Below are 71,668 nucleotides of genomic sequence, written 5' to 3' on the forward strand. Positions count from 1 at the left end.
CTGACCACTTGGCACGCGCCAAGCTAGATAGCCTCGCCGGCCCAGTTGGTGTGACCGAACCAACCTGGCGAAGGGCGAAGGACGTTGACATGTGGACCCATCCAGCCCATCGCGCGCGGGACAATGTGCGACAAGGTTCACATGGGCGCAACCGAAAACAACACATGACTGTGGCCCCGACCAAGCCCGCAGCCCGCCCGTCATGGGCCCCTGAGGCGAATCACCCGGGTGCGCGCTATCCAAGAAGATTGGACAACGCGAAGAGCCCCGGGGAGCTAGCCGCGGAAGGCTCGACCTGAGTCGGCGCCTGCTGACATCGACAGACGGGTCCGGCCTCCCCGTCCCGCGTGGTCCAGCACACACGAGGGCACACGCGAGCGCGATCAAAACTGCCGCATGATTGTGGCACCGGCCACGCCCGTGTGTCCACCTGTTATGGACCCCCCGGAGGCGGCATGTCACCACGAAACATATGTTGTGGAGGGCACTCTCGCCCGCGGAGACTTCCTGGAGGCAGGTACTGGAGCATCCTTCATGCTGTAATTCTCGTACTCAAAACTCGTCTAGTCACGCTTTGGCACATTCTGAGGCTAGTCATAGTGGGAGTAACTTCGGTAGTAACATAACACATCCCAAGATAAATTTGCTTATGTGGCATGGAGTTAATGGGAGAGAGATGCTTGTGGTAACATAATATGTTACTGTAACATAACACACCTCGAGGTAAAATGAGTCTATATAATAAAGGCTTGCATGTTACCACCCATTATGAACGTACTCACATAGACTAGTAACATATCCCCACTATGACTAGCCCGATAGACAAGGGCGAATTGTTTTATGGCTTGGGTATGGTCAAGGGTGAATTGTTTTATGGCTTGGGTATGGTCAAAGTGTGTTTTGGATATTGTCATGCGTGATTGTAACCTTTGATGATTGAGTAATGCAAGAATTATTTCGTAAAAGAAAATCAGTTCGTGCACTTTTCCCACGCCCTGGTCCGCGGAAACACCTGCCGGAAGAAAACACTGCAGGCTACGGCTGCTGCACGCTGCATCGAAGCTGGCCGGCTTCAGAGAACAACATTGATCTATCCAAACACTCAAAAAATGCTAAAAAAAACACTCCAGAAGGATTCTCAAAAGAACAGTCCAAAAGTTACTGAGACCCCGTTGAAACATGCAAAACCATCGGTTTCCAATATTTAGGTCTGACTGAGATTCAAACTGCTTTATCACATCAAATTATTATACTAAACAACATTAATGTGGCAAGAAAGAGTAAAGATAGAAATTTCACTGCACGAGCACACGCACTGACCGACAGACACAAAGGACACACGCAACGCAATCCACCGACACACCACTACCTCCCGTGCAGGTCCACCGCGAAGGAGGACAAGCGGCTAAGCCAGAGCGGCGGCCACGGCCACGACGACAGGCAGGACTGCGGCCCATGGCAGACACGGGGCGGCGGACGCCGCGCTCTTCTTAGAGTTCTTCCTCTGGTCGGCGGGCGCCGCGTCCTCGGCGGCCGGTCCGGGCGCGTCCGCTACAGGCCGGTGGCGCGCCTGCTTCTTGGGGGCCTTGGGCGCGTCGGCGACAGGGGCGGGAGCCGGCGCCGGCGCCGGGGACTCCGCCGGCTCGAAGAGCTCCACCGGCTCGAGCACCGTGTCCACGGCGTAGATGGCGATGGGGTCCTTGTCGTAGACGGTGGACTTGACCCGCGCGGCGTGGTCGGAGGCGTCCGTCTTGATGGTCACCTGCTCGCCCTCGTTCTGCACCGTGAAGTTGAAGTTGTTGGCGGAGCCGTCGGTGGCGAGCGTGTTCATGACGCCGTTGTTGGACTTGAGGCTCCGCGGCGCGTAGTACACGGGCACGGCGTGGAACAGCAGCAGCGACGCCTTGCCGTCGGCGCTGAGGTTCTTGTACCTGGGCATGAAGGACCTCACGGCGTCGTCGCTGGGGCAGAAGGCCGTCACGCCGCCGTCCCCGGCCGACTGGAACGTGGAGTGCGCGTCCGGCGAGGCCGCCACCAGGGCCGCGAACGCCTTGCACCCGCCCTTCGCCATGGCCGCCGTGATGTTCGGCGGGGCCGGCGGGGCAACGGGCGCCTTAGCTGCCGCTGCTTTGCCCCCGGCCGCGGAGACGGCGAGGGGGAGGAAGACGGCGAGGACGGCGGCGGCGAGGTGGAGGCGGCGCATTATGGCGAGTGTCGGCGTGGGAGTGAGAGTGGCCGAGTGGGAGAGCTGTGCAGTGATGAACTATGACCACTGACGAGTGTCGAGTGTGATAGGGTGTGAGGTGAGCTGGCTTTGTGAGGACCTGCCCTTGGGGTTTACCACCAATATCAGAGATTGCCATTCAGGTTAAAACTTTGTGATTTTGTGGTGGTTACCATTTTCCTTTTTGGCAAATTGTGGTGGTTGCTTGTTCTTTTGTTTCATGTACCCGGATCTTGTCCATTTCTTCAATTCCTCTGCTCATTTAATGTCGCCTTAATTCGACTTAAAGAACAATATGGTCAGAAGGAGTTGCCATAGGTAACCTAAAATGAAATTTTGATTTTGTGAACCTAGATAGATATGCAGTAAATTTTGAGGCCCTCAAGTTATAACCATTGCAGGTACTCGTTTAGTACTAAGTGCAGGACTTACAAACCGACAATTCAAAATGCTGACATAATTTACTGGGTTGGAGAGTGGAGTGAAAAATATGTAAGCATTGTGAGGTACCAATTACATTGGTGCTCTTAAATACAATCACTGAGGAAACAGTACGTTCACGTGGCATTGATTGATAGTAGTCCTTGTATACCACATCGATATAAGGTGATCTTCAGAATTAGTAGCGTAGTATGTTTTTGTGGTACCTATTTAATCATAGATTACATAACATGTACTCCGTTTCAAAATATAAGTCTTTGTAGAGATTTCAAATGGACTACCACATACGGATGTATATAGACATATTTTAGAGTGTAGATTCACTCATTTTGCTCCGCATGTAGTCACTTATTGAAATCTCTAGAAAGACCTATATTTAGGAACGGAGGGAGTATTAGCCATGTACTTGAACATCAGCCAGAAGCGTGCCATTTTCCATGCCATCGAAACGTCTTATCAATTTATAGGATCTCGTGTTCAAAAGCTAGCAGAAATTATTCAACCACCGTCAGCATAGTGTAGTTTGTAGATTTTTATGACTCATGTAGTAGAATAACTCATGTTCAACAGTATGTTTCTGTTATAGCAAGACTAGTTCAGTTGTTTTTAGAAAGTTAGGTTAATTTATGTTACCGAGAATGCTTAGCTACTCCATCTTTGGCAAGAATCTGGGGGAAATTATCCTCCGTGAGAACTCAGTGGTTTACTCCTGATATATGTATACTTTGGAAGTTGTTAAAATTGCTACAATTGATTTCCGGAGTTTTCATGAGAAGGTAGGGTTCACCAGAAATTTAGTTTTTATCCATAGGATGATAGGGATATCTAGGGAGTAATGGTCAGAAACATGGCAAAGGCTAGTGTACCACCTGATCCCTACGGGACCATTCTTTGTGCCTTATTACGATTCATCAATCAAAGACACCAGAAACTCGCAGAAAATAACTAACATTACATTACCTTTCCTCCAGACGGTGACACTCTACGGAGCAGTCTTGCGCACACCATCTGGGCAAATTATGCAGTTAGTTCATCTCAGGCCCTTCCCAAAAAAAAACTCAGGCCCTTGGGCAAGCTTCAAGACATCAAACTGTGGCAGACCCAGAGCTTAAGAAGAGGGCACCAATCTAGACATGACTTCAAGGCCGTCGAAAAGAGCTTTATTGATTTGATTAAACAACAGTAACACCATTACAATCCACGAGAGCCGGTTTATTTCTTCTCTAGCTAACTGAGCAAGTTCAGGAGCCACTGTATTACACTCTCCCCACTTGCAAGCATCACCTTGACATCGGCTGACAACATCGCCTCCGATTGCATACGCGCTCATTCAAATACGCCTAAACTAAGCCAGGCACATCGATACCTTTATTCAGATCATTTGGATCAAAGGCCTGAATTTATTTCCCCATCCAGCCAATCAGTGGATGTTGAAACTTCAGTCGCTGTTTACGCCTCACTAACGAGGGCGGCACCGGGGACTACAACTGTAGACGGTCACGAGAAAAATACTGACCGTTTCGCGCGTTTGCGCTGCCACGAACTGAAACTGGGAAAAGAATGAGCTGACGGTATATATAAACAGATACGATAGAGAATGCTTCTTCTTCTACCAATCAGCGCGCCGTTTCTTCTGGCTTGCTGTTTTCCTCCGTTTGCGACGCCATCTTCTTGATGTCCTCCACGAGGATGTTCCCTTCTGTTAGGCACATGAGCAGATAAAATCTAAGAAATAGGAGGAGCAAGGAAGATGGACAGTGATACTGATACGTTAGTACAGTAGATGCATGTGTCAGGGGTGAACCTCTGTCTTTGGAAAGATTGCTGATAAGCTCTTGGACGCCTTCCTTCCCCATGGTGTCCTTGAGATAACCTGCGGCTGCTTCTACCTCTTCCGGGGTCACCTTGCCGTCACGGTCCCTGTAACAAGATCAGTTTATTATTGTTCAGCAAGGAAAAATCAAACATATTCCCCTTGCAGTCCAGTTCCTTGGTTACTGGGATACGATATAAATGAGCGAATTATGCTTATAACCGAAAAATATGACCGTGCATAGTTTTCCTGCTGCATTTACCTATCAAGCACCTGCCAGCGGTTGCCTATTCGTGCATCAACATCATCAATCTCTTTCTCTAATTTCTGAAGCATGGCATCAACCTGAAAATGCAGCGAAACAGAATGTCAACAGTAGCCCCTTCGTTATCGAAGAGAAAGGGGAGACGCACAAACCTCACATCTGAAAAATATAGGTTCCAGGTAGAAACCTACCCGGTATAACGTGATTACAGCTCCGAAACACATGGGTTTTGTTTTGGCATCCTTGTTTGGTTTTCTTGTCTTTCGTTCTACTACTCAGTTATGTACAGCAACACAAGAGATTGCTTCAAAACTAGGTCAGAACTTAGAACAGTTCCTGTGATAATTCAAATGATACCTCTGTGCCATTTGGTACGAGGCCAGAATGTGCAGACAAGAAAGTTGAAGGTAGTGATCACTAGTAAGTATATCTAAAGTAATTTTATCTCTTCTCCAACAAAGCACAAAATAATCCAACCATGTTCGCTTCTCTTTTAATTTGCATGGAGATGCTTTTGTGGGCAAAGGGGAAAAGAATTCTATGAGACCAGGTCTCACGCGAGACCCGTCCTGATGGATGACACATGGCATTCACAAATCACAAAGCATCCACCCCACCCCCCACTTGAAATCAGGGGGGGAGAGATTAGATGCTTTGAGATTTGTGAATGCCACGTGTCATCCATCAGGGCGGGTCTCACATGCTAACCGTGAGACCTGGTCTCATATAATTTTTTTCCGGGCAAAGGGCATGGCATGTGTGGGGTTGTAATCACCTATTCATATGCTTGTAAATAAATTTGCTACTCCCTCCGTCCCATAATATAAGAGCATTTTTGACACTACACTAGTGTCAAAAACGCTCTTATATTATGGGACAGAGGGAGTACCTATCAGTCCATCGATAAGCAAACGTTTGCATCTTAGAAAAAAATGTTAGCTTCTTTTCTAGCCTTAGGTTTTCTGGTCATATGGTCAGTGATTTCCAATAGCTACTTGCTGACAGCAAGAAGACCATATGATTAGTCTTGGAAATTGGAACAAACTTCTTAAGGTCTGGATGTAATGAACTATCCAACTATTGTAACTTGCAAGCGAAAGATCACCAAAGCTCATTACTAGCTGAGCACAAATTGTCACTTATAAGTTATAACATCCTGTAAGCCAGTCAACAGTTCATGTATATCTGTTTAAGCTGCTACATACACTATATTGAACTTCAAATAAGGGATGCTTCTGAGTTGAAGTTCTAGTTGAACTTTAGACACAGAAAAGTTTTCCTTACCTTCTCTATTAATGCTGAAGAAACTTTTCCTCCTGCAACCAACTCTGCAGCATGATCTGATTCCTCCCTGGCCACCCTATATGCTCTCCTAGCCTCTTCTTCATCCACTGTGCCCTCCTTTTCCAGCATGGTGTTATATAGTTCTATCTGAATTCCACCAAATAGGGTTTTCAATATTACATAATGCAAACTGGTAGCTCATAAAAGGGTAGTATATCTCCAACTCATACCTCTTTATTTACGAGGCTCAGAAACTCTTCTCGCTCTTTGGTAACAGACTGCAATGAAAGACAAAAATTAAACAGGTGCAGCAGAGCATTTATGTAAGTTTTTTCTTGAAATGCACGTAACAAATATTAACACGAAAATAAGTAGGGTCGTACAGAAGCAGATGCGAGCACAGCCAATGCTTTACTGATTTCACAAAGGTGGCCATTCTTCTCATGTTCTTTTGATTTCTTTAGTTCCTCTTCTTCCCTAGCAGTAGGCTCAGTCATTTCCTTCAAAGCCAAATCTTCTTTACTAGCCTCTTGTTCGTCTAGCTTTGCCTTTTCTTCTTTCTCTTCCTCCTGGGTATATCATTTGTTGTCAAGAACACATGCATTAATAATCATTGCCGCATAGTTGAAACATAAAACAGTAGAACTGAGAAAAACATATAGAAAACCAATGTTTCTCCATCCGGGTTGTTTACAAAGCAGCATAGGCAAAACATATTAGAATTGGGTTACCAAGGAAATAGAAAGCCAGATAGAAAAACTGCATCTTCAAATCAACAAAGTAATTACATGAAGAACCGATTTCTATTGCACTACTAAAGAATACAAAAATGAGTTCATGTAAGGTGGGATCTTATTGTGGTGGTATTTTTTATTTCATGTTCTTTCAATAGAACTTTCCTACTCTAAGTTTTAAAAAAACAATAATGTACCAATCTTTTAAGTTCAGTAAATCTAAGTGAAACATAAACCAGGACAGAAAAATATGATCCTTGTACAAGCGATATCACATTTCTATATTTCAAAAGCAAATAGTCTGAGAAAAACAGTTAACTACTATAAAGCTATGGATTATCATCCTAAACTAGTTCAACATCTTTATAACCTTGAGATGACGTTCCAAACTAAGAATGGGGCCAGCTTGGTGATACAACCAAGAATGCGAAAATAAGGGGAGATCTGTATCTGGCAGGCCTACACAGAAGACAGCCAGGAATACATGTTTATAGCACATTAGTGTACCTTGATAAGTTCCTCCTGCATCTCTATGAATTCCAATTTTCTCTTCCTTTCAGAAACAGAATCTTCAGAAGGCAATACTGTTCCAACTGTACCCACAACTTCATCTGGCAGAGAAGATAACGTTGCTACAACAGCCTCCTCAGGTTTCATTTTCCCAGATACAGTAAAAGCTCTGACATTTTTTTAGCACCGGTTAAAATTTGAAGATAAGCATCCAGTCAACAGGACAATTATCACCAAAATTACCTTGATAGAATCAGAAGAGATGATGGCACAGACTGATTGAGTGATAAATCCAACCAGTCTTTGAGCTGAACGTAGAAGGAAATATTCAAATTCTTGGCCAAATTTGGTGCTAGGCAACTATAATTAGCAAAAACTGAAAAAATAGCAGGATATATGGTACGGATGGCAAAATATTAACTAATAGAGTGCCAATACAATAACATATAAGTCTCCAATAATAGGCACCTGATGTGCATTTTAATGCCATGACCTAGGCAACACCATGGATGACTCATCAGCAGTTTCCAAACAAACAAACCTGATGGCGCATCTCCTCTGTTGACAATAAATCAAGGTGGCCACGTTCGCGACAAGCGTGTCGGAGCTCCTCATCAGAAAGAGACTCCACACCCTCAGCCTCAATCATCTTATCATCATTCATAATGCTGTGCATAAACACATAAACATTATATTACGGTTGAATACCAAAAATTTAAATTGGCACAGTGGATGAGCAAACTATAAAAAATAAAACATCCAGTTTTCTATGTTTTTTTTTCAAAAATCAGGTAGGCGAGCTGTCATTTCATTAAATAAAGATTATGAAACACTACACCGGTGGACAAGGCCAAAAACCACAGGTTTACCGCATGCACTCCTCCCCAGCAAAAATAGATCTAGTCCAGTATGAAAAAAAAGGGCAGCCCGGTGCACGTAGCTCCCGCTTGCGCAGGGTCCGACTACTTTGGGTCTATAGTACGCAGCCTTTCCCTACATTTCTGCTAGATGCTGTTTCCAGGACTCAAACCCATGACCTCATGGTCACAAGGCAACAGCTTTACCACTGCGTCAAGGCGCCCCTTCCACTAGTCCAGTATGAAATCATGCTTAAATGCTGAAGATGCAACTCTTAAATTGAAGATTTGGATACAAGATATGTTCTACATCATCCATTGTATCATTTTTTTTCTCTGATATCACAACATTTAGAAGCGATTTAAGGACATACTCTCGTAACTTCTTCCGAAGCATGAATCTCAAGTAGTTGTCTGTACCGAAAGGCTGAATTCCCATATATTTACACATGTTTACTAACCGTGATCTGCAGAAAAATGTAAGTGTGATCTGGTAAAATCGAGGATTAAGTAAACATTCAATGAAACACAAACCTGTTAATGTTATCCAAAGTCAGCTCATCGTTAAACAACTTTGCAAAGCTCAAAATTTCTTCATTGGGGACATGTCCACCTTTCCTGACCTGGTTGCATAGCAAGAGTACATCACCAAAAACCATTAATATGGCACACCTCTTTATCTATGCTTGCGAGATGACACGATAAATTGAGCAAATACCTTGTCCAAAAATTTATCCAGGTCTTCAGCTGTCTGTTTTATATCCCCACTACGTGATGTTTGCACTTCTTTTGCCATTTCCTTCGCTGTATCTTGCAAGAATTTTGCATATTCCATCCTTGCTTTCAGTTTCCTCTTTAATGCCTCCTGTATGTAGGAAAATGAAATGCAGTCCTGAGCATGTATGTCTGGGTTTAATAATTTTGCTGCCAGGACAGTGTACAGAACCTAGGTCATTACCTCTTCTTTCATCTTGTCCTGGAAAGTGGATGGCAACATGTTTGGGAACAACTTCAGGAATACTGGCAGTAACAGCTCCATGAATGGAATGATGATGAACACAGCGAACGGTACAAGCCTGAACATGTCTGCTGTTGTGCGTGTAAGCTGTTGCCTCTCTCTCCTTGTAAGGCTCTTTCCATCAGCAAGCTTCACCAACAATCTTGATGAAATTCTAACATCTGCCCACAGTAGCTTAGTGCCCAGCCAATAATGCTGCAGCGTAGAAACAAATTCTTCCTTCCAATGCTTCAACTTCGCAGCCCAGTCGGCTCTTAAACCCACAAAACGAAATATAAATTAAAACATTGAAGCAAAGAGCCATCCATGAAAATGAGCAAGGCAGAAGATATACTTCAATTCAAAGAAGGTAACAAAGACCTGCTCATTGAAGCAATAACACGCAGAGCAGGACCAATACCCAGAAGTGTTGCCCAGAATTTCTGTATGATCGATTGGTCAGTCTTTTGGACTTCCTGCACCATTGCTTTGGCTTTAGCCTTTGCAGTGCTTAAGCCTTCCACCGCCTGGTCACACTCTTCTGGAGACGCCTCCTTTTCTGGTTGGTTCTGGTCCTCACTCTTTCCATTCGTAATACCAGATTTTGGCTGCCCAGCTTTTTCTGACGCTGCGCGGACTGACTGCCGGAAATACCTGGCTCCCAAGGGGAATACAGAAATATGTGCTTTGGATTCATAAGAGGCAAGAGGAACACCAAGGGCGGGGCGACGCAGGAACCAGTTACTAAGGCTCAAAAGGTATCTATTCCTTAAAGTAAATTGCTGCTTCTCATGGCTAGAATCCCCCGAATTCTGCTGCGGCACATGGGATACAGTGTTGTGCTCAACATCACATCCAAATGTTCCTTGGCCGGAAGTAAACTTAGATGAATGTAATAGGCGAGGCCCATTAGTATGCTCAAGAATATACTTCCTTCTCCTGATGATTGCCCTGGAAGCCATTCTTGATTGGTGCTTCCCTTTCTCACAAGAATGCCCGGTTCATGCTTCTCCGGGTAGAACCCTGAAACATGGCAAACATCTAGTTATGGGTGTTGCCACATCTAAAGTATATTTATACATATGCAAAAAGAAGGAGCTAACACAAAGTTTGCTAAAAACATAAGTTGTAGTAGCATTATGGTCTATCAGTCTTGCATAACAGTAATGACCGTTCAACAATTGCTAAACAGATACGAAAACAGGATATTCCATGTCTGAAAATACCAGCATTGTTCACGAGTTGGTTATGTCCACTGGTCCAGAACCGGCATTGTAGGTCTGCCAAAAGAATTGCCAGCCATAGTTAGCTTTCAAACAATTAACAACCCAAACAATGCACTCTGCGTATCAATCCATAATGGCAGCAACATCTCCAACTAGTGGACGGAAAGAAATCAAGACAGCGGCTTGTTCTGGGGATGCCCTAAAACGCTCACGAACATCTATAAATGTACATCGCCAATAACTTCACAGTCTGGCCCAAATAACAACAGCTAGATGGATTGCTTAATGCTACTTGAGTCATCTGATTCACATTATAACTATTATGGTTTGAGACATTATCATTCGTATATGGTGTCATAGTGTCCATCAATCTCAGTCACTGGATTTGAAATATCAATCTGATTCACATTATTTATTACTATATATTATGATCTGAGACATTATTATTCGTATGGTGTCATAGTGTCCATCAATTACTGGATTTAAAATATCACGCGAGGCCCGAAGACTAATCGCATCACTCACATTCATGTCTGATCGATCAAAACCTGTAAATTCCGCCATCGCTCACTAAGCACCGGAGCCACTGCACTGCACTGCACAAGCTGGCGGGCGATCTATTTCTTTCCGCCAAATCGCCAGTGGAAATGCGCGCGCGCCGCGGTCGCGCTCACGGATACGCACCCGAAAACGGTGGAGAAACCACCGCGCGCGCGGTCAAACGGGCCACGCCGAGAGCCACGGGACTGGGAGTGGGAGGGAGGGGGCGGACGGGTGGGCGCTCACCGGGGCTGTGGCGGCCGATCGGCCTGACGGCGGACTCCGTGGAGCGACGCCCGCGTTGGATCCGGGAGGGACGGAGGAGAGGGGGAGCACGGAGCGGAATGGGGTGGGCAGGAAGCGTGGGAAACGAACGAACGAACGAATTGGAAATGCTGGAAAAGAAAGAGAGATGTTGCGGACTGGAGAAGGAAGGGAAACGGGTATCCGCATCTCTGGTGGGAATCAGTGAAGTGGAGCGGGGAGGAGCGGTTGCCATGCCATGGGCTCGCGACCCCGAACTGCGGCAACTAGGCCGAGGGCCTCGCGCCTCGCGCCACTAGTGCATGGATATTGTTTTTCTAGTTGATCCACGGCAGTCAGAACTCGTTTTTATAAAACCAACATCAAATAAACAGTGACAACAATCAAATAAATCACCCGGCTTGTTTTAGGAAGTCACTCAAGTGGTGTAACCAGTTACAACACCGATTTAAACTAGTACTCCCTTCGTCTCAAAATTTTGTCTTAAATTTGTCTAGATACGGATGTATCTGACACTAAAACGTAACTAGATACATCCGTATTTAGACAAACTTAAGACAAGAATTTTGGGACGGAGAAAGTAAAAGATTACATGGCTCCATTTGCATATGAAAGATATTGCCGCCAAGAGTAAGCAGTCGCATTATCACTTGGTTTCCTGAATTGATAAGTCTGAAGAATGAGGTCGCAGACGATGCTCCTCGGTGTGTGTGGGTGGGGGGTGGGGGGCTTACGGTCGTCTTCATTTTGGAAGATCTTTGCATTGTAGCTTCCCATATTTGAGAGGATGGTAAGTAATTGAATCGATGGACAACTCAAATAGACGAGGTTGGTTGGAATTGAATTTTTCTGAGCTTTTGAATGTCAGATCCGGAGACGGCGCTAATGTTTTGCTATATCCATATTGTTAGGAGTCGTCTAAGAAGATGTGGTTGAAGTCTCCGATGTCGCAGGCGCACGACGGTTAGTCGTTGTTATCATAAATGTGTTTGCAGGCAAGGTTTGTCTTGAAATAGAGAAATGGGTCTAAGATGATAGTTAGTCCAAGGCAAAGACTAGACCGAAGAGCGTACACTATCTAAGACTCTAAGCTAAGGCCAAACCAAAAACATACACCATGGAGAGCGATTTGTTATCTTCATCTTCCAGAGGACCGTCTTCGGAAAGGGGATAACACAAAAATGCACAAGCACATGCACCCTGCTTGAACCAGATCCATCAAGGCGGATTAACTTGTTAGCATATACATCCAAGTTTGCACGCATGAGGAAGGTAGGGACATCACACACAGCAGGTGCACTTGAAGAGCAGTGTCAAAGGATCTTCGAGAGCATCTTTGGTCCTAGCCTGGGTTTTAAAGAAGGTTACCAAAGGATTATAACATGTTACTTGGCCCATGTAGGAGACTGTGATGGTATTTATTCTTCGACCCATGCAATAGCTCGGTCTTGGTCATGGATCATATTCCGCCACTACTGATAAGAGGGAGGTTGAGATCTATGGAAACACACTGATTGGATGGTTGGGAATCTGAAACTATCCCTTGGTGGTAGAGTAACCAAAATCAAAGCATGTTTCACTAGCATTCCTGTGTATCATTCATCTATGTGTAGATTCCCAAAGACCAATGTTGGTGGAATGGATGGAGCTATCAGAAGGTTCTTTTGGCAGGGCAATGGGAAGAAAAGAAAATGTCATATGGTAAGATGCCCTGTTATATGTAGACTAAAGGAAAAAAGGAGGCCTTGGCATACATGGCCTAAAAGATTCAATATTGACATGCTATGTAAATGGTGGTGGAACATGGAGAATATGGAGGGTATGTGGCAGGTGATTGTAAGGAACAAGTATAACATAAAGCATAGTATTTGCCAAATATATGGGTTTGTGAATGATCCACCATGTTGAGCAGATCTGGTCAAATTTAAACAATTTACATCAGGGGCAGGCAAGTGGTGGTTGGGGATGGAAACAAACTGACTTTTGGCGAGATACTTAGTGTGGAAATACACCTTTGAAGGATCTGTTTCCCGAACTCTTCTTGTTTTGTAATGAAACTAGGAGAACTATGAGATAAATGGTTGCCTTGGCTAGAGACTAACTTTTAGGAGATGGCCGAATGATAACCAAAAAGAACAATTTAATAGCTTGCATGGGATGGAAGTCTTTATGAATCTCTCTTAGTCTGTTGATGCTCCTAGATGGAAATGGGACAAACTGGCAAATTTATTGTCCAATCTCTTTACAACCATTTTATCTGATGTGGTCCCAAATTATATTCTTTAGACACCTCTGGAAAGCTAAAATTCCCTTAAAAATAAAAATTGGCTTCATTTGTGCCTCAATTGCAACTAAAGATAATATGATCATAATGAACTAGGTGGTTGACCCTTTGTGTCTCTTCTGCCCAGAACCCGAGGACATTCATCACATGTTCTTCCTCTCCTCTGCGGCCAAGTATAGAGCATTATATCCAAACTCATTGCGGCCAAAGATAGGCACGGATGATCCACCCAATACTTCCGATGGATACCAAAGTTTATGCCTAATAGCAAAAATCTACAGATTGTTGGGCTAGTTGCAGTTTGTTGGGCTGTGTGAAAATTACGTAAAAGAGCTTGTTTTGATCAGAAGTTAGTCAGGTCGCCTTCTAAATTCATATGCTTTGCATGTTCTTTTATGTGTTATTGGGCAGGCCTGCAATCTGAAGAGGATTGAATGATGATGGAGCAAGGTGTTGAGCTGCTGCAAAGGGAGGCATTGACGGCTCATGGTGATGGCCAGGGCAAGAGAAGAGGAAGAACCCTGCAGGTGGAGGCTGGTATAAATGAAGAAGATGAAGAGGCGAACATTGATGGCAACAATGTTATGGATGAAGACCGAAGGATAAGATAAAATGCTAAGAAACTTGCAGAAAATGCTAGAGATATGTTTGGCCTGAAGACTTGTTTTTTTTCTTCTGGGTAGATGTTTGGAGGTATGTTTGGGGGTGTTGTTTCCCCTCATGTAATATATACCATTTACTGTCATTACTCATCAAGCTTGCTGTTAGAATTAGATGCGGCGGCGTTTGGTGAGATGATCATTGGATCTTTTAGCTTTGTTATTTACTTTTTGCACTAGGATGCTATGTTTTTGTTTTGTTTTTTGTTCTGCTATCTTTTGATAGTGGAACCTGGTCCATTTTTCGCTTCATATGAAAAACATGTTATTTGAGTTCACATATTGTTATCAGATCCAAGCAATGAACGCCAGATCACAACACCAAAGAAAATGCCTTCGACAATGAGATGGTGCATGTACCATGTTAGTACCGCATCTAACCAATGACGGTGAAACTGAGGGTTTTCAATGAGAAAAATGTGAAACAATGTTTGAAGCACCAAAAACCATAGCAATATTTTTTTATATGTCTTGACCATGCCAATGCTAAAAATTACCATGATTTCCTCTTGGTCTAGTTGCCTCATGGGCCAATAGAGTTGCGCCATCTCAGGCCGATCACTCATCTACCAGATACCGCCACACAATTCATTGTCATTGCACATAGGCGAGAGAAATGAAGCCAACGGCTCCAACCACGATAAGGAAGGAGAAGCCTTGCCTTCGCATAGAGCAAGGCCACTCTCAAGGGTAGAGCGAGTGATATGGGCTTAGAGAGATGACAAACATATTGTAAACGTTCAGTTTTTATCATAAATACCCCTCCCCCTCAATAAAAAAGAAGAAGCCAACTCTCACATGGAAGAATGTAGTTAGAAATAACATCTAGACTATATTTTTAGGTGGCCTCGTATGGGGAATCCTATATAACTAGATAAAACAAGTATATCATTCACAGTATATCATAATTATCGTAGTCATGTCAGCAATTGAATATGTTTGTTGGTTTGCTTGTGTTTTCCCATGATTTAGTGGGTTTCTTAGTTCCAGCAAACATCCAATTTCGTATTTTTGTTTGTACCATATTTATTTCCATCCATATTTGTTTCCATGGTTTTCTAAAAAAAATCTTCCAAAAAATATGAAAAGTAAATTAGTACCACTTTGTTTCATGGAAAATGCATTGTAGCTCTCGAGTGCCACACACCCCTATATGAAAATAGCATTAAAAGAAATATCAGGAAATTTCAAAAAATTCTGAAGTTTTGGAATATGAAACCTGAGTGCCCGTTTTACACACATGTTCATTTTTGTGGGGAATGGGTGCCCGTGGTATCCGCACAAAAAGTGAAGAGAAAGGATTTGTTCACCACTTTAAGCCAAAAGGTAGAGTAGCCTTTTCTGCAGCGGAACAAGCTAAGAAGTGCAGGCGGTGTAGATACGGTCTGACATACGTTACATTCAGTTTTTTTTCTACACATACAATTTTTTTGTCTTTCTTACTGGCATTACCACGGGCACTCATTTCCCACGAACTGAACACGTGCGTATAAAGGGCACCCAAGTTTCATATCCCTAAATTTCAGATTTTTTTTTAATTTTTCTAATATATTTTAATGCTATTTTTATATAGGGGTGTGTGGCACCCGAGAGCCACAAATCCTCATCTTCTGTTGCATCCTTTTTTTTAATCTCTACCCCTAATCATCGAACCACTTCTTGGTAATTAGCTTATTTATAGTAATGAAGTATATGCATAATTATATTTAAATATATATCACTAGAAATAAGTTTTCACGCATAATTGAGATCTCATCATTAGCAAAAAAAAGAAGAAGATTAAGATCTCATGATGGGGCAGTGCTAATCCACCACTTCTGCAGAACATTGCTAATCCATCACCTGTGCCATCACTATTCACAGAACTAAAACCTTTTAAACCCAACCTCCATCGAAGTTTCTCCATCTTCTCTCTAGCTTGATGTGTCTTACAGAGGAAGACGAGTTTGGGGCAATTGGTTTTTGAGAGGGCCAACACCTCACGAACTGTTCCTCTGCCCCGGCAGTTCCAAAATAGGAGATCCATTGATCCGGGCAGCGCTCCTCCTCGGAGCCCGCCAAATTAGCTTGATCATCCACATTCAATTTTCGTATAGGTGTTTGTACCATATTTATTTCCATTCATATTTCTTTCAAGTTTTTTAAATTCTTTTTATCTTCCAAAAAATGAAAAAGAAATGTAGTAGTAACACTCAGTTTCATCCTTTTTTTTATCCCTACCCCTAATCACCTAGCCACTCTCGTAATTACTCCCTCTGTCCGGAAATATTTGTCCGAGGAATGGATATATTTTAGTTCTAGATACATCCATTTGTATTCATTTCTATGACAAGTATTTCCGGACGGAGGGAGTAGCTTATTTGGAGTAGTGAAGGGTATGCACAACTATATTTAAATATATATCATAAAACATTAAGTGTGCACGTATAATTGAGACCTCATCATTGGCAAAAAAAAGATTTTTTTATATAAAAAATGCAAGAAGAAGAGATTAAGATCTGATCATGCAAAGCATGTATGCAACGAACGTCTTCAACGACTGGTTTGGCTCGCTTAATGCGCATATATCTCTTTCTTTAAGCATCGGAGAAAGAAGGGCAGGAGGTCGCTTTCTCGCATGTCGGGGGCTTGCTTTCGGTTGTGTGATGTGCTCCTCCGCACCCGCGCGTTGATGCATCCACGTCGCGCCTCCTCTCGTCGACCTCTTTGCCTATATACCACACGCACACCAGCACCGGCCGATGCACTCGCCGACCTCTCCTCTCCATCATACCACGCACTGACACCGATCGACAGACGCCGAGGCGCAAAAGGATACCATGATCGCTATTGCCGGCGCGTTGGTCGCCGGTGTGGCAGCCGCGGCCACGGCGGGGATGCTTGCGTTGGCGTCGTCGCGCGGCGACCGGGGCGAGGATGCCACGAGCGCCGTGGCGGCGCCGGCGGCGTCCCAGGAGTGCGCGGTGTGCCTGTCGGAGCTGGTCGGAGCGGCGGGATACTCCGGCGACTCCGAGCCATCGTCGGCGCTGGTACGCGTGCTGTCGGGCTGTGGGCACGGGTTCCACGACGAGTGCATCGGCAGGTGGCTGCTGCTGCGCCCCGAGTGCCCGCTCTGCCGCTGCCCCGTGGTCACCGCGGACAGTCGGCTAGCCAGGAAGGCCGTGTCGCTGGCGGAGGCCGCGCCTGCCTTGTCGCGGCCGGCTAGGATCGCGTGCGGCTTCGGCGACGGGAGGGTGGTGTGGACGCGTAGCCCACCCGTGGCATTGTAAAGGGCCGTGTGAGGAAGGTCATCTGATTACTCGAGGATTAGTGAAGCCAAAGTGGAAGGAGTGCTTCAAGATTTCACATTATTCTTGGTTGATTGTGTGGAATCGGATTTATATGGGTTTACCATCATATCATCATTGTTTTGTCCTCGTTTCATGTGCAAAATGCTTGCGGACCTTTATTCCATAGCTTGTCACTTTATCACACAGGTGAACCTTACGTTTTTTTATTATGGTTGAGATATTTTGTACTTCCGATAAATTGATGATAGATCCGGGTATTTTTCGAAGAAAAAGAGATTCGTAGGCTATGGGCACACATGCCAGCTTCTTCAGTTCTTTTTTTAGAAAACGCCCTTCGAGGCTCTTAATTTATTAGCAGACGAGTTTATATCTGGTTGAACATGCCTCAAACAAATAAACACATATTACATCATACATAATGAAGGAAGGAGCAAGACCAAGAGCCTCCCTAGCCGACACATGTGCTGCTACATTGGCACTTATTCTCACAAAATGAAGCTTAAACCCCCGCAAGGGCGACATAAGTGAAGTCACCTCTCAAAATATATGGTACCCCATCGATCTATCATTCTCGAACTGCCACATCGACACCACTTCCTAGCAGTCCGTCTTGATCACCATATCATGGAACCCATTTTCAACGGAGAAAAGCATTGCATCACGGCATGCGAGAAGCTCGATAACGAACGGGTCAGAGATTGCTTCATAACTAATGCATTTAGTTTGAACGAAGTTTCCTCTATGATCTCTTGCAATCAAACCCAGTGGCGGAGCTAGCCAACTCATGGTGACGGCGTTCTAAGAACGGGGTCCCCGAACTTGACTGCCTACGGCCCACGGCGTGGCTCTGTGAGCGGGTCCGTACGGCCCATCTTCATTAACAAGCACTCAAGACCCTCGCGAGGGGCCAAGCCTCGCGAGGCGGATGGCGCAAGACCCCTTCGGGAGCGGCCTCACTAGGTTGGCTCACGAGGGGCGGAGAGATCAAGACAAGGCAAACCTCGCGAGGTCCTCGTAACGTGAGCCATGACGATCAAGACCAGGTGGGCGCCAGCACGCACAGTGTCCTTGTTTCCTCTTTGGTGCTAAGAAGGCAAGCGCAGGCGCGGAGTACCGAGGCGTCAAGCAAATGTTTCCATATCAGTGCAACGAGACCAAGACCAGCAGGACGGCAAGACGGAGGTCACCATGGCGCCCAAGGCGGCATCACCACCAGAGCCTTTTGCAGGCGAAGACTGCTTTTGTCAGGATAAGCTGTACTAACTGTCCCCTTTTAACTTGGCCGTCGTTGGCTCCCTTCCCGCTCAATATTGGGGAGAGGACCAGGGCCTATATAAATAGGACTAGCCACCACCGTAGGAGATAACTCATACGGAGGCATCTCATCTCATCTTGAGTAATCCTCACCCACACAAGTTGACCAAGCACAAGAACACCTCGCCACAGGAGGTTGTTCTTCCCCTTGTACTGTTCATCCTCAGCCCAAGAGGCAATCCACCACCACCACACTGGTAGGGTATTACACCACAACAGTGGCCTGAACCAGTATAAATCTTGTGTCCCTTGTGTTGCGAGTTCGTCGAGTTAGCCCTTGAGATCTTAGCGAAGTTAGGACGTGGATCGGTAGGGGGAGATCTTCGGGCGCACCTCAGTGTTCGAACCCTTAGGGTTTTGCCGGAACCCGTGATCCGACATTTGGCGCGCCAGGTAGGGGTGCGCCGGAGCTCTTCTTCCACCAGCCGATCCGCTCGTTGATCCTTCGGCGCTCCGCGGCTCTGATGTCCGACGACTCGAGAGCCAATACCGACCGCTGGGCGGCCTGGCCGGCCCGGGCGGCGCCGTCTGCCCAAGAAGACCTCAACCCCGCGCCTCAGGCGGCACGCGCACCGCCAAACACCGCGGGGCGCGGGCGGCGCGGTCACTCACCCTCTGCTCTTACTCCACGACAAGTGCGAGCGGCCGCGAGGGCCTCAAGCCACGCTGCCACCACGGCGCCGCACACCCGGAGGGAGCACGCGAACATGAGGGCCGCGCTCACAGTGGCTCGAGAGCTGCTGCGATGCCGGTTAATGGAGAGCGGTCGGGATGCTTTGCTAGAGCACGTCGCCGAGCTCTTGGACGCCGCGGCTTCGGGTGCGCCACCCTTATGTACTCCGCTCACGCCACAAGCTGCGGCCGGGTCGCATGGCGGACCACGCCGCGCCCCGCGTGCCCACAGGCGCACCACTAGGCTTCATCGACACCGCCGCAACCAACGGAGTTGTACGCCCACTCGCGCCCGCGCCACCTCCGCTGGGCGCGGGCACGAGCGCTGCCACCTACGGTCCGGGCGGGATGCAACCCTACCATCCTCGAGGCGGCACGCTAGGACGGGCGACATGGAGCATGGGGCACTACGGCGAGGTCTTCGAGGCGGCGGCCTCGGAGGCCTGCGTGCCCCGCATGGTGGACCAGGAGTACATGCTGGAAGACGACCCTGGCTCGTTCCTCGAGCCGGGCTGGGAGGAGGAGGCGCTAGAAGCCGACACCTTTCAGGAGCCCTCCGAAAGCCTCACCAACCGCGCCGGCGACAATGACTACAGGGTACCACTAATTCCTCAAGAGCAGGCTTACGCTAACCATGGTGCGCAGGAGGATCAGGTCGCAGCAGCAGACGGCGGTCCCAGCTCGTCGGCCTCCCTCCCGCCAGGAGGGGCACGCTGGGGACTGCAGGAAGGAAGCCGGGACGAAGGCCCAACCCAGCGCCGCACGGAGCAAGGCGTCTGATACGTCTCCAACGTATCTATAATTTTTTATTGTTCCATGCTATATTATATTCTGTTTTGGATGATTAACGGGCTTTATTATACACTTTTATATTATTTTTGGGACTAACCTATTAACCGGAGGCCCAGCCCAGAATTGCTGTTTTTTGCCTATTTCAGTGTTTCACTGAAAAAGAATATCAAACGGAGTCCAAACGGAATGAAACCTTCGGGAACATGATTTTCGGAACGAACGTGATCCTGAGGACTTGGACCCTATGTCAAGAAAGCAACCAGGAGGGCACAAGGTAGGGGGCGCGCCTACCCCCTGGCCGCGCCCTCCACCCTCGTGGGGCCCACGTTGCTCCACCGACGTACTTCTTCCTCCTATATATACCTACGTACCCCAAAACTATCAGATACGGAGCCAAAAACCTAATTCCATCGCCACAACCTTCTGTACCCGTGAGATCCCATCTTGGGGCCTTTTCCGGCGCTCCGCCGGAGGGGGCATTGATCACGGAGGGCTTCTACATCAACACCATAGCCTCTCCGATGATGTGTGAGTAGTTTACCTCGGACCTTCGGGTCCATAGTTATTAGCTAGATGGCTTCTTCTCTCTTTTTGGATCTCAATACAATGTTCTCCCCCTCTCTTGTGGAGATCTATTCGATGTAATATTCTTTTGCGGTGTGTTTGTTGAGACCGATGAATTGTGGGTTTATGATCAAGTTTATCTATGAACAATATTTGAATCTTCTCTGAATTCTTTTATGTATGATTGGTTATCTTTGCAAGTCTCTTCGAATTATCAGTTTGGTTTGGCCTACTGGATTGATCTTTCTTGCAATGGGAGAAGTGCTTAGCTTTGGGTTCAATCTTGCGGTGTCCTTTCCCAATGACAGTAGGGGCAGCAAGGCACGTATTGTATTGTTGCCATCGAGGATAACAAGATGGGTTTATTTCATATTGCATGAGTTTATCCCTCTACATCATGTCATCTTACTTAAAGCATTACTCTGTTCTTATGAACTTAATACTCTAGATTCATGCTGGATAGCGGTCGATGTGTGGAGTAATAGTAGTAGATGCAGGCAGGAGTCGGTCTACTTATCACGGACGTGATTCCCATATACATGATCATACCTAGATATTCTCATAAGTATGCTCAATTCTATCAATTGCTCAACAGTAATTTGTTCACCCACCGTAATACTTATGCTCTCGAGAGAAGCCACTAGTGAAACCTATGGCCCCGGGTCTATTTTCCATCATATTAATCTTCCGTCAACAAGCTATTTCTTTTGCCTTTTATTTTACTTTGCATCTTTATCATAAAAATACCAAAAATATTATCTTATCATATCTATCAGATCTCACTCTCGTAAGTGACCGTGAAGGGATTGACAACCCCTTTATTGTGTTGGTTGCGAGGTTCTTATTTGTTTGTGTCGGTGTGAGGGACTCGTGCGTGATCTCCTACTGGATTGATACCTTGGTTCTCAAAAACTGAGGGAAATACTTACGCTACTTTACTGCATCACCCTTTCCTCTTCAAGGGAAAACCAACGTAGTGCTCAAGAGGTAGCAGCGTCCCCCAGAGGTAGGCCCTCTGCCGGGGAGGTGCTCCAGAGCCTACCCCCGGCAGAGGACCCGTGGTCGCCGAGGGTGCCGCTGGCGTCCCCTTTGCCCCTTTGGTGTCGTCCTGGTTTCCGGTCGCCCCCAACGGTGGCCGAGGGAGGTGCAAGGCGGGGCCCTCATCTGGCGATACGAAGTAAGGCTCACGCCTGTGAAGGTCTCCGCCCGTGACACTCTCACGTAATAACGAGTGGGGCTGTACATGCCCTGGAGTCTCAGGAGTGCCGCCCTCGGGCCTCGGGGGCTCCCTCCCACGTCCTAGTGGCAGCACTTAGCTCCGCTCTGGTGAGAAGACTCGAAGACAAGAAGACTAGACTAGGTGCCGGACGCGGCCATTTGCTTTGAATCCCTTTTCTATAGCCTTGCCTTCTGGATTTGGATTTAAGTTGAAGTTGAATTTTCATTGATGCGTGCGGGGGGTGCCTTTTCTTGTTCGAGCGATTTCTTGCTATCTGGTTCTTGCCTTATTCCTAAGCTCGCGCTCGCTGCCTCCCCCTCACGAGCGGGGCTGGGAGCAGCATACGCACCACGCGCGTCGATACCAGGATCGGCACCTGATTCTCGCGAGGCCCTCTCGGGCGAATCAGCAGACCCTTCAGGAGTTCCTCGGGAGCTCACGACCTCACGATCCAGTTCGGGGCTTACCCCGGCTAAGGTAAGCCGCAATAGCAAACTTGTCACCAGACTCATGGATTCACAAAGGCGCACACTCAGCTTGACATAAATGAATAAAGGCACCGGTTTGTTTACACGAGGGGCTCCCCCTCTCAAAATGATCTTACAACCTCTAGGGCCACGCCCAAGCCTCTGCGTGCAGGACAAACAGCTGGGAAGCGCGGGGATCAGTCGGACATGTCGCTCGCCGCATCGCCTTCAGACGCGCCGCTGGCATCGCTGCCACCGTCGCCAGCATCACCATTGCCTCCTCCGGCGCTGTCAACATCATCATCGACCACGTCGCCTTCGTCCGCCGCGACCACCATCGTGTCGTCGTCAGAAGAGAAGGCCTGACCAGCGCGTCCACGTTATCCTCCACCCACCGCGCCAGGTTGCCCCGGATGGCCTCCGGGACTGGAGCAATGGCGGCATCAAAGTCGAAGTCCTGGTAGGTGTTCTGAAGATGGCTGAAGACATGGGAGAATGCGCGCCCCAGCAGGCTGCGGCTCCTCTCTTCGACAAGCAGGCGAGCTCTCTCGGAGCGGTTCTCCAGGCGCGTCACAACATCAGCGAAGAAGCGGAGGTGGCTGGCGTAGTCGTTCACGTGGGGGTGAGGGGCTTTCTCATCACAGATGTGGCCCAGGGCAGTATTGTTGGGGATCGTAGCAGAATTTTAAAATTTCCTACGCATCACCAAGATCCATCTATGGAGTATACTAGCAACGAGGGGAAAGGAGTGCATCTACATACCCTTGTAGATCGCGAGCGGAAGCGTTCCAATGAACGGGGTTGATGGAGTCGTACTCGCCGTGATCCAAATCACCGATGACCGAGTGCCGAACGGACGACACCTCCGCGTTCAACACACGTACGGAGCAGCAACGTCTCCTCCTTCTTGATCCAGCAAAGGGGAAGGAGAGGTTGATGGAGATCCAGCAGCACGACGGCGTGGTGGTGGAAGTAGCGGGGATCTCGGCAGGGCTTCGCCAAGCTTCTGCGAGAGGGAGAGGTGTTGCAGGGGGAGAGGGAGGCGCCAGGGGCTGTGGTATTGCTGCCCTCCCTCCCCCCCCACTATTTATACGCCCCCTGGGGGGCGCCGGCCCTGGGAGATCAGATCTCCAGGGGGGCGGCGGCCAAGGGGGAAGGGGGGTGGCTTCCCCCCCAAGCCAAGTGGGGCGCCCCCCACCCCCAGGGTTTCCAACCCTAGGCGCAGGGGGAGGCCCAAGGGGGGGCGCCCCAGCCCACTAAGGGCTGGTTCCCTTCCCACTTCAGCCCATGGGTCCCTCCGGGATAGGTGGCCCCACCCGGTAGACCCCCGGGACCCTTCCGGTGGTCCCGGTACAATACCGATAACCCCCGAAACTTTCCCGGTGGCCGAAACTGGACTTCCTATATATAATTCTTCACCTCCAGACCATTCCGGAACTCCTCGTGACGTCCGGGATCTCATCCGGGACTCCGAACAACTTTCGGGTTTCCGCATACTAATATCTCTACAACCCTAGCGTCACCGAACCTTAAGTGTGTAGACCCTACGGGTTCGGGAGACATGCAGACATGACCGAGACGCCTCTCCGGTCAATAACCAACAGCGGGATCTGGATACCCATGTTGGCTCCCACATGTTCCACGATGATCTCATCGGATGAACCACGATGTCGAGGATTCAATCAATCCCGTATACAATTCCCTTTGTCAATCGGTACGTTACTTGCCCGAGATTCGATCGTCGGTATCCCAATACCTTGTTCAATCTCGTTACCGGCAAGTCACTTTACTCGTACCGTAATGCATGATCCCGTGGCTAACTCCTTAGTCACATTGAGCTCATTATGATGATGCATTACCGAGTGGGCCCAGAGATACCTCTCCGTCATACGGAGTGACAAATCCCAGTCTCGATCCGTGTCAACCCAACAGACACTTTCAGAGATACCCGTAGTGTACCTTTATAGTCACCCAGTTACGTTGTGACGTTGGGTACACCCAAAGCACTCCTACGGCATCCGGGAGTTACACGATCTCATGGTCTAAGGAAAAGATACTTGACATTGGAAAAGCTCTAGCAAACGAACTACACGATCTTTTATGCTATGCTTAGGATTGGGTCTTGTCCATCACATCATTCTCCTAATGATGTGATCCCGTTATCAATGACATCCAATGTCCATAGTCAGGAAACCATGACTATCTGTTGATCAACGAGCTAGTCAACTAGAGGCTTACTAGGGACACGTTGTGGTCTATGTATTCACACATGTATTACGATTTCCGGATAACACAATTATAGCATGAACAATAGACAATTATCATGAACAAAGAAATATAATAATAACCATTTATTATTGCCTCTAGGGCATATTTCCAACAGTCTCCCACTTGCACTAGAGTCAATAATCTAGTTACATTGTGATGAATCGAACACCCATAGCGTTCTGGTGTTGATCATGTTTTGCTCTAGGGAGAGGTTTAGTCAACGGATCTGCTACATTCAGGTCCGTATGTACTTTACAAATATCTATGTCTCCATTCTGAACACTTTCACGAATGGAGTTGAAGCGACGCTTGATATGCCTGGTCTTCCTGTGAAACCTGGGCTCCTTGGCAAGGGCAATAGCTCCAGTGTTGTCACAGAAGAGAGTCATCGGGCCCGACGCATTGGGAATCACCCCTAGGTCGGTAATGAACTCCTTCATCCAGATTGCTTCTTGCGCTGCCTCTGAGGCTGCCATGTACTCCGCTTCACATGTAGATCCCGCCACGACGCTTTGCTTGCAACTGCACCAGCTTACTGCTCCTCCATTCAAAATATACACGTATCCGGTTTGTGACTTCGAGTCATCCAGATCTGTGTCGAAGCTAGCGTCGACGTAACCCTTTACGACGAGCTCTTCGTCACCTCCATAAACGAGAAACATATCCTTAGTCCTCTTCAGGTACTTCAGGATATTCTTGACCGCTGTCCAGTGTTCCATGCCGGGATTACTTTGGTACCTTCCTACCAAACTTACGGCAAGGTTTACATCAGGTCTGGTACACAGCATGGCATACATAATAGACCCTATGGCCGAGGCATAGGGGATGACACTCATCTTTTCTCTATCTTCTGCCGTGGTCGGGCATTGAGCCGTGCTCAATTGCACACCTTGCAATACAGGCAAGAACCCCTTCTTGGACTGATCCATATTGAACTTCTTCAATATCTTGTCAAGGTATGTACTCTGTGAAAGACCAATGAGGCGTCTTGATCTATCTCTATAGATCTTGATGCCTAATATATAAGCAGCTTCTCCAAGGTCCTTCATTGAAAAACACTTATTCAAATAGGCCTTTATACTTTCCAAGAATTCTATATCATTTCCCATCAATAGTATGTCATCCACATATAATAAGAGAAATGCTACAGAGCTCCCACTCACTTTCTTGTAAACACAGGCTTCTCCATAAGTCTGTGTAAACCCAAACGCTTTGATCATCTCATCAAAACGAATGTTCCAACTCCGAGATGCTTGCACCAGTCCATAGATGGAGCGCTGGAGCTTGCATACCTTGTTAGCATTCTTAGGATCGACAAAACCTTCCGGCTGCATCATATACAATTCTTCCTTAAGAAAGCCGTTAAGGAATGCCGTTTTGACGTCCATTTGCCATATCTCATAATCATAGAATGCGGCAATTGCTAACATGATTCGGACGGACTTCAGCTTCGCTACGGGTGAGAAAGTCTCATCGTAGTCAACCCCTTGAACTTGTCGATAACCCTTAGCGACAAGTCGAGCCTTATAGATGGTCACATTACCATCCGCGTCTGTCTTCTTCTTAAAGATCCATTTATTTTCTATGGCTCGCCGATCATCGGGCAAGTCAGTCAAAGTCCATACTTCGTTTTCATACATGGATCCTATCTCGGATTTCATGGCTTCTAGCCATTTGTCGGAATCCGGGCCCGCCATCGCTTCTTCATAGTTCGAAGGTTCACCGTTGTCTAACAACATAATTTCCAGGACAGGGTTGCCGTACCACTCTGGTGCGGAACGTGTCCTTGTGGACCTTCGAAGTTCAGCAGTAACTTGATCCGAAGCTTCATGATCATCACCATTAACTTCCTCCCCAGTCGGTGTAGGCACCACAGGAACATCTTCCCGTGCTGCGCTACTTTCCGGTTCGGAAGGGGTGACTATCACCTCATCAAGTTCCACTTTCCTCCCACTTAATTCTTTCGAGAGAAACTCTTTCTCCAGAAAGGACCCATTCTTGGCAACAAAGATCTTGCCTTCGGATCTGAGGTAGAAGGTATACCCAATGGTTTCCTTAGGGTATCCTATGAAGACTCATTTTTCCGACTTGGGTTCGAGCTTTTCAGGTTGAAGTTTCTTGACATAAGCATCGCATCCCCAAACTTTTAGAAACGACAGCTTAGGTTTCTTCCCAAACCATAATTCATACGGTGTCGTCTCAACGGATTTCGACGGAGCCCTATTTAAAGTGAATGCGGCAGTCTCTAAAGCATAGCCCCAAAATGAGAGCGGTAGATCGGTAAGAGACATCATAGATCGCACCATATCCAATAGAGTGCGATTACGACGTTCGGACACACCATTTCGCTGAGGTGTTCCAGGCGGCGTGAGTTGTGAAACGATTCCACATTTCTTTAAGTGCGTACCAAATTCGTGACTTAAATATTCTCCACCACGATCTGATCGTAAGAATTTTATTTTCCTGTCACGTTGATTCTCAACCTCACTCTGAAATTCCTTGAACTTTTCAAAGGTTTCAGACTTGTGTTTCATTAGGTAGACATACCCATATCTACTTAAGTCATCAGTGAGAGTGAGAACATAACGATATCCTCCGCGAGCCTCAACACTCATTGGACCGCACACATCGGTATGTATGATTTCCAATAAGTTGGTTGCTCGCTCCATTGTTCCGGAGAACGGAGTCTTGGTCATCTTACCCATGAGGCATGGTTCGCACGTGTCAAATGATTCGTAATCAAGAGACTCCAAAAGTCCATCTGCATGGAGCTTCTTCATGCGCTTGACACCAATGTGACCAAGGCGGCAGTGCCACAAGTATGTGGGACTATCGTTATCAACTTTACATCTTTTGGTATTCACACTATGAATATGTGTAACATCACGTTCGAGATTCATCAAGAATAAACCATTGACCAGCGGGGCATGACCATAAAACATATCTCTCATATAAATAGAACAACCATTATTCTCGGATTTAAATGAGTAGCCATCTCGAATTAAACGAGATCCAGATACAATGTTCATGCTCAAAGCTGGCACTAAATAACAATTATTGAGGTTTAAAACTAATCCCGTAGGTAAATGCAGAGGTAGCGTGCCGACGGCGATCACATCGACCTTGGAACCATTCCCGACGCGCATCGTCACCTCGTCCTTTGCCAGTCTCCGCTTATTCCGCAGTTCCTGTTTTGAGTTACAAATATGAGCAACCGCACCGGTATCAAATACCCAGGAGCTACTACGAGTACTGGTAAGGTACACATCAATTACATGTATATCACATATACCTTTGGTGTTGCCGGCCTTCTTGTCCGCTAAGTATTTGGGGCAGTTCCGCTTCCAGTGACCACTTCCCTTGCAATAAAAGCACTCAGTCTCAGGCTTGGGTCCATTCCTTGACTTCTTCCCAGTAACTGGCTTACCGGGCGCGGCAACTCCCTTGCCGTCCTTCTTGAAGTTCTTCTTGCCCTTGCCTTTCTTGAACTTAGTGGTTTTATTCACCATCAACACTTGATGTTCCTTTTTGATCTCCACCTCCGCTGATTTCAGCATCGAATATACCTCAGGAATGGTCCTTTCCATCCCCTGCATATTGAAGTTCATCACAAAGCTCTTGTAGCTCGGTGGAAGCGACTGAAGGATTCTGTCAATGACCGCGTCATCCGGGAGATTAACTCCCAGCTGAGACAAGCGGTTGTGTAACCCAGACATTCTGAGTATGTGCTCACTAACAGAACTATTTTCCTCTATTTTACAGCTGAAGAACTTGTCAGAGACTTCATATCTCTCGACCCGGGCATGAGCTTGGAAAACCATTTTCAGCTCTTCGAACATCTCATATGCTCCATGTTTCTCAAAACGCTTTTGGGGACCCGGTTCTAAGCTGTAAAGCATGCCGCACTGAGCGAGGGAGTAATCATCAGCACGTGATTGCCAAGCGTTCATAACGTCTTGGTTCTCTGGGGTTGGTGCTTCACCTAGCGGTGCTTCTTGGCAGCTATGAGGATGATCCTCAGGTTCCGGACCCAGTCCGTATAGTTGCTGCCATCATCTTTCAGCTTGGTTTTCTCTAGGAACGCGTTGAAGTTGAGGACAACGTGGGCCATTTGATCTACAAGACATATCGTAAAGATTTTAGACTAGGTTCATGATAATTAAGTTCATCTAATCAAATTACTCAATGAACTCCCACTCAGATAGACATCCCTCTAGTCATCTAAGTGAAACATGATCCGAGTTAACTAGGCCGTGTCCGATCATCACGTGAGACGGACTAGTCAAGATCGGTGAACATCTCCATGTTGATCGTATCTTCTATACGACTCATGCTCGACCTTTCGGTCTTCCGTGTTCCGAGGCCATGTCTGTACATGCTAGGCTCGTGAAGTCAACCTAAGTGTATTGCATGTGTTCTGAGGCCATGTCTGTACATGCTAGGCTCGGCAACACCCGTTGTATGCGGACGTTAGAATCTATCACACCCGATCATCACGTGGTGCTTCGAAACAACGAACCTTCGCAACGGTGCACAGTTAGGGGGAACACTTTCTTGAAATTATTATAAGGGATCATCTTACTTACTACCGTCGTTCTAAGCAAATAAGATGCAAAACATGATAAACATCGCATGCAATCAAATAGTGACATGATATGGCCAATATCATTTTGCTCCTTTGATCTCCATCTTCGGGGCACCATGATCATCTTCGTCACCGGCATGACACCATGATCTCCATCATCATGATCTCCATCATTGTGTCTTCATGAAGTTGTCACGCCAACGATTATTTCTACTTCTATGGCTAACGCGTTTAGCAATAAAGTAAAGTAATTTACATGGCGTTATTCAATGACACGCAGGTCATACAAAAATAAAGACAACTCCTATGGCTCCTGCCGGTTGTCATACTCATCGACATGCAAGTCGTGATTCCTATTACAAGAATATGATCAATCTCATACATCACATATATCATTCATCACATCTTCTGGCCATATCACATCACAAGGCACATGCTGCAAAAACAAGTTAGACGTCCTCTAATTGTTGTTGCAAGTTTTTTACGTGGCTTGAATAGGTTTCTAGCAAGAACGTTTCTTACCTACGTAAAACCACAACGTGATATGCCAATTTCTATTTACCCTTCATAAGGACCCTTTTCATCGAATCCGTTCCGACTAAAGTGGGAGAGACAGACACCCGCTAGCCACCTTATGTAACTAGTGCATGCCAGTCAGTGGAACCTGTCTCACGTAAGCGTACGTGTAAGGTCGGTCCGGGCCGCTTCATCCCACAATACCGCCGAAACAAGATAAGACTAGTAGCGGCAAGAAGAATTGGCAACATCTACGCCCACAACTGCTTTGTGTTCTACTCGTGCATAGTAACTACGCATAGGCCTGGCTCATGATGCCACTGTTGGGGATCGTAGCAGAATTTTAAAATTTCCTACGCATCACCAAGATCCATCTATGGAGTATACTAGCAACGAGGGGAAAGGAGTGCATCTACATACCCTTGTAGATTGCGAGCGGAAGCATTCCAATGAACGGGGTTGATGGAGTCGTACTCGCCGTGATCCAAATCACCGATGACCGAGTGCCGAACAGACGGCACCTCCGCGTTCAACACACGTACGGAGCAGCGACATCTCCTCCTTCTTGATCTAGCAAGGGGGAAGGAGAGGTTGATGGAGATCCTGTTGGGAAACGTAGCAGAAATTCAAAATTTTCTACGCATCACCAAGATCAATCTATGGAGTACTCTAGCAACGAGGGGAAGGGGAGTGCATCTACATACCCTTGTAGATCGCGAGTGGAAGCGTTGCAAGAACGCGGATGAGGGAGTCGTACTCGTAGCGATTCAGATCGCGGTTGATTCCGATCTAAGCACCGAAGAACGGTGCCTCCGCGTTCAACACACGTGCAGCCCGGTGACGTCTCCCACGCCTTGATCCAGCAAGGAGAGAAGGAGAGGTTGGGGAAGACTCCATCCAGCAGCAACACGACGGCGTGGTGGTGATGGAGGAGCGTGGCAATCCTGCAGGGCTTCGCCAAGCACCACGGGAGAGGAGGAGGGAGAGGGGTAGGGCTGCACCGAAAGAGAGACGTTCTCGTGTCTGTATGGCAGCCCAAACCTCAACTATATATAGGGGAGGAGGGGGCTGCGCCCCCCTTAGGGTTTTCACCCCCAAGAGGAGGCGGCCAGCCCTAGATCCCATCAAGGGGGGGCGGCCAAGGGGAGGAGAGGGGGGGCGCCCCACTAGATGGGCCCTAAGGCCCATCTGGACCTAGGGTTTGCCCCTCCCACTCTCCCATGCGCCTTGGGCCTTGGTGGGGGGGCGCACCAGCCCACCTGGGGCTGGTCCCCTCCCACACTTGGCCCACGCAGCCTTCTGGGGCTGGTGGCCCCACTTGGTGGACCCCCGGGACCCTCCCGGTGGTCCCGGTACATTACCGATTTCACCCGAAACTTTTCCGGTGACCAAAACAGGACTTCCCATATATAAATCTTTACCTCCGGACCATTCCGGAACTCCTCGTGACGTCCGGGATCTCATCCGGGACTCCGAACAACATTCGGTAACCACGTACATACTTTCCTTATAACCCTAGCGTCATCGAACCTTAAGCGTGTAGACCCTACGGGTTCGGGAACCATGCAGACATGACCGAGACGTTCTCCGGTCAATAACCAACAGCGGGATCTGGATACCCATGTTGGCTCCCACATGTTCCACGATGATCTCATCGGATGAACCACGATGTCGGGGATTCAATCAATCCCGTATGCAATTCCCTTTGTCCATCGGTATGTTACTTGCCCGAGATTCGATCGTCGGTATCCCGATACCTTGTTCAATCTCGTTACCGGCAAGTCTCTTTACTCGTTCCGTAACTCACATCATCCCGTGATCAACTCCTTGGTCACATTGTGCACATTATGATGATGTCCTACCGAGTGGGCCCAGAGATACCTCTCCGTTTACACGGAGTGACAAATCCCAGTCTCGATTCGTGCCAACCCAACAGACACTTTCGGAGATACCTGTAGTGCACCTTTATAGTCACCCAGTTACGTTGTGACGTTTGGTGCACCCAAAGCATTCCTACGGTATCCGGGAGTTGCACAATCTCATGGTCTAAGGAAGTGATACTTGACATTAGAAAAGCTCTGAGCAAACGAACTACACGATCTTGTGCTAGGCTTAGGATTGGGTCTTGTCCATCACATCATTCTCCTAATGATGTGATCCCGTTATCAACGACATCCAATGTCCATGGTCAGGAAACCGTAACCATCTATTGATCAACGAGCTAGTCTACTAGAGGCTTACTAGGGACATGGTGTTGTCTATGTATCCACACATGTATCTGAGTTTCCTATCAATACAATTCTAGCATGGATAATAAACGATTATCATGAACAAGGAAATATAATAATAACCTATTTATTATTGCCTCTAGGGCATATTTCCAACAGTCTCCCACTTGCACTAGAGTCAATAATCTAGTTCACATCACCATGTGATTAACACTGACAGGTCACATCACCATGTGACCAAACACCCAAGAGTTTACTAGAGTCAACAATCTAGTTCACATCTCTATGTGATTAACACTCAATGAGTTCTGGTTTGATCATGTTATGCTTGTGAGAGAGGTTATTAGTCAACGGGTCTGAACCTTTCAGATCCGTGTGTGCTTTATGAATATCTATGTCATCTTGTGGATGCTACCACGCGCTATTTGGAGCCATTTCAAATAATTGTTCTACTATACGAATCCGGTTTACTACTCAGAGCCATCCGGATTAGTGTCAAAGTTCGCATCGACGTAACCCTTTACGACGAACTCCTTTTCACCTCCATAATCGAGAAAATTCCTTAGTCCACTAGATACTAAGGATAAGTTCGACCGCTGTCATGTGATCCATTCCCGGATCACTATTGTACCCCTTGACCAACTCATGGCAAGGCACACTTCATGTGCGGTACACAGCATAGCATACTGTAGAGCCTACGTCTGAAGCATAGGGGACGACCTTCGTCCTTTCTCTTTCTTCTGCTGTGGTCAGGTCTTGAGTCTTACTCAATACTCACACCTTGTAACACAGCCAAGAACTCCTTCTTTGCTGATCTATTTGAACTCTTTCAAAATCATGTCAAGGTGTGCGTTCTTTGAAAGTATCATCAGGCGTCTTGATCTATCTCTATAGATCTTGATGCCCAATGTGTAAGCAGCTTTATCCAGGTCTTCCTTTGAAAAACTCCTTTCAAACAACCCTTTATGCTTTCCAGAAATTTTACATCATTTCGGATCAACAATATGTCATTCACATATACTTATCAGAAATGTTGTAGCGATCCCACTCACTTTATTGTAAATACAAGTTTCTAATAAACTTTGTATAAATCCAAAATCTTTGATCATCTCATCAAAGCGTACATTCCAACTCCGAGATGCTTACTCCAGTCCTTAGAAGGATCGCTGGAGCTAGCATACCTTTTAGCATCCTTAGGATCGACAAAACCTTTCTGATTGTATCACATACAACCTTTCCTTACGAAAACTGGCAAGGAAACTTGTTTTGACATCCATCTGCCAGATTTCATAAATGCAGCTAATGCCAACATGATTCCGACGGACCTAAGCATCGCTACGGATGAGCAAATCTCATCGTAGTCAACTCCTTGAACTTGTGGAAATACTCTTTGCCACAAGTCGAGCTTCATAGACGGTAACATTACCGTCCATGTCCGTCTTCTTCTTAAAGATCCATTTACCTCAACAGCCTTACGACCATCAAGTAGTACTCTCAAAGTCTATACTTTGTTTTCATACATGGATCCTCTCGGATTTTATGGCTTCTAACCATTTGTCGGAATATGGGCCCACCATCGCTTCTCCATAGCTCGTAGGTTCAGTATTGTCCAACAACATGATATCTCAGACAGGATCACGTACCACTCTGAAGTAGCACGCATCCTCGTCGTCCTACGAGGTTTGGTAGTGACTTGATCCGAAGTTTCATGATCACTATCATAAGCTTCCACTTCAATTGGTGTAGGTGCCACAGGAACAACTTCCTGTGCCCTGCTACACACTAGTTGAAGTGACGGTTCAATAACCTTATCAAGTCTCCACCATCCTCCCACTCAATTCTTTCGAGAGAAACTTTTCCTCGAGAAAGGACCTGTTTCTAGAAGCAATTACTTTTGCTTCCAGATCTGAAATAGGAGGTATACCCAACTGTTTTGGGTTTTCTATGAAGATGTATTTATCCGCTTTGGGTTCGAGCTTATCAGCTTGAAACTTTTTCACATAAGCATCGCAGCCCCAAACTTTTAAGAAAACGACAACTTAGGTTTCTCTAAACGGTGTCGTCTCAACGGAATTGCGTGGTGCCCCTTTTAAAGTGAATGCGGTTGTCTCTAATGCCTAACCCATAAACGATAGTGGTAATTCGATAAGAGACATCATGGCATGCACCATATCCAATAGGGTGCAGTTATGATGTTCGGACACACCATCACACTATGGTGTTCCAGGCGGTATTAATTGTGAAACACTTTCCACAATGTCTTAATTGTGTGCCAAACTCGTAACTCAGATACTCATCTCTATGATCATATCACAGACATTTTATCCTCTTGTCACGACGATCTTCAATTTCACTCTGAAATTACTTGAACCTTTCAATAATTCAGACTCGTGTTTCATCAAGTAAATACACTCAGCATCTACTCAAATCATCTGTGAAGTAAGAACATAACGATATCCACTGCATGCCTCAGCACTCATTGGACTGCATACATCAAAATGTATTACTTCCAATAAGTTGCTCTCTTGTTCCATCTTACTGAAAACGAGGCCCTTCAGTCATCTTGCCCATGTGGTATGATTTGCATGTCTCAAGTGATTCAAAATCAAGTGAGTCCAAACGATCCATCTGCATGGAGTTTCTTCATGCATATATACCAACAGACATGGTTCGCATGTCTCAATCTTTTCAAAAACGACTGAGTCCAAAGATCCATCTACATGGAGCTTCTTCATGCGTTCTATACCAATATGACTCAATTGCAGTGCCACAAGTATGTGGTACTATCATTACTATCTTATATCTTTTGGCATGAACATGTGTATCACTACGATCGAGATTCATTTTAGGTGCAAGACCATTGAAGGTATTATTCAAATAAACAGAGTAACCATTATTCTCCTTAAATGAATAACCGTATTGCGATAAACATAATCCAATCATGCTCAACGCAAACACCAAATCTCGATGGTAGAGGGAGCATGCGATGCTTGATCACATCAACCTTGGAAACACTTCCAACACATATCGTCATCTCACCTTTAGCTAGTCTCCGTTTATTCCGCAGCTTTTATTTCGAGTTACTAACACTTAGTAACCGAACCGGTATCTAATACCCTGGTGCTGCTAGGAGTACTAGTAAAGTACACATTCATATAATGTATATCCAATATACTTCTGTCGACCTTGCCTGCCTTCTCATCTACCAAGTATCTAGGGTAGTACTGGTTCAGTGACCATTCCCCTCATTGCAGAAGCACTTAGTCTCGGGTTTGGGTTCAACCTTGGGATTCTTCACTAGAGCGGCAAACGATTTGCTGTTTCATGAAGTATCCCTTTTGCCCTTGCCCCTCTAGAAACTAGTGGTTTTACTAACCATCAACAATTGATGCTCCTTCTTGATTTCTACTTTCGCGGTGTCAAACATCGCGAATAGCTCAAGGATCATCATAACTATCCCTGATATGTTATAGTTCATCACGAAGCTCTACTAGCTTGGTGGCAGTGACTATGGAGAACTATCACTATCTCATCTGGGAGATTAACTCCCACTCGATTCAAGCGATTGTGGCACTCAGACAATCTGAGCACATGCTCAACGATTGAGCTTTTCTCCCTTAGTTTGCAGGCTTAAGAAACTTGTCAGAGGTCTCATACCTCTTGACGTGGGCACTAGTCTGAAATCCCAATTTCAGTCTTCAGAACATCTCATATGTTCTGCGACGTTTCAAAAACGCCTCTTGTGCCACAATTCTAAACCGTTAGCATTACGCATTGAACTATCACGTAGTCATCAAAACGTGTATGCCAGATGTTTCATAACATCTACAGACGACGTTGAGGTTCAGCACACCGAGCGGTGCATTAAGGACATAAGCCTTCTGTGCAGCAATGAGGACAATCCTCAGTTTATGGACCCAGTCCGCATAATTGCTACTATATTTTCTCTAGGAACGTATTTTAAACAGTAGAACTAAAGCATATGACATAATTCGCAAAGACCTTTTGACTATGTTCATGATAATGAAGTTCATCTGATTATTGAACTCCCACTCAGATAGACATCCCTCTAGTCATCTAAGTGATTCATGATCCGAGTCAAACTAGTCCGTGTCCGATCATCACGTGAGACGGACTAGTCATCATCGGTGAACATCTCCATGTTGATCGTATCTCCTATACGACTCATGTTCGACCTTTCGGTCTCTTGTGTTCCGAGGCCATGTCTGTACATGCTAGGCTCGTCAAGTCAACCTAAGTGTTTTGCATGTGTTCCGAGGCCATGTCTGTACATGCTAGGCTCGTCAACACCCGTTGTATTCGAACGTTAGAATCTATCACACCCGATCATCACGTGGTGCTTCGAAACAACGAACCTTCGCAACGGTGCACAGTTAGGGGGAACACGTCTCTTGAAATTTTTAGTGAGGGATCATCTTACTTACTACCGTCGTTCTAAGCAAATAAGATGCATAACATGATAAACATCACATGCAATCAAATAGTGACATGATATGGCCAATATCATTTTGCTCCTTTGATCTCCATCTTCGGGGCACCATGATCATCTTTGTCACCGGCATGACACCATGATCTCCATCATCATGATCTCCATCATTGTGTCTTCTTGAAGTTGTCACGCCAACGGTTACTTCTACTTCTATGGCTAACGCGCTTAGCAATAAAGTAAAGTAACTTACATGGCGTTATTCAATGACACGCAGGTCATACAAAAAATAAAGACAACTCCTATGGCTCCTGCCGGTTGTCATACTCATCGACATGCAAGTCGTGATTCCTATTACAAGAATATGATCAATCTCATACATCACATATATCATTCATCACATCTTCTGGCCATATCACATCACATAGCACATGCTGCAAAAACAAGTTAGACGTCCTCTAATTGTTGTTGCAAGTTTTTACGTGGCTTGTATAGGTTTCTAGCAAGAACGTTTCTTACCTACGTAAAACCACAACGTGATATGCCAATTTCTATTTACCCTTCATAAGGACCCTTTTCATCGAATCCGTTCCGACTAAAGTGGGAGAGACAGACACCCGCTAGCCACCTTATGCAACTAGTGCATGTCAGTCGGTGGAACCTGTCTCACGTAAGCGTACGTGTAAGGTCGGTCCGGGCCGCTTCATCCCACAATGCCGCCGAAACAAGATAAGACTAGTAGCGGCAAGAAGAATTGGCAACATCTACGCCCACAACTACTTTGTGTTCTACTCGTGCATAGAAACTACGCATAGACCTAGCTCATGATGCCACTGTTGGGGAACGTAGCAGAAATTCAAAATTTTCTACGCATCACCAAGATCAATCTATGGAGTAATCTAGCAACGAGGGGAAGGGGAGTGCATCTACATACCCTTGTAGATCGCGATGCGGAAGCGTTGCAAGAACGCGGGTGAGGGAGTCGTACTCGTAGCGATTCAGATCGCGGTTGATTCCGATCTAAGCACCGAAGAACGGTGCCTCCGCGTTCAACACACGTGCAGCCCGGTGACGTCTCCCACACCTTGATCCAGCAAGGAGAGAGGGAGAGGTTGGGGAAGACTCCATCCAGTAGCAACACGACGGCGTGGTGGTGATGGAGGAGCGTGGCAATCCCGCAGGGCTTCGCCAAGCACCGCGGGAGAGGAGGAGGGAGAGGGGTAGGGCTGCACCGAAAGAGAGACGTTCTCGTGTCTGTATGGCAGCCCAAACCTCAACTATATATAGGGGAGGAGGGGGCTGCGCCCCCCTTAGGGTTTCCACCCCCAAGAGGAGGCGGCCAGCCCTAGATCCCATCAAGGGGGGCCGGCCAAGGGGAGGAGAGGGGGGGGCGCCCCACTAGATGGGCCCTAAGGCCCATCTGGACCTAGGGTTTGCCCCTCCCACTCTCCCATGCGCCTTGGGCCTTGGTGGGGGGGCGCACCAGCCCACCTGGGGCTGGTCCCCTCCCACACTTGGCCCACGCAGCCTTCTGGGGCTGGTGGCCCCACTTGGTGGACCCCCGGGACCCTCCCGGTGGTCCCGGTACATTACCGATTTCACCCGAAACTTTTCCGGTGACCAAAACAGGACTTCCCATATATAAATCTTTACCTCCGGACCATTCCGGAACTCCTCGTGACGTCCGGGATCTCATCCGGGACTCCGAACAACATTCGGTAACCACGTACATACTTTCCCTATAACCCTAGCGTCATCGAACCTTAAGCGTGTAGACCCTACGGGTTCGGGAACCATGCAGACATGACCGAGACGTTCTCCGGTCAATAACCAACAGCGGGATCTGGATACCCATGTTGGCTCCCACATGTTCCACGATGATCTCATCGGATGAACCACGATGTCGGGGATTCAATCAATCCCGTATGCAATTCCCTTTGTCCATCGGTATGTTACTTGCCCGAGATTCGATCGTCGGTATCCCGATACCTTGTTCAATCTCGTTACCGGCAAGTCTCTTTACTCGTTCCGTAACTCACATCATCCCGTGATCAACTCCTTGGTCACATTGTGCACATTATGATGATGTCCTACCGAGTGGGCCCAGAGATACCTCTCCGTTTACACGGAGTGACAAATCCCAGTCTCGATTCGTGCCAACCCAACAGACACTTTCGGAGATACCTGTAGTGCACCTTTATAGTCACCCAGTTACGTTGTGACGTTTGGTGCACCCAAAGCATTCCTACGGTATCCGGGAGTTGCACAATCTCATGGTCTAAGGAAGTGATACTTGACATTAGAAAAGCTCTGAGCAAACGAACTACACGATCTTGTGCTAGGCTTAGGATTGGGTCTTGTCCATCACATCATTCTCCTAATGATGTGATCCCGTTATCAACGACATCCAATGTCCATGGTCAGGAAACCGTAACCATCTATTGATCAACGAGCTAGTCTACTAGAGGCTTACTAGGGACATGGTGTTGTCTATGTATCCACACATGTATCTGAGTTTCCTATAAATACAATTCTAGCATGGATAATAAACGATTATCATGAACAAGGAAATATAATAATAACCTATTTATTATTGCCTCTAGGGCATATTTCCAACAGATCCAGCAGCACGACGGCGTGGTGGTGGAAGTAGCGGGGATCTCGGCAGGGCTTCGCCAAGCTTCTGCGAGAGGGAGAGGTGTTGCAGGGGGAGAGGGAGGCGCCAGGGGCTGTGGTGCTGCTGCCCTCCCTCCCCCCCACTATATATAGGCCCCCTGGGGGGCGGCGGCCAAGGGGGAAGGGGGGTGGCTCCCCCCCCCCCCAAGCCAAGTGGGGCGCCCCCACCCCCAGGGTTTCCAACCCTAGGCGCAGGGGGAGGCCCAAGGGGGGGCACCCCAGCCCACTAAGGGCTGGTTCCCTTCCCACTTCAGCCCATGGGCCCTCCGGGATAGGTGGACCCACCCGGTGGACCCCCGGGACCCTTCCGGTGGTCCCGGTACAATACCGATAACCCCTGAAACTTTCCCGGTGGCCGAAACTGGACTTCCTATATATAATTCTTCACCTCCGGACCATTCCGGAACTCCTCATGACGTCCGGGATCTCATCCGGGACTCTGAACAACTTTCGGGTTTCCGCATACTAATATCTCTACAACCCTAGCGTCACCGAACCTTAAGTGTGTAGACCCTACGGGTTCGGGAGACATGCAGACATGACCGAGACGCCTCTCCGGTCAATAACCAACAGCGGGATCTGGATACCCATGTTGGCTCCCACATGTTCCACGATGATCTCATCGGATGAACCACGATGTCGAGGATTCAATCAATCCCGTATACAATTCCCTTTGTCAATCGATACGTTACTTGCCCGAGATTCGATCGTCAGTATCCCAATACCTTGTTCAATCTCGGTACCAGCAAGTCACTTTACTCGTACCGTAATGCATGATCCCGTGGCTAACTCCTTAGTCACATTGAGTTCATTATGATGATGCATTACCGAGTGGGCCCAGAGATACCTCTCCGTCATACGGAGTGACAAATCCCAGTCTTGATTCGTGCCAACCCAACAGACACTTTCGGAGATACCCGTAGTGCACCTTTATAGCCACCCAGTTACGTTGTGACGTTTGGCACACCCAAAGCACTCCTATGGTATCCGGGAGTTGCACCATCTCATGGTCTAAGGAAATGATACTTGACAATTGGAAAAAGCTCTAGCAAACGAACTACACGATCTTTGTGCTATGCTTAGGATTGGGTCTTGTCCATCACATCATTCTCCTAATGATGTGATCCCGTTATCAATGACATCCAATGTCCATAGTCAGGAAACCATGACTATCTGTTGATCAACGAGCTAGTCAACTAGAGGCTTACTAGGGACACGTTGTGGTCTATGTATTCACACATGTATTACGATTTCCGGATAACACAATTATAGCATGAACAATAGACAATTATCATGAACAAAGAAATATAATAATAACCATTTTATTATTGCCTCTAGGGCATATTTCCAACACCCACTCGTCAAAGGAAGGCATGTGCTCCACGAATTCCTCCTTGTTCGAGCAACGGTACAACAAACAACTCTTCCCAGGCATGTCGTGCAGCAACGGAACGCCCGCCAAGACCCCGAGCACTGTCTGTCGCGTCTCAAGAGGGAGCCCGGACTCCTGAAGTCTCGTATGGTCCTTGCTGTTGAGCAAGGCCCACAACGGCCGAGAATGGCGCTGAAGCGGAGCAAATCGGCGCCGGACAAACTCCTTCACCACCATAGGCGCAGTTACGCCACGGTCCTTCAGCCTCTTCAGCCTGAGACGGACGGGGACAAGGCAAGGGCTCGCGAGCTTCTCGTGGCCCCAACTGGAGTTGGGGACGGCAGGCGCCGACGAAGAATGGAGCAGAGGGCTGAGCACTCCGACATCAACAAATACCCACCGTGTCCGAAACCCGCTCGTGGATGGAGGAAACTCGAAGTCGATCCCCGCGCCTGCCGTCGCAGCCACAGCCTGGAAGCTCAGGCATCCCGAGCTCTGTCGGGGGTCAATCAGATGCAACGAGAAGAAGTGGCGAAGAAGGGCCACGGAAGGGGCAATGCCCACCATGGCCTCACACACGAAGGCGAAGATGGCAAGAAGGGTCACGGATTGGGGATCAAGATGCATCATGTGGATCTGATAGTGTTCAAGCACTGCGTTGAAGAAGGCGGAGAAAGGAGGGACCAGGCCGACCCAAAGGGCATCAATGAAGATTGGGACCTCGGTGGCAGCCCGGTCAATGCGAGCACGAGACGCAGGCCAAGCCACCGTCTTTCCCCACTCATTGAAACTGGAGGCGAGCATGGGACGCACCTTGCCCATGGCCTCATCGTTGAGCACCAGCAATCGGCCAACTGCGGGCTCGACAGCCGGAGGCGCATTGGCCAAAGACATAGGTTTCTTCCCCTTATTCGCTTGTTTCGGCGCCATGGCGATGGAGTGAGCAGAGCTCAGGTCAGATTGGAAAGAGGAGCGGAGTCCCAGGGAAGCAGAGGAATTGGGGAAGTATGGCGCGGGCGATAGAAGAATAACTGTGTAGGTTGCGGTGGCCGCATAGCCAGGCGGATTCCAAGGCAGCGTGGGGAAGCGGAGACGCCCACGTCCAATCAACCGCCATGTGTCGACCAAGGCCGTAGGCTATTGGGGCCCGCGGCGCTCCGCACTTAACCTTTGGCTTCGCCTTGAAGCCAAGCCCGAGCGCGCCTTGGGCCCGGGGCTACTGACGGCGTTCTCAGAACAGGGGTCCCCAGACTTGCCTGCCTGCGGCCCATGGCGTGGCTCTGTGAGCGGGCCCGTTTGGCCCATCTTCACCAACAAGCACTCAAGACCCTCACGAGGGGCCAAGCCTCGCGAGGCGGACGGCGCAAGACCCCTTCGGGAGCGGCCTCACCAGGTTGGCTCACGAGGGGCGGAGAGATCAAGGCAAGGCAAACCTCGCGAGGTCCTCGTGACGTGAGCCATGACGATCGAGACCAGGTGGGCGCCAGCGCGCCCAGTGTCCTTGTTTCCTCTTTGGTGCTAAGAAGGCAAGCGCAGGCGCGGAGTACCGAGGCGTCAAGCAAAGGTTTCCATATCAGTGCAACGAGACCAAGACCAGCAGGACGGCAAGACGGAGGTCACCATGGCGCCCAAGGCGGCGTCACCACCAGAGCCTTTTGTAGGTGAAGACTGTTTTTGTCAGGATAAGCTGTACTAGCTGTCCCCTTTCAAATTGGCCGTTGTTGGCTCCCTTCCCGCTCAATATTGGGGAGAGGACCAGGGCCTATATAAATAGGACTAGCCACCACCGTAGGAGATAACTCATTCGGAGGCATCTCATCTCATCTTGAGTAATCCTCACCCACACAAGTTGACCAAGCACAAGAACACCTCACCTCAGGAGGCTGTTCTTCCCCTTGTACTATTCATCCTCAGCCCAAGAGGTAATCCACCACCACCACACTGGAGTAGGGTATTACACCACAACGGTGGCCCGAAACAGTATAAATCTTGTGTCCCTTGTGTTGCGAGTTCGTCGAGTTAGCCCTTGAGATCTTAGCGAAGCTAGGACGTGGATCGGTAGGGGGAGATTTTCGTGCGCACCCCAGTGTTCGAACCTTGAGGGTTTTGCCGGAACCCGTGATCCGACACAAGGAGCCGGGGCAAAGCCTGTATACAGTGGCGTTGTCGAGAATTTTCCCCTGTAATTAGTGATATTAATCATGGTTTATGTGTACTACTTAGTGGAGAATGGCCGGAGCAGCCCGGGCAGCTACCCGGGGTCACCGGGACGTAGCTCCGCCCCTGATCAAACCTGCTCCCGCGTGCCCTCACACCACATCAAGAGCTCCATCTGAGATGATTTTGATCCAGCTTAATTCTGGGGTTTCCCTACATGGTCTACATACCCGAAGCTTGTTCAATTCATCTTCTATAATAACAAGGGGTGACCTGAGATAAGATATGAAAACTAGGTTAGTTTTATTGAAAGTGATTATCCATAGGTCAACCCTCCCGCCATCAGCCCTCCCCACTCTCCCCTCTACCTCGCCACCACCCACTTCTCTTGGGCGCAAATCTCTCTCTCTCTCTCTCCCTCTCTCTCTCTCTCTCTCGCGCGCGCGCGAGCGCGCGTGCATGCACGCTGTGGCGCGAGTTTTTTCGGTGACGATTTTGGTGGAACAACGCGGCGAAGCTCCTGTGGCGATGGTTCAGGGTCGGGCTCTGACCAATTGTGCTGCCACGACTCCTGCGGCCAATGGCTCTAGACCCACCAGTGAGATCTGGATCTCGGTGGGCTTGCAACGGCCGATCCATGGAGGCATCGGGCTATAGCGGCAATTGGGCATCGTGGTGGTATTAGCAGCAGTAGTGTGAAGGTGGTGTAGGTAGACCATGATGGCGAGGTGTTGTAGCGGCGACAGAGTGAACCAACATGGATAGTGTTGCCCCAATCCGGTGGGTAGGGATGGAGGTGTACAATGATACAGATGAAATTCCTGGTTGGTGCCAAACCTGGATTCGAGTGCATCACTCTATTCTTTGGCAGAGCACATGCAAATATGCATCAACTGAAATGTCACCTAGAACATTGATGATGGTACCCACAAATAATACAATGGCCTCCGAGAACACTTTGTCCTCTTGAGGAGTAAGCGCCTTCTGAGAGTGCCAGCCGAAACCAAGTACATGTTCATAGTGCTGAGCCACAAGATGGTTTTCGTCTGCCATCTTTTGAAGCGAGCACCCGTAAGTAGGCTAGGTTTCACAGCCCCAGCAAAGCCAGTCAACGAAAATTGCCCAAACATATAAGATTTTTGAATTGCTAAGATATTAGGTAGTTTTTGGTTAATCTGAATCCAGATTAGCATAATCACAAGATTACTGATGGCAAGTCGCATGCGACATACTAGGAACATCTAGCATGTACGCATATGAACCAAAGGAACATGTTAACGAAGAGAGGTTCAGAACATACGAGTTCACCAGAAACTCCGGTGTAATAGCGACCCAACCATGATGGTGAAGACGAAGTGGTCATCGAGGATGTAGTCGAACTTGAGCGAGTAGTCACATCGAGACGTTCCCCAAAAATCTTATCGCCCCTCATCCGATGCATGTGTGCACACAGTCGTCGGGATGGGATCGTCCAAGATGCAACTCAACACTAGGAACTCGACGGGGGTGTATGTTCTATCTAGTGCTATCTGTTAGGTGTGTAATCTCCCTCGGTATTTCTTCTACATAGAGAGGATGTGTGGCAGAGTGAAGATATCCAATTGACATATGATGGAAAAACTCTCTGAAAGTACAAAATGTGTCAACAGTGAGCTCAAGTGTTGACACGTACACCCATACACCTAGAGTTAGGCAGTAGATTGTCGTGCAAACATTTAGTTCTTTCAATAAGACGCATAACATTAGCCCGAACTCGAACTCGATTCATGAGTCATGGCGCGAGGCACACGTGACTTGGCATGACATGGTGTGAAGTGAAGTGAGTGAGTGAGTGCGCGTGTTGGTGCTCTTTTATGGAGTCAAGTTTGAGGATACATATAAGGAGTCAAATTAGAAGGGATCGACTAGAGATGTTGTTAATTCCCCTTTCCCCTTTCCTCCTCACATTTCTCGTCACTCAACCAAACAATGGGTTATATGTCTTGTACTGTACCTCTTATACTCCAGTTTTCTTTCACTAAGTCTTATACGACTAATACCTCTCAAACTCTCATTCCCTATATCACTAATTCCCGCGAACCGATTGTTGTAGATTCTTCAGATATTTATTTTGTTCACTGTAAGCGGCTAGAGAGTGATCGAGCATTGGAGATGGCATGATACATTGACAATACTGTGAACACTTACTCCATTAGTTCTTCTGTGGGAATCAACAAGTATCCATTAATTGTCCATACCCAAATTGTGCACAAGAAACATCTACAGTAGTACAGGCCATGCGTGAGGCATGCCACCGTCATATCGCGCGCCACGGTTAACGTGTGTACGTATAATACAAAAGAATTTTACATGATGGCCAGAAAATTGCACTACCAACCGAACCCAATCGAAGTGTTCGACCTGCTCAACGTCGGCGTAAAACCGGCCGGTCGGGCAGGCCTCTCCTCACGGCTTCCACGTGGCCGGCGGCGGCGGGGCGGCGGGGAACATGGGCGGCACGGCGGAGAACATGGTGTTCTTGTCGACGGCGCCGACGCCCGTGCCACGTCCGCTGTTGGTGATGGCGACGAGCGCGGCGACGAGCCCGGCGTTGCCGACCAGCGTGGGCTCGTTCTGCGCGTAGCTGATCCGCGCGTCCTTGAACTTGTCGTTCTTGTCCGGCCCGCCGACCATGGCGCCTACGAGCACGTGAGGGTCGGCCTTCTTGGAGTCGCGCCACTTGTTCCCGCCGGTGCACGAGTACTTGATCCCGTTCTTGGGCGTGGACGCCCCGCGGTGGTGCAGCCGCTTCGGGTACTTCTTGCCGTACCCCACCACGTAGCTCATCTTCATCGGGTTGTCCCCAAGAATGTAGTTCAGCTGCTCGACCACCACCACGACACAGTTAAGCGACGCATTGCACAATTAATCAACTTGAACTTGTAAGTAGATGTACCAACGACGATAAGATCGGTTAAAAGAAGAATTACCTGGGATTTGGCGAAGGAGCGGAGGTCGTCGACGGTCATGAAGTTGGGGCCGCAGTACCAGCCGGGGACGTTGACGGACTCCATGTAGTCGGCGTAGAGCGCGGCGAGGAAGGAGTTGGCGACGGCGTACTGCAGCGCCTGGCCCTGGCCGTGGTTGAACTGCGCGAGCCCGCCCTTGGTGAAGTTAAACGCATTGAACTTGGGAAAGTACATGCACATGTTCATGCTGGTGACGTTGTGGTATCCCATGAGCGACTCCTCGTAGGGGTAGCCGGGGTTGAGGAACATGCGCAGCCGCGACAGCAGCAGCGTGGCGCCGGGGAGCTTGTTGTCCCAGCTGAAGACGGAGAAGTCGAGGATGTTGAAGAAGGCCTTGGCGTTCTTGGGCAGCCGGGGGTCGGTGGCGAAGCTGATGTAGCTGTTGTTGCCCGTGGCGTAGTACATCCAGGAGGCGCTCCACATGAACTCGTCCCAGTAGCTGGTGGAGTTGTAGAAGTACTCGATGGCCGGGTTGCCCCGGGAGTAGGGGGTGCGCTTCCCGTTGGCGCGCGCGAACTTGTACACCGTCGCCGCCCCCTTCACCAGCTTCTTGGAGTAGGCGGCGTTGTCGCGGAACACGATGGAGGCCGAGGCCAGCGCCGCCGCCACCTCGCCGCCGAGGTCCGGGGCCGCGCTCGCCTGCTGCACCGGCCGCGGGTACGCCATGTCCTCCGGCCGGTTCCAGCAGAAGTGGTCGTCCGGCGTGCTGCCGTTGATCTTGGCGGTACCCACCTACAGGCACAATCACGTACGTGTCAGACCATCATCTGATGTTGAGTTAAGTACACCTTCACACTTCTACAAAAAATATTCCTTTGTTTTTTGCTTTGTGATTATTAACACATCCAGCGTGAGAACACAAGATGGAGAGCATCTTCAGATCGGATCGTGACAACCAAAATTAACAGCTACTAGTTGGTACTCTGAATGAGCTGCAGTGAGGATAGTTAAGTTGGCTTGGAGAGTTGGGGTAACATGGCCTGTCCCGCTAAGCACATGTAGATAATTGGGTGAAGAACCCTAGCTAGCCTACTGATCTCAAGTGATAAGAGTCAAAGGTTGTAGGCTGTGCCGCGTGCGTGCCCATCAACATTTCTTGCTGGAACAAGGCTAGCTGTTGGGCGGTGCACACTGAATCGACCACGCCAGTTGCATTATTGCACACCCCTTTCTCTATCTTTATGCCTTTTATATTCAACAGATCAAAAGCACCACTTTAAGCAAAGCTCTCTCTATATATATATGCCTTTTCTAGTTATTATTGTTAACCGAAAAGTCTCACTCTTTAAATGCTTGTTTGATGTTTTCACCGTGCGATTTTCAACGGTCGAGATCGATCGACCGATCGGCTGATGGGGAGAGCTCACCTGACTGTAGAGCTTGTTGATGGTGGAGGCGGAGGAGTTGAAGGTGAGCAGCAGGTAGTCGGTTCCCCACTTGATGAGCTCCCTCACGTGGTCGTACTCCCCGATCGCCTTGTACCTGTCGGCGTACTCCACCACCGACCAGCTCAGCAGCGTCATGGAGAAGGCCATCGGGAAGTGGAACTTGATGTTGTCGCCGGCGTCGTAGTACCCGCCGACGAGCCCGCCCTTCACGTCCGGCAGGTCCGCGCCGTCCTTCATGCCCGAGTTCCCGCGCCACGGGATGCCGTTGTTCTTAGGAAGCTTGCCGGCTGTCACAACAAACAGCAAAATGTTGGTGAGATCGATGAATGATACCGAATTCTGATCTGATTATAGTAGTAAGAAACTGAAAATTCAGCTTGCAAATCTGAGCTAAGTGGTTAGTATGTTATGAACAGATGAGTTGGCGAGATCAGGATCTAGAAATGGGGAAGCTTTCCATCTGGCGAGATCCAGAAGCAGAGCATAGGCAAGATCTACAGCGACATCCATGTGCGGGGCTAAGCTAAAGAATGGATCAACTGGCTGGCCTACATGTGCGTGAACGTGCCGAGATTCGTACTTTGAATTTCTGAGAGATTTCTCTGAATATCAGCTTGTCACTTTCTGCAAGGGGGCAGGGACAGACCGTGAACAGGACGGCATGACATTCCAAGCGTGGGGGTTGCCGTCGTACGCAGCTGTACCCAGCTCCCGATCACAGACTACGTGGGGGTCTCCCTTTCCCCCTTTTTTGCTTGCCATCAAGATCAAGATCAAGGTGTAATTGCGCACTTAAGATCACGGATCAAAACTTTTACAAGATTTAATGTCCCACTGTTACTTAGCGATTTCTACGCGAATTCTTGAGTTCAGAGAGACTCGATCAAAGGTGGATCCGCACAGCTTCCAAGTAGGAGTAGTACGGATCAGACAATTGATCACTCATAAGCAGAGCAGAGCAGGCGGAGGAGTGAGGAAGGAGGTGCTCACATTTCTGGGCGTTGAAGAAGAGGAGGGCCTTGTGGAGGGCGTCGGTGTACTTGTCGGGGGGCGGGGCGTGGGGCTTCTTCTTGGGGATGTTCTTGGCGATGATGATGGGGAGGCCGATGAGGACGAAGGCGCCGAGGACGGCCCAGAGCATCCACCAGAGGAGCTTGCGCTTGACGACGACGCAGCCGAGGTCGACGTAGCGGTCCTTCTTCTTGGCCTCCGGCGGGCCGAGCAGCCAGCTCTGCTGCGTCTCGTCCAGCTGGTGCTGGTGCTGCAGCGCGCCGCGGTCGATGTCCATGTTGCGGCTCTGGTCGTCCTCCGCGCCGTCGATGTCGAACGCCCCGCCCCAGTGGTTCTGGGAGTGCATGGTGGCTCCCCCCTCCTGGACGGCCGCCGGCCGCTGGGGCTTTCTTGGTCGGAGCTGGCTCGCGCGCGCGCAGTTTCAGGCGATCGATCAGCGCATGAACGGCCGGAGCCGGACACCCAGCTGGGGAGTGCTTACTAGCGGTGAGGTGCGGAACCCAGAGGGAGGTGGGTGTGGTGCGGTGGCCGGGTGGGGAGTTTTGAAGGGGAGGGGAAGGGGGCGGTTGACTTGAGGAGCTGGGGGAGGCGTGCCACCGTCGCACCCGCACCCGCACCGTGTGGGGACTGGGTACTGCGAGTGGGAGTGGGAGGGGAACGAAGGGTTGTTGGGGTCGGCTCTTCATGTGTTAACTTTTTGCCGTGCTGATTTACCGCTTGTGCTGCACTGCTACGGCCACCAACAAAATGATGCCTACCTTTTTTTAACACAGAAGGCTCTTATATATACGCACACGCACTCATCTATGAGAACGCACACAAAAGCACAACCTATCTTTATGAGCACCTCCCAAAGACTGAGCCGGCAATTCATCTTCATATTGACGAAGTCGTTACAAACGCCTTTTATAGTCGACATGAATGTCTTCTTCCATTGAATGCATATCGCGGGAAGGCATGAAATAACTTTAGAAAAATGATCTCGCGACCTGTGTTCTTGGCTTTGTAAGTTCATATAATAAAATAATTGAAACAGTTAAACTGAGTCTTTTAAGAGTTTGCAGAGGCAATACCACACCAATCCCTGTATTTTCCCCATGCGACCTCATTTGCTCCCTCACCTTCGATTGCTACTCCGACGACAGGATGTAGGGGCTAATTTCTTCGTGTTGTCTTTTTTCTTCGACACCCTCGGTCTCAAAATAAATGTCTAAACTTTAGTACAACTTTATTTCATTGCAAAGATGCCCTCGAGTTTGAAATTAGTGTTGTCTTCAAAGGAGTTTCGTTCAGTGTGCAAAGATCGGATCTTCTATAGTGATTCAATCTGATAGTTCAATTGTGGTGGCGGCGCTGACGGATGACTTTCTTCACAAATCTGCCTATGGACATCTCATGATAGAAATAGAGGAACTTCCGGAACCACGTGGTTTTATTCCGCAAAAGATTGATCGTCATCAAAATAGTGTTGCTCATAGTCTAACTAATATCGGTCGTTTTGGAGATAGCAGCGCTTGTTGGTTGTGCCGTGTTCCAGACAGTATTTCACATCTTTGTTTGGCGGACTGTAACACTATTATGGAGGAATAAAACCCCTTTTCTTTTCGCAAAAAAACTTTAGTATGTTTTTAGGTTTTGTTGTCCAAGCTACAGCGCCATAGCGGTGGCGATGTGGTAGTGAAGAATTAAGTTCCTTTGGCTCATTTCCCATCCCGGTGGCGTCTTCTTCTATGTCGACATGGAGCCTGTGAGAGTATGTGTTTACAAATAAGTTCTTTTGTCTCATTTTCCATTGTGTGTGTTTCAACAAAATCAATGACCATCAAGAACCCCAAGCATGTACCTTTTCCCCTAGAGAAAAAGTATCACGATTAGTTTTCGGATACTGGTTGCTCTTGAAATTAATCTGGAACTATAATCATTGCAGAAATAGTTATATGTGACTCGATAACAAGTAGAAAGTGCCTGGTTAACTTGGTTGTTTTCAGAAGGCATGATATTACAGACACATTTAACTTGTACTCAACCAACTCTAAAATGTAGCTTTCTAGCCAATGGTTTTCTATTTATGTACCAATTGTCAAATATATGGACTCGATGGAGTTCGAGCTATTCTTGCTTGTCTAATGGTGTCGAAGAAGATGTATTTTTAGTATGCACGTCTTATTAATTTATGCAACTAGAAATTATATTGTTTCCATTGATGTTCTAAAGAACAAGTTGCCTTGCAAACTCCATTACTAGATCATGCTTCTTGTCTATCTTAGTTGAAAATTATCGATGCGACCACATTTATAGCTGGAAATCCATTCATGGGATAAGGAATAGAAAGTGTGTAACTAATTTGGTTGATACTACATACTCCCTCCGGTCCTTTTTATTCTGCATATTAGATTTCTCAGAAGTCAAACTTCATCAACTTTGACCAAATTTATATTAAAAATTATCACCGTTTAGTGTACCAAAAAATGCAATATGAAAATATATTCTATAATGGATCTAATGGCATTGATTTTGTATTATGAATGTTAATAATTTCTTGTATAAGCATGGTCAAACTTCAAACACTTTGACTTCAGACAAATCTAATACGCGGAGTAAAAAGGACAGAAGGGAGTAAGATAAATGATTACATAAATGCATTGTTCATGAATTCACCCGATTAATCAGTTAACGGGCCAGTTAATCGCTACTCATAGCATGACCGATCGAATAACACCTATTTGTCGCGTTAACTTGTCAGGCCGATTAATTGGCCAGTTAGACCGATTAATCAGTTGTCATGCCGATTAATCCCTGCTGGCCCATTAACGGGTGGGCAAACAAAGACCAAATTTTTGGTCCGTAACCCCTTCCAGCCCCATCCCGCTCCTTAATAGCTAGGATTAATAATTTTACCTCCACTCTATGCTTTTCATATGTGTATGGCAGCATGTTTTGGTATATTACATAGCTAGAAGCATGAGAGTATGGTATAATACATAAAAAAATCTAGATATATGTTGGCAAGTTCCTATTCAATCTACCGATTAATCCAGTTAATAGGCCGATTCACCGATTAATCTATACTCCTAAACCGACCGAGTAGTTACCAGTTAACGATTTCTTGAACATTGCATAAATGTTTGAACTATGTCTGCTGCAGGGCCATGTGTTGGTTAAGTTCATCCTACGTATGCAGATATCATGCAAGACTAAAAATACGCTTAACCCGATCAAAAGGAAAAAGGAAAAAAATATCCGAAGCGGTCAAAACAATGATCGCAAAAAACCTATTCTTGTTTGTCTAGTTTCAGGGAGGGGGGGGTATGTTTGGTATGCGTATTATTTTTTTCAAAACGGAGGCAAAAGATTTGCCTCATCTATTAAATAAGAAAGGAGTAGAGATTAGAGTTTTACAGTAACACCCACATACACGGCATGACGATTACTCACGCAAGATAATAGACCCTAGTCTTTTAGCACCTGCCGTAACCCAAAGCTTTGGCTCATCCATGATGATGTTAAGAAGGATAGGCGGCGGCGCGCACTTGTGCCGGAACACCCGGGCGTTACGCTCGTTCCAAATGGTCCAAGAGACAAGCATGGTGAGGGAGGCCGAGGCGCTTCGGCTGGGGACACGGTTGTCAGTTCGCTCGTCCCACCATTCGTGGACAGAGTCAGCAAGGTGCCAGTCAGAGGTGTCCATGTGAGCAAGGCCAAGCTTGGCGATGATTGACCTCCATAGCCTAAGCGTGTAGCGGCACTTGAAAAAGAGATGTGCACCAGTTTCTTATTCCCTTTTGCAAAGAGGACAGAGGCCACAATTTGCCCAACCCCGTCTCTCCAGACGATCGGCAGTCCAGATCCTATCTTGAAGGGCCAACCCAAGCTTGGTATGCGTATTATTAATTTCTGCAACTAGAAATCTATATTCCATTAGTGCCTCCATTATTAGATCATCTGTAGTATGTATGATGCCTATGTTAGTTAAAAGTCATCATGATTCGTGTAGCTGGAAGATCCCTCCATGACCATGCGCCATGCACGTACGTGGACGTAGCAACCTCCCTCCCCTTTCGCGCGCACACGAGGTAGGCGTGCACGCTGTGTGCCCGTTGCAGCGGCGCGACGCCCTCCGCCCACCGCAGCGAGCCTCTCCGCGTTGGAGACGTCATTAGGATCCACCCGGGATCGAGCGACGCGACGTCCCTGGGGGAGGGCCAGTCTGGGCACGCATAGTAAAAGTAGAGCCGGCGCCGACGATGGGTCTCGCTTGACACCGAGACGCCTTCGAACCGCGAACCGGGCGAAAGATCGGACAGGGAAGAAATCGATTTTAATTGCTTTCCATGTGCGTGTTTGGTGGGGGCATATTCAGATATTCCGTTCCAGACACTTCAGAGCAGAGCGGGACGGAATGGTGGGCTTTATGTGTTGCCTGCCGCCTGTGATTCATGGCGCATATCGGAATATTTTTATGAGATTGAGAACGAAACAGCAAATCTCCTCTCTTCTTTTTTTTCTATTTATATGCGCGCGATCGAGGAAGCTCGCTGCCAGTCCCAGCTGCCTGTGCTGTGTCCCTCCCAGCGATGATTTGGCACCAATCACCCATCAATCAGCAGTAGTACTTTTATCTAAGAGTTAAATACACCACAGATGCCTTAACTTGTCATGTGCGGCCAATTTGATGCCTAAAATTGTAAAATACATGAAAGTGATGCTCTAACTTGTCCGATCGTGCAAATATGGTGCCTCCTACCATATTCGGGTGTACGCCTTGGCTGTGTGGCGTGCCGGCGGCCCACATGTCAGTGGCTGGAAGTGGACGAGTGATTTATTATTTTTGCTGGGACGGAAATTTGAACCTAGGACATCCTGCTTAATGCAATAACATGCTGGCCACCCGGCCAAACTAAGTTATACGTTGTAGTATTAGCTAGAAATGTATATAGACCAATTCGGCGTATCGGTCTGCAATTCTTCAACACATTTTCTACATGTTTTTTTTCCTAAGTTCATGTTTAGTTTTCATGATATGTAAATTTTGCCAAATAAAAAATACAATAATTATCAGTAGGGCATTATTGTGTATTCTAAATCTTTATTATATTTTCATTATTGTGTACTTTGAAGAGGTTAACATGAACGTTTTCTTAAATTTATATGGATTTAGACAGTTCAACGTATATTGAAATTATTGTGTAAATTTATGTATCTTCATGCAGGACAACAAGCACGGACAATTATTGTGTATCTTCATTGTATTACTCTATTTTTAAAATACACAGTTACAATTTTTTTGACAATGTAATTGTTCAACGTGTATTAAAAATTATTGTGTAATAATAGTAATTCTAGAAATGTATTAAAATATGTTAAAGATGTTTGTAGAAATGTTAGAATAATTTTACACAGTAACCTTTTCAATACACGTTGAACATTTTTTTTTAAATATACATGTTGTCAATTTTGTGAATGCATGACAAACGTCTTTCAAAAATAAGTTTACAATTTTATAATACACGTGAAACATGTTTCAAAAACATTTTTTTTTCAAAAAAAAATTCAAAAGCACTAGGATATTCCCTAAATCTCCCTCGATACTCTAACATTTAAGAACTAAATTATCTCATTTAGGCATCAAATGGTGTCTTGTCTGTTGGTAGCACACACGCGCGTTGGTAGGACCGAGAGGTCCCTTGGTGAACAATATAACCACGAGGCAGGACACCACGTGATGCCTAAAATGAAGAAATAATGTTTACATCTTTTAGATGGTGAGAAAAAAATCCGCAGGAAAATTCCAACTAGATGCTCTAATTAAATATAAAATCTTGCTTGGTTTATCGGGTAGATTGCAAGGGTGGCACACCTGAGCTCCTGGGTTCGAAACTTCGGATCCCTTTTTCTTTCTTATTTTTCTTTATTATTTCACACGGTATTCGCACATACAATTGTGCTTGGTGTAGATGATATGTGGGACCCAAACCTGATAGGTTGGACCTATCAGTCTGCATCCGTATGCTACACAATTACATGTAAATAAATAAAATGTGAGTGGGTTGTGTGTAAAAAATGCTCCCGTTCACTGACATGCGGGCCGCCACCATACTGGCTCGCCATGCGGGCAAGACGTATGCCCGGATACTGTAGGAGGCACCGTATTTGCACAGTCGGACAAGTTAGAGCACCACTTTCATGTATTTTATAATTTTAGGCACTAAATTGACCACACATGACAAGTTAAGGTACTCGTGGTGTATTTAACTCTTTATCTAACGTGGGGTGTGCTTGTTACTTTTGTCATGCGTGCGCATGTGTAGAACATGCATGCAGCAATCCGTCCCCATCCATCAGCCGTTCGAGACGCCTGATTAACGTTAATATTCAGTTTTTTTAAGAAACCTCAAGTTTGTTAACTACTCTATATTACTAAGGGAAAAGGTGATCCAGTGAAAAGACCCTAAAGAAAGTGATCCGGTGAGAAGAGCTTCGTTTGGCATCGGACTAGCGGAGCATTCATCTAAAAATCGGCAGAAATCAGTAGATAGATAATTCTGTTTCAGTAGTTGGATGAAAACTGCAATCTCAACAACCATGCGCGATGAGTGTCGGTCGCTCCAGGCTCAGTCAAAGGTGGAGGACACATGGAGCGCGCGAGCTCTTCTTCCTAGCCCATCGACGCGGCATTGTTTATTCCCAAGTGTCCGCATGCTCAGCCTGGCGAGAGGTTGGCATCAATTATGTACGCATCCTTGATTTTTTTTTTTTGATTTAGTGGTAGGTCCTGCTAGATGTGGGCGTATCCTCATCAGCTTTGCTCCTCCTTTCGTGTTGCAACTGGGCACGCAGGCGATGGATGTCCCGGTCGCCAAGCGACGGCTGGTGTACAGCGATCTTTCACCGGATTTCTGACCATGACAGGCAGGCCAAGAAAACAACCGTGCAAGCAGATTCGTAATGACAGGCAGGCTGGAACGCTGGCGACGTGTGTCAGTGTGTGGACTTGTAAAATTCAGAAGCAATCCTATTAAGCCTGTTTCTTAAGCAACGAATTTAATGTTCTGCATCAAAGAAGCAAATAAATTCGTGGAGAAACTTGGGACAGTGGCAATGTAACTTGCTGCGGAGTTGCGAGTGTGGAATTTAAGCTCTCTCTTTAATCGATGAATTTGGAGGATCAAGTGAGCTAGCTAGCGGCGTCGGTTAGGGCGAATATAGAAATGGAGGATTGATTAGTGGAAGAAGCGGGGGAAAGGGACATGCCACTGGCCAGGGGCTAAACTAAAAACTAATCCTGTCGAGTTGTTAGACCCATAAGAAATTCAGACACCGACAAATCCGCAAGATGGCCGAGCATATGTTGGATGAAAGAGATTTTTATTCCTCACCGACAGTACCAAATTGCCATCATCAACGAACGCCCGGTCCTGGTTGTTACAGAATAGTAGTAGTAGTAGTATGGAATTAGCAGTAGGAGGTGAAGCTACGAACCATCCAAAACGTTATCAACCATTTTTAGTTTGTATACCAGTGTGTTCTTAAACACCAGTTCTGCGTTCGCTGTTCGATGTGCATCTTTTTTGCGTGGTAACATGTGTCTCATTTATATCATAAAAATCATAGTGCAAATCACGTACACATTGATCCGACAAAACTAAAAAGACAGCAGAATGCTAACCTTTGCACAAAGAAACATCAGCCAAAAAAAAAATACAATCAAGACCGATGGATCCTCTGAACTTCACACCAACACTCGTCACCTGCCTCTGGCACCACCACAGCAGCCACCAAAGGAAAACATGATGGATCACCTCCTCACCCGAGCTTGACGCGGCTCCATCGCTGATATGCAGTTTTGCGAACCTCCAAGGTGGCTCACCAAAAATGAAACCATTACCGTTGAATAAATCAGACCGGGGCAACACCTCTGACACGCCATCGAGCTCCAGATCTGGCATCCCGCACAACTAAGACGTCGGAGGAGAAAACCATACCTGCCATCCATTAACCATGAACCCAGCACATGATCCACCATCTTACATATATCGTCGATGCAGACCACAATCTGCATTTGTGCCTCGACTACCTCCCAAGCTCCGCGCAGGCGCTGGAGCAAACATCGTCGCAACAACGAAGGCCGAGGACAAACATTCGGTGTTCGATGTGCATCTGCTTCGCTATGAATTCGGTTAGTTCCTTTTTGAGTTGACGTATTCAGTTACCACCTTTGAACTAAAACCTCAACACTTTTATTATTATAAAATGACCATTTTATCAACTCAAAATGAATTCAGTTACTTAGACGAACATTTTAAATTCGTTAAATGTTACTGAATTTTTATTAATATTTTAAAATCAAAGTTAACAACTTAATATTTTAAAGGATGGGACCACACCCTGAGCTTTCCCCCTCCCCCTCACTACCTGAGAGCTTTGCATGTTCCATCCCCCCTCTCATCTCTACCTGATATGCCACCTTGCGCCCCTTCTAGCCCCCGTTCTCCCTTACCGAAGTCTGTCCCCGAACTCCCTTCTTCATATTTCACCTCCGACAATCTTCCCCATCCACACCAGTTACATCATCAAGGTACAACGTCTACCTTCTGATAAGTGTTCCAACTAAATCCGTGGAGCATCTTATTACCATGTTGATGAGCCTCCGTAAGTTGCACTTCACTGTGAGGCTAATTCATTTTCTTCTTTCTCTTCCTTACATTTATCCTTCCTCTCCCCACAGCTCATCTTAGTAAATAGAGAAAAGGAGGTTTGCCTTCTCTTATCTAAGACATGATATCTTAGTAAGCAAGATAAGTTAATTCTCTGCATATCGTAGAAGATGCCATTTCTTAGTTACATATTTTCCAGTTTAATATAGTTATCTCATAATTTTAGAAGCATGCAAATCATAATTGTTAGAAATAACACTAAAATACAATCCATTGTATAACATGCTTTTCTTCTTCTTCTTCTTCCCATGACATGCATTTATAATTGCCTTATCAACCATTGAACACCACGTTTAGTGCTGCAAAAGTGCAGATGTACCCCCTAAAATCTTTGGCTCCTCAATTTTATTCAATTATTATGAAATGGCTCATTTTATATGGAGATTTATAGCATCAATCAAGTAAATATAAATTGAGATCATAGAAACATGAGTTAGTGATATAGCTACACCTAATTCCAAACTAGTTAATGCTAGAACTTTAAATAAGGGACCAACCCCCCTTTCTCAAAATAAAAAGACACTGAAGGTACCCTGAAAAAGAAAAAAATGAAGTAAGCTAAAAAAATCTAGCTTGTTCCGGGCTACCAAAAGCCTAATTTCGGTTAGGCCTGGACCCATACAGGCAAAGGCAGCACCAAGGCCACATACTGGTTTCTCAAAAAGAAAAAGGACCCAAACTAATTAGGCTGGCTTGGAAACTAGAACATGCTTATTGGGCCTCAACTAGTTGGCACGGGCTTATCGGCACATTACGCTCCCTTACAAAAAAGTGCAGACAAAGCATAGCCGAAATCACTAATTAAGGAGTACTCCTTGCAAAGAACACTCCACTTTCTCAGGTCGCAACAAGTGGCGCACATGCAGCGCGCCACTTGTCGCAACCTGAGAGTTTTCCCTTTTTTCGTAGATCCGTTTATTCAAAACGTTTTATCTCTTAAACCGTGCGTCCAAATCTCGAACAATTTTCATCATTGGATTCCTCGCGTCGAGATCTTCAAAACTAGATCCTATGTTGATAGGTTTTGACGAATTTTTTTTTTCACAAAAAAAACCGGCCGAAAAAACCGAACCGGGAGCACGGTTTTTCCCCCTTTCCGAAAGAGACACGCCCGTGCCTCTCGCAAAATCACAATCGTGCCTTTCGTGGGAGCAAAACCGTGACTCTCGTGGAAGGAAAAAAAACAGAAAACGTGACTCTCGCGAAAGCACAACCGTGCCTCTCGCGAAAGCAAAACTGTGACTCTCGCGAAAAAAAACCAGAGAATACGTATTTTTTCCCTTTCCGAGAGGCACGGCCGTGATTCTCGCGAAAGCACAACCGTGCCTCTCGCGGAAGCAAAATCGTGACTTTCGCGAAAGAAAAAAAAAACAGAAAATGCGTTTTGTTTTTCCCTTTCCGAGAGGCACGGCCGTGACTGTCGCGAAAGCACAACCGTGCCTCTCGCGGAAGCAAAACCGTGACTCTCGTGAAAAAAACCCAGAAAACGCGTTTTTTTTCGTTTCCAAAAGGCACGGCCGTGACTCTCGCTAAAGCACAACCGTGCCTCTCGTGGAAGAAAAACCGTGACTTTCGCGAAAGAAAAAAAAATGTTTTTTTCGCACAATTTTTTTTTCAAATTTTTTTGATAAAAAAGCTAAGAAAGACCGGGGGGAAACCAGAACGTCGAAAAAACCCGGAAAAAACCGTTTAAAAAGCCAAAAACGCGTGCGGAAAAATAATAAAAAAATCCGAAGGGAGCATCCAGAGCGCGACACGTGGCGAATGGCTGAGAGCGTGCCAAGTGGCGCTGATCGTTGGGAGGCTCCCGAAGGAGGGCTCGTTAACTAGTTGCTCTCAAGCATAGCCGCATGTCCCGTGACTCGTGGGTTGGTTCCGCCATCCACGCGCCGAGGCTCCGAAAAAACACATAAACAATGATCCAACATGTGCACACGGGAGGGTCTATGTCTCGCTTGTAGTGAGATAGATGGACGCCTCGCCGCCAGGGTAGCTATAGTGGGTCGGCTAGTATCATGCATTTTCGGTTCGTTCATTTGTTTCTTCTGATCGTTTGTTTTTTCTTCGGTTCATTTGTTTTTTCTGTTTATGTTTATTTTGGATAATGGGAGTTTTATTCCATGATAATAGGGTTACAATCTAGCGACAGAAGGTCGTCGATATACGGAGGCCTCCTATGCAATCATACAACATTAGAATGTTTTTGTACGACTGTAATTAGCCAACTGATCTGCTACCCTATTTTGACCTTATGTTTTGTTAGTTTGTTTCTTTCTACACTGTCAAAATAAGTTTGTTTCTTTCTACTTTGTTCTTCTTCTTCTTCTTCTATTCAAACTTTGGAAGGATTTCTTTTAGCTTTTCTTTTCTTTTCTCTTGTTTATATATATTCGAAATGTTCTAAAAATGTATAATTTGAATATATCTTCTCTTTATTAATTTTGTAGAAATGTCCATCGGGTACTAAAAAAATCACAAGAAAGGAAAGAAAAAAAAATACACATATTCTATCCTCCCTATTACTCGCTCCAGGTATTACACTCTTTGGGCTTCATGTAATAAGAAATTCATTGTGTATTAAAAATCTTCATCATGTATTAATTAAAAAGTTATGTATTCTTTGAATTCATTTAGTGCATTTAAAAATGTAAATTATGTATTTAAAAAAGTCATCATGTATTTTAAATATATTTGTGTAATTAAAAAATTTCACTATACAGTTAAAATGTTCAACGTATTAAAAAATGTTCATTGTTTATTATAAAAATGTTTGGCATCTATTTGCAAAATGTTTAAAATGTATTTAAAAGATGTTCACCGTTTATTCAAAGAATGTTCGACGTTCATTTGACAAATGTTGAACGTCCATTTGGTAATGTTTCACATGTGTATGAATAAATGTTCAGCGTGTATCTGAAAAATGTTCGACGTGTATTTGAAAAATGCTTAACATTTATTTGAAAGAAATGTCAAGGTATATTTAAAAATGGATAAAGGAGAAGAAAAAAATAAAACATGGTGAACATGTTTAATACATGTCGACATTTTTAAATACATGATGAAATTCGTTAATACATGATGTACATTTTTAATTGTTAGTGAGGATAAAAAAAGTTCATGAATTTGCAAAAAAAAAAGTAAAACCAAGAAAAGAAAATGAACTGTTCATAAACACTGTATAAAAAATATTTGTAAACACTTCAGAAATGTTCACATGTTTTACAAAACAAATGTTCATGATAATTTTGAAAATGTTCAACGCGTGTTTAAGAATGTTGTGTGTATTAAAAAATGTTCAATGTGCATTTTACAATAATTTAACATGTATTTAAAATAAATGTTTGTAGTGTATTCGAAAAATGTTGAACATGTATCTGAAAAATGTTCACTGGGTTTTTAAGAAGAAAACAAAAAAAGGGGAAAAAAGAAAGAAACCTGATAATAATCGAATGCCCGCTAGCATGAACGCATGTTATTTGGCAAGCCAACTAGTGGAGCACCAGAATACTTCTGGCAATAAGTGAGCTATAGTTCGCGTGTTTATACTTCGTTTTGAAGTTGCTCATTATGTTGACCATGTGGTAACACTAACATGTGTATACTGTGCCGCAAGTTTTTGGATGTAAATTCGGCAGCCATTCAAGAGGAAAAAAATTGTTCCAACATTTGAATTTTGATATTATTCCCAACCTAATTTATAATTCTTGGCTTATGACGTTATGACTTGTATTTAGATCCCATATATAGTGGAACGATAGATGCATATTTTCCCCTATGCTATAAAATGATCACAATTTTCTTTCATTGCCTTTTAATATGTTATTAGTGACATATTTTACTAGTACACTTAAGCTCAAGAGTGCTAGTGGATTGTATATGCTCCTGTCATCCAACCGTAACAGCAAATATCAGTACTTGTTCAGAAGTTCTTGGGTGAAGGGGAAACATTTAGGGTGAATGTGCATGATCTCTAGAGGGACTGCAGTAACATATCATTAATTGATGAGTTTTATAGATTTTCACTCACGTTTGTTTTCCTCGAAAATCTGTATATAATGGGTCATCCCACATGAGCTTCATAGGATTCCGAAGGTGGCATTTCCTTATACCAAAGGCGTCTAGGAAAATTACGTACAAGGTTCAAATCCTACAAAGGGATTTTTGTCGAAAGAGACCACCTATGCAATCGAATTGCCAGAAAAGACCCCCTCTGAAATGATTTGACAAAAAGGACCCCTCGACCGTGATGGCAGGCGCGCCAGGCGACACGTGGCACCTGCCGCCATGGTGCGAGGCGGCAGCTCGGCGTCAGGCGGCAGGCTGCGTGGGACGGGAATCGGCTGGAGCGACGGAACGGGCTGGCGCTTTGGACCCCTGCCGCCTGAGGGGCTGGCGGCAGGACTGTAGCAGCCGGGCCCGGCCGCCTCAGGGGCTGGCGGCACGCTGTAGCAGGTGGTCTCTTTGACAAAAATTCCGATAGGATCCGATCTGTACCCACTTGCCCTGCGTCGCGCATGTACGGCAGTACTTTGCTTTGTTTAAAGAGGTGGATGTCGCATGGGCATGCATGCATGATTGAGGCCTCTGCTCGTGTTAACTACTGGAGTACTAGTAACTAAGCAAGGAATACAGGCCAAGCCGATGAACACAGTGCCAGAAACGACGCCGATGAGCAGGCCTGCCGCCAGCCCCTGAGGCGGCCGGGCCCGGCTGCTACAGTCCTGCCGCCAGCCGCTCAGGCGGCAGGGGTCCATAGCGCTAGTCCGTTCTGTCGCGCCAGCTGATTTCCGTTCCGCGCAGCCTGCCGCCTGACGCCGTGGCGGCAGGTGCCATGTGTCGCTGCGCCTGCCGCCACGGTCGAGGGGGTCCTTTTTGTCAAATCGTCTCAGAGAGGGTCTTTTCTGACAATTCAATTGCACAGGTGGTTTTTTTTTTTTACAAAAATTCCCTACAAAGTCGCCGAATCTGAAACATTCATTTCAATATAGTGTCACCGAGATTGCTCTTCCATGACTTGCTCAACTCCTAGGCAAACCTTTTTCACAAGCACATCATGCTAAGAAAGCTTGCCTTCGTTGCAACGCCTGGCTACCTATCTTGTCCGGATTGACTTTGGCATCACGAGGTCCAACTCCGTCTGGCAAATTTTGGACACCCCAAACCTAAATGGCCGTGACAACGGCATATGGGTATCAATTACCCTATCAATCCATTGCAATTTTTGACATTCCATGAACGCAAAGGTGCTCCGTGATGCCTCACGCGCCTCCTTTGTAACTATCTCAAACCTTGTTGGGGAATTTGATCTTTGGGCCTATATGAATTCAAGGAACCTACTCTAAAGGTTGTCGCCATGTCTTGGTAGCAATACCTCTCCTTGTGCTCCAGCACAACCCTGATAGAATCCTCTCCCCCAATGGTGATTGAAAAAAACCTGAGATTCTCTTGTGCCAATAATTTGTAGGTGGAACTCATCGCGACCCCCGGAATTTTGATGTTTCGGCAAGTGAGGAACTCAATCATATAAATATTCCTGCGTTCGTTGCACACAACGACACAAACCGAATCAAACATATATGAATTCACCTACCTGGTCCATTCCACAATGAGGAAATGATGAAGAATACATCATGTTTACCCTCACGGACAAGCGCGCGGCTGAGAATAAGATGCATGAAACCTGACCTGCACCCGCGTCATCATGTAATCCATGTCGGCACGCATCAACCATCAAACATGACGAGCTCAGTACGCATGTCTCATGAACATGTTTGCTGATGGTCATCTAACCATCATCACCGTGTGTGTGTTGGCGTAATCGCCATGCACCCAGGCATCCATCCATGCACCAGGTGGCAGATCGAACGATGGTTAGATGACAACCAACAAAACAAGTTCAGAGCTGCACGAGCTAGAGATATCAAGATTGAGAGCCTAGGCAGAGGTGGAAGACGAGACCTGAGATGAGAAGACCAATGCAGGGTATATCCGTATATGCTTGAAATGATGCCAGAGATAACGAAAGCATGGGAGCATATTCGCGAGAATAAACCATCTGGGGTGTTGGTGGGCCATGACAGACAGAGACTGCGTGCATGCTGGTCAGACTTCACGGCGAGAATAGAACCCACAACAGACACGATGCTCTACCGCATGAAGGATTCATTAGGCCTTGTACAATCGGAGGTGCTTAGGGAAGGTGCTTAGAAAAATAAACCAGACTTTCTTTAAGCACCGGTGCTTATTTGGATAGGGTAGACGCTTAACTAAGCGTCTCTCCTGTAGAAATAGGCACCGTGCTTCAGAAAATCTCGGTTTATTTTTCTAAACACCCCTCTAAGGCCTTGTACAATGGGAGGTGCTTAGAGAAATAAACCAGGTTTTTCTTAAGCACCGGTACTTATTTCTACAAGATAGACGCTTAACTAAGCGTCTCTCCTGTAGAAATAGGCACCGGTGCTTCAAAAAACCCGGTTTATTTTTCTAAGCATCTCTCTAAGCACCTCCTATTGTACAAGGCCTAAGCATCTCCCATTGTACAGGGCCTTAACGTCCACGAAAGAAACGTAAAAAAAGGTACGGATTATGACAAACAACTGGTGACTGATGACGAGGCGCCATGTCATAGGTGACGGGTTACAGTGGATTGGCACGTGAGTCGTGAGTGATGTTCCCTTATCATTTGGTGGTGTTCCTAACCTTCACTTGTTACCATAAGCTAACACTCTATAGCTTCCGTATTTACACGTGTATATTGTAACGTTGTATTCCACTCATTATATATATGTGATAGGTCATCCTAAAGGGTTGTGCCGGTTCCCCAAAATCTATTGTCTTACATGGTATCACGCTAGGTTACGTTCGCTTCCGCCAAACCCTAAACTCCCGACACCGCTGCCGCCGCCGTCCCGATCGCGCCGCCGCCATGACGAGTGCCTCCGCCTCCGGTTCCACCACCGCGGGGTTCCTGCCGGCCTCCCTCGCGGCGCTCTTGTCCCGCCCGCTGGATGCAGCTGCCGTGCAGTCCCCGCTCGGGACACGGAGCGTCGGCTCCTTCTTCTCGACTCTACCGGCTGCGTCGTCGTTCAGCCACGAGCTCGCGGTGCACACCGGCATCGCTTCGTCCGTCTCTCCCTGCCGCGGGTTCTGTCTCGCCGCTACCCCCCCCCCCCCGGGGGGGGGGGGGCGCCCGAGTCCGTCTTGATGCCTCCGCGCCGCCATCTGCCCCCGCGCCGCTTACACCTCCGGCCGCACCCACGGTGCCGCTGACTGCCTCCATGGTGTCATCACCCCAAGCAGTCTCCTCGATGGGATCGTCGCCGCCGCCGCCGTTTCACTTCGGCCACCTCATCACCATCAAGCCGTCGGCCGACAACTACATCTTCTGGTGTGCGCAGGTTCTTCCGCTCCTTGGGAGCCATCACCTGCTTGGCTACGTCGACGGCTCTCTCCCTTGCCCTCCCCCCCGCGCTGGTGGACAGTGTGCACGGTCCGGTCTATAATCCGGCCCACCGTGTTTGGACGGGGCATGACCAGGCAAACCTCTCCTCCATCCAGGGGTCGCTCTCTCCGGCTGTCGCTGGGCTTGTTGTCTTCGCCAAGACGTCTCATGAGGCATGGACCATCCTCGAGCGCTCATTTGCGGCGCAGTCTCAGGCTCGTGTCTCCGCGCTCCGTCGTCAGCTTGGCGAGTGCGAGAAGCTTGACTCCACGGCCACGGAGTTCTACAACAAGGTCAAGGGTCTTGCTGACACGTTGGCGTCCATTGGACAGCCGCTCACCGACTCCGAGTTCAACTCCTTCATCGTCAACGTGCTAGACGAGGAGTTTGATGCTTTGGTCGAGATCATCAACGAGCGTGGCAACTCGACCCCCATGATGGCACATGAGGTCTACTCCCGCCTTCTCCTCATCGAGCAGCGTGTCGAGGCTCGCCGTGCCAAGGCTAGTCACGGCCCCCTGTCCGCGAACGCTGCCACCAAGGGTGGCTGCAACTCGTCCAAGGCACCGCCTGATACGTCTCCGTCGTATCTACTTTTCCAAACACTTTTGCCCTTGTTTTGGACTCTAACTTGCATGATTTGAATGGAACTAACCCGGACTGACGTTGTTTTCAGCAGAATTGCCATGGTGTTATTTATGTGCAGAAACAAAAGTTCTCGGAATGACCTGAAACTCCACGGAGCTTATTTTTGGAAAATATTAAAAATATTGGCGAAAGAATCAAGGCCAGGGGGCCCACCACCTATCCACGAGGGTGGGGGGCACGCCCCCTGCCTCGTGGGCCCCCTGTTGCTCCACCGACCTCAACTCCAACTCCATATATTCGTGTTCGGGGAGAAAAAATAAGAGAGAAAGATTCATCGCGTTTTACGATACGGAGCCGCCGCCAAGCCCTAAACTCTCTCGGGAGGGCTGATCTGGAGTCCGTTCGGGGCTCCGGAGAGGGGAATCCGTCGCCGTCGTCATCATCAACCATCTTCCATCACCAATTTCATGATGCTCACCGCCGTGCGTGAGTAATTCCATCGTAGGCTTGCTGGACGGTGATGGGTTGGATGAGATTTATCATGTAATCGAGTTAGTTTTGTTAGGGTTTGATCCCTAGTATCCACTATGTTCTGAGATTGATGTTGCGATGACTTTGCTATGCTTAATGCTTGTCACTAGGGCCCGAGTGCCATGATTTCAGATCTGAACCTATTATGTTTTCATGAATATATGTGAGTTCTTGATCCTATCTTGCAAGTCTATAGTCAACTACTATGTGTTATGATCCGGCAACCCCGAAGTGACAATAATCGGGACCACTCCCGGTGATGACCGTAGTTTGAGGAGTTCATGTATTCACTGTGTGTTAATGCTTTGGTCCGGTACTCTATTAAAAGGAGGCCTTAATATCCCTTAGTTTCCATTAGGACCCCGCTGCCATGGGAGGGTAGGACAAAAGATGTCATGCAAGTTCTTTTCCATAAGCACGCATGACTATATTCGGAATACATGCCTACATTACATTGATGAATTGGAGCTAGTTCTGTGTCACCCTATGTTATGACTGTTACATGATGAACCGCATCCGGCATAATTCTCCATCATCGATCCAATGCCTACGAGCTTTTCACATCTTGTTCTTCGCTTATTTACTTTTCCGTTGCTATTGTTACAATCACTACAAAACCCAAAAATATTACTTTTGCTATCGTTACCGTTACTTCCATATTACTTTGCTACTAAATACTTTACTGCAGATATTAAGTTATCCAGGTGTGGTTGAATTGACAACTCAACTGCTAATACTTGAGAATATTCTTTGGCTCCCCTTGTGTCGAATATATAAATTTGGGTTGAATACTCTACCCTCGAAAACTGTTGCGATCCCCTATACTTGTGGGTTATCACCGCCCCCTGCATCATCTTCGTCACCCTCGCCCCCCCGGTCCGCAACCCTACCAGGGGCCGGTGGTCGGCGTGTGTGTTAGCTATGTGGCATTGAGGGGCACTGGGCCTCTAAGTGTCACAAACATTTTCAGCAGAGTTTTCTTGGCCTTGGCAATGACGGCAAGGACACACACAACTTTGCGCGTCAGGTTGCCATGGCTGATCGTCCGGCGCCGCCGAAGCAACAAGGACACACTCAGTTCTAGTCCATCGATCCTCACTGGTACATGGATTCTGGGGCAACGGAGCATCTGACGAGCGAGATGGGAAACCTTCATACTCGTGAACCCTATCATGGCTCCGACAAGATCCACACCGCCAATGGCGCAGGTATGCACATCTCTCATATTGGTCAAGCATCTCTTCTCACTATACATGCAAATAAGAGTCTCCAGCTTCACAATGTTCTTAGAGTTCCATCTGTGACACATAATCTTCTTTCAGTTCCTAAACTCACACGTGATAATAATGTGCTTTGTGGATTTCATCATTTTGATCTTTTTATTAAGGATCGGGGCACGAGGGACATTCTTCTTAGCGGGCGGTTGTGCCAGGGCCTCTATCGTCTGGAGCATCCTGGTGTCGCTCGCGTTTTCAGTGGAGTTCGGGTATCTCCGTCACAGTGGCATGCTCGTCTTGGTCACCCGGCCACACCTATTGTTCGTCATGTTTTGCGTCGTCATGAGCTTCCTAGCATGTCTAGTAATAAAGATGTAGCAGTGTGTGATGCTTGTCAGCAGGGGAAAAGTCATCAACTTCCTTTTTCGGAGTCTAGTCGTGAGGTGAAACATCCTTTAGAACTTGTGTTTTCAGATGTATGGGGTCCTGCTCAGACTTCTGTCAGTGGTCACAATTATTATATCAGTTTCGTTGATGCTTATAGTCGATTTACCTGGCTTTATCTTATCAAACGTAAATTTGATGTGTTCGATATTTTTGTTTAGTTTTAAAAACATGTTGAACGCCTTCTCAAGCACAAAATTGTTCATGTTCAGTTGGACTGGGGGGGGGGCGAGTATCGCAACCTCAAGTCCTTCTTTCAGTCGCTTGGGATCGCTCACCGTTTAGCATGTCCACATACACATCAGCAGAATGGTTCAGTAGAACGTAAGCATCGTCACATTGTTGAAACTGGTCTTACTCTTTTGGCCCATGCATCGGTTCCGTTTTGTTTTTGGAGTGATGCTTTCACCACTTCATGCTTTCTTATCAACCGTACTCCCACTCATGTTTTGAACATGAAGACTCCCATTGAAGTTCTCCTTAATGTACAACCTGATTACACCTTCTTCAAGGTTTTTGGGTGTGCTTGCTGGCCGCATCTCCATCCATATAACAAGCGCAAGCCCGAGTTTCGCTCCAAGAAGTGTGTCTTTCTTGGCTATAGCTCTCTTCATAAAGGATACAAATGTCTTCATGTTCCCACTAATCGTGTTTATATCTCTTGGGATGTCGTGTTTGATGAGCATGTTTTTCCCTTTGCCAAACTTCCTGTGTCCACCCTAAACCACCATCCATGCATTCATCCTCTATTGCCTCTGATCAATTTGATGATGTTGCATATTCTCCTATATTGTTGCCTAATCATGGTGCAGGCACTGGACGTGGTGCTCGTTTGGAAATTTTAGAGGCGCCATCGCCTCCTTCGTCGTCATCGCCTTCCTCGTCGACACCACAAGTCGTGCACGATGACCCTATGGCGTCCTTGCATGGCCTCGGTACTCGTGCCCATGCACGACCGATCGATGCCCGGGCGCTGCCGCCCGCTTCATCGCCCCTGGCCTCTGGGCTGGCTTCGCCGCCCGTTCGGCCCGCGACGCCGGCCACACCAACGATGCCTGGGCTGGTCTCGCCCGCCCCCGTCTCGTCGCCCATGGCGACTGGGCCGGCCTCGCCCGTCCTCGCCTTGCCGCCCATGGTGTCTAGGCCCTTGTCACCCGGGCTGGCCTCTCCCGGGCTGTCTTCAGCACCATGCAACCCGGGGTCGCCTGGCACCGGGACGCCTCCGTCGCCCAGTTCTGCTGCTGTTGGCTCCTCTGGCGCCGCTCCATCATCGTCCTCGACTTTGCTGGCTCCTGCTGCTGCTCTGCGCCCTCATACACGCAGCCGCAGTGGCATTTTTCAGCCTAAGCAGCGTCACAACGACACTGTTGCGTGGTTGGCTGCATGCATGACTGTTGGGCTTGCAGATCCCTCCTCCGAGCCGTGCACGTATCAAGATGCTATGCGCATTCCTCATTGGAGAGAGGCCATGGAGCAGGAGTATCAAGCTCTTATTCGCAATAAGACATGGACTCTTGTTCCTCCACCGTCACGGGTTAATGTCATTGATTCTAAGTGGGTTTTCAAAGTGAAGAAGCATTCTGATGGGTCCATTGAGCGCTACAAAGCTCGTCTTGTTGCTCATGGGGTTCGGCAGCGCTATGGTCTTGACTATGAAGACACCTTCAGTCCAGTGGTCAAGCCTACTACCATCATGCTTCTTCTCTCTCTTGCCGTTACTCGAGGTTGGTTTCTTCGTCAGCTTGATGTACAAAATGCCTTCCTCCATGGTGTGTTGGAGGAGGAGGTTTATATGTGCCAGCCTCCGTGTTTTTCTGATCCAGATCGTCGTCATCATATCTGTCGTCTGTCCAAGGCACTTTATGGTCTGAAGCAAGCTCCCCGTGCTTGGCATGCTCGTCTTGCAATGGCCCTTCGTGCTCATGGTTTTGCATCGTCGACTGCTAACTCCTCACTGTTTCTTCTACAGAGGCCTGAGGTTACTATGTACTTGTTGGTCTATGTGGATGATATTATTCTTGTTAGCTCCTCTCAGTCGGCTGCTACTGCTCTCGTTCGCTCGCTTGGTGCTGATTTTGCGGTTAAGTGCAAATCGACGACTACACCCATGTCTACCACTGACAAGATCACTGCTGTTGATGGTGAGCTTCTGTCTTCTGCTGATGCGACGGAGTACAGGAGTATTGTTGGTGGTCTTCAGTACTTGACGATCACACGACCGGACATCTCTTTTGTTGTCAATCGAGTTTGCCAGTATCTGCAGTCACCCCGTGACACTCATTGGTCTGCTGTTAAGCGCATCTAGCGCTACATTTGATTCATGGTGTCTCACGGCTTGCATATTCGACCGAGCTCCTCTGGATGTCTCTCGGCATATTCTGATTCGGATTGGGCTGGCAGTCCGGATGACAGGCAATCTACGGGGGGTTATGCTGTGTTCTTTGGCTCTAGTCTGATCGCCTGGAGTGCTCGGAAACATGCCACTGTCTCACGTAGCAGTACTGAAGCTGAGTATAAGGCTGTGGCCAATGCTACTGCGGAGATTATCTGGGTACAGTCTTTGCTTCGGGAATTGGGTATATCCCAATCACAGTCTCCTGTCCTTTGGTGTGATAACATCGGTGCTACATACCTCTCTGCAAATCCGGTATTCCATGCCCGAACGAAACACATTGAAGTTGACTATTACTTTGTGCGTGAACGTGTCTCTCAGAAGCAACTACAGATCAAGTTCATCTCTTCCAAGGATCAACTTGCAGACATCTTCACCAAGCAATTGCCTCTACCACAGTTTGAGGCTTGCCGACGCAATCTTACCCTTCTAGATTCTTTAGGAAGTGGCTAAGATTGAGGGAGGGTGTTAGACTGTATAGCCTCTATATTTACACGTGTATATTGTAACATTGTATTCCACTCATTATATATATGTGATAGGCCACCCCTAGAGGGTTGTGCCGGTTCCCCCAAAATCTATTGTCTTACACCTAGGAAGGTGATGTTACTGGCAAAGCGTGTGGACACGAAGTTGTGCCAGTTCTCCTGGTGCAGGACATTCTTAGCGGTGCCCCTCCTCCTCGACATCACCATGTCATAGCTGAGCGCGTCGCTCGAGGCGCCGCCCAACTTGCCGGCAGCTCCAGCGGGGGCATCATGTCCTGCGACGAGGTCTCCCAGAGCGCCGTCCACGGCGCTGCCCATACGGCCGTAGGAAACCTTGCACTCGGCGAGGTCGGATAGCAGGCCCTGGATGAGCTTGACCGTGGACGTGATGTTGTGCGCGGTGGCGTTGGCGGCGTTGGCGGCGATGATGGCGAGATCACGCGTGCTCCTTGCGGCGGCGGCCGCCGCCGGGTCGTCGGAGGAGAGCACGCCGACGCAGTAGTCGTAGCCGGGGTACATGTTGTACAGCAGAGAGGAGCACGTCGCGTTCATGATGGCAGCGGGCGAGGCCGTCCTGTTTGAGTTGGGGACCATTGAAAGCCCATATATATTGTACTAGAATTTATATATAAAGGTGATGATTTCATGCATATTGAAAGCCCGTATATATTGTACAACAATTAACCGTTCAGCTGTCGCTCTTTCGACATACTCTTTTTTCAGACCTTAATTGTTTTCAATCTTCATGTCTACTTAGGCACTGCTAGCACATGGAGAAAAATGTATAACCAATAGGTGGCGTAATAAGCATCAGGATTTTCTCAACTCTCATGACATTCGTTTGAAGACAATAACGATGGAAGGATATGCATCCAACCAGGCAAACAGAAGCTTCGTCACATTCTTCCTGTTGAATGCGAGGTTACTATTGTCCATGAGGCTTAACTTTTACAACAAGAGATTTCTCACAGACGAACATGTTGAACAGCAAAAAAAGAAGTTTCAGATGGACAAATGGGCTACTAAACGTGCTCGGCTACTATTTACAACAAATTGTAGTCATCCTCCAATAATGTTTTTTGCACAGGATGTTGATTTTATGGATCAGACCGATCCAATTGTTTGTGACTGCGAAAAAGAGTGGTTGGGTTAGATGGCATTGCCATGTTCAATCTGGGTTTTTTCTAAATTTGATGAACATTTAATCCTTGGGCTTTTTGTACCGTTTGTACGCTTGAGTTACATGTTGTTGCCCTCGTACTCCCCTCCGCCTGCCACTACACTGCTGCATCTTCCATGGCTCCTATTCGTACCCGTCCAAGGCCTCGCCGTCGTTCTTCGCCTTGGTTCGCCCGTTGTGCCCGCCGCCGTCTGGCGTTGTCAACATTGTCAACAACCGAGAGGAATCAGGAGATGACTGTACGTGGAGGGACTGATAGTAGGGACCCACCAGGGTCATTGCATTACGCAAGCAGGTGCTCATTATTACGAGCCAAAAAAATACTTCCTCCTAATTGTTTGACAACTAGGTCCCACGCCATTGTCAATGTAGTCAATAAACGAAAAAATTACACAACGAGCGAATAACACCAGGGACCCAGCAGCTCGCCCAGTTGTTTTCTAGTTTAGAGACGGAGCTCAATTGCACGCTGTGCGGGGGTTGTGGCCCGTCTAGCCCACGCTTACGCTTTTATTTAAGCCAATGACGAGCCCAGTTGATATCTTTTTTCTTTCTGAAAATGGCTAGCCCGGTTCTTTTTTTTGAAGAACACCCAACCGAG

At 47.2% G+C, this 71,668-nt stretch overlaps 4 protein-coding genes across 5 annotated transcripts; 1 reads left to right on the forward strand and 3 right to left on the reverse strand.

Annotated features, from left to right (window-relative positions):
• Positions 1-1,172: 1,172 nt before the first annotated feature.
• On the reverse strand, positions 1,173-2,314 carry LOC100037567 (fasciclin-like arabinogalactan protein 1). Its single transcript, XM_044477316.1, has one exon. It carries the CDS (start codon positions 2,201-2,203, stop codon positions 1,406-1,408), a length of 798 nt encoding a protein of 265 aa, XP_044333251.1. The 5' UTR covers positions 2,204-2,314; the 3' UTR covers positions 1,173-1,405.
• Positions 2,315-3,803: 1,489 nt separating this feature from the next.
• Positions 3,804-11,471, reverse strand: LOC123053770 (mitochondrial proton/calcium exchanger protein). 2 transcript variants are annotated; one of them, XM_044477317.1, is made up of 16 exons: positions 11,138-11,471; positions 10,352-10,405; positions 9,507-10,148; positions 9,087-9,399; positions 8,847-8,993; positions 8,663-8,751; positions 8,503-8,595; positions 7,813-7,939; positions 7,515-7,579; positions 7,269-7,440; positions 6,411-6,596; positions 6,258-6,305; positions 6,028-6,174; positions 4,741-4,823; positions 4,470-4,585; positions 3,804-4,364 (listed from the first exon to the last, which is right to left on the reverse strand). In XM_044477317.1, exons 3-16 carry the CDS (start codon positions 10,085-10,087, stop codon positions 4,282-4,284), a joined length of 2,250 nt encoding a protein of 749 aa, XP_044333252.1. In that variant the 5' UTR covers positions 10,088-10,148; positions 10,352-10,405; positions 11,138-11,471; the 3' UTR covers positions 3,804-4,281. The 2 variants fall into 2 exon arrangements, with proteins under 2 accessions (XP_044333252.1, XP_044333253.1); XM_044477318.1 differs by lacking the exon at positions 10,352-10,405 and having other exon boundaries at positions 11,138-11,362.
• Positions 11,472-16,712: 5,241 nt separating this feature from the next.
• LOC123053771 (RING-H2 finger protein ATL63-like) lies at positions 16,713-17,660 on the forward strand. Its single transcript, XM_044477319.1, has one exon. The coding sequence runs from the start codon at positions 16,918-16,920 to the stop codon at positions 17,365-17,367; it is 450 nt and encodes a 149-aa protein (XP_044333254.1). The 5' UTR covers positions 16,713-16,917; the 3' UTR covers positions 17,368-17,660.
• Positions 17,661-44,836: 27,176 nt separating this feature from the next.
• On the reverse strand, positions 44,837-48,607 carry LOC123053772 (endoglucanase 12). Its single transcript, XM_044477320.1, has 4 exons — positions 48,052-48,607; positions 47,041-47,348; positions 45,635-46,405; positions 44,837-45,524 (listed from the first exon to the last, which is right to left on the reverse strand). Exons 1-4 carry the CDS (start codon positions 48,416-48,418, stop codon positions 45,111-45,113), a joined length of 1,860 nt encoding a protein of 619 aa, XP_044333255.1. The 5' UTR covers positions 48,419-48,607; the 3' UTR covers positions 44,837-45,110.
• Positions 48,608-71,668: the final 23,061 nt, after the last annotated feature.

The sequence above is a fragment of the Triticum aestivum genome, chromosome 2D (genome assembly GCF_018294505.1).
Source record: "Triticum aestivum cultivar Chinese Spring chromosome 2D, IWGSC CS RefSeq v2.1, whole genome shotgun sequence".
In the NCBI taxonomy this organism is placed as follows: Eukaryota; Viridiplantae; Streptophyta; class Magnoliopsida; order Poales; family Poaceae; genus Triticum; species Triticum aestivum.

Bases quoted from the DNA above. Each gene is read 5' to 3' on its own strand.
- LOC100037567 (XM_044477316.1), bottom strand. From the start codon at position 2,203: ATGCGCCGCCTCCACCTCGCCGCCGCCGTCCTCGCCGTCTTCCTCCCC.
- LOC123053771 (XM_044477319.1), top strand. From the start codon at position 16,918: ATGATCGCTATTGCCGGCGCGTTGGTCGCCGGTGTGGCAGCCGCGGCC.
- LOC123053772 (XM_044477320.1), bottom strand. From the start codon at position 48,418: ATGCACTCCCAGAACCACTGGGGCGGGGCGTTCGACATCGACGGCGCG. The intron at 46,406-47,040 runs GTGAGCTCTCCC...TTGTGCCTGTAG, and splicing joins TCAACAAGCTCTACAGTCAG to GTGGGTACCGCCAAGATCAA. The intron at 45,525-45,634 runs GTAATTCTTCTT...GTGGTCGAGCAG, and splicing joins GCTCCTTCGCCAAATCCCAG to CTGAACTACATTCTTGGGGA.
- LOC123053770 (XM_044477317.1), bottom strand. From the start codon at position 10,087: ATGGCTTCCAGGGCAATCATCAGGAGAAGGAAGTATATTCTTGAGCAT. The intron at 7,441-7,514 runs GTAATTTTGGTG...AAAAAATGTCAG, and splicing joins TCTCTTCTGATTCTATCAAG to AGCTTTTACTGTATCTGGGA. The intron at 6,597-7,268 runs GTACACTAATGT...TGATATACCCAG, and splicing joins TGCAGGAGGAACTTATCAAG to GAGGAAGAGAAAGAAGAAAA.